General features: G+C 39.0%; 3 protein-coding genes across 3 annotated transcripts in view; 1 reads left to right on the plus strand and 2 right to left on the minus strand.

The window, feature by feature from the left end:
* Positions 1-4,258, plus strand: part of LOC134542140 (lysosomal alpha-glucosidase-like) — an 89,268-nt gene extending 85,010 nt beyond the window's left edge. Inside the window, exon 17 of the mRNA XM_063386133.1 lies at positions 3,293-4,258. Coding sequence (XP_063242203.1) covers positions 3,293-3,355 — 63 coding nt within the window. The 3' untranslated portion in view covers positions 3,356-4,258. The remainder of the gene's footprint in view (positions 1-3,292) is intronic.
* Positions 4,259-10,007: 5,749 nt separating this feature from the next.
* LOC134542138 (WD repeat and FYVE domain-containing protein 2) lies at positions 10,008-58,569 on the minus strand. The gene is made up of 7 exons (XM_063386117.1): positions 58,321-58,569; positions 46,953-47,094; positions 44,052-44,257; positions 38,095-38,334; positions 34,777-34,882; positions 28,054-28,286; positions 10,008-19,769 (listed from the first exon to the last, which is right to left on the minus strand). The coding sequence occupies exons 1-7, from the start codon at positions 58,479-58,481 to the stop codon at positions 19,631-19,633; spliced, it is 1,227 nt and encodes a 408-aa protein (XP_063242187.1). The 5' UTR covers positions 58,482-58,569; the 3' UTR covers positions 10,008-19,630.
* Positions 58,570-66,975: 8,406 nt separating this feature from the next.
* LOC134533960 (elastin-like) lies at positions 66,976-67,737 on the minus strand. The gene has a single exon (XM_063371845.1). It carries the CDS (start codon positions 67,735-67,737, stop codon positions 66,976-66,978), a length of 762 nt encoding a protein of 253 aa, XP_063227915.1.
* Between the last annotated feature and the right edge of the window lie 4,352 nt (positions 67,738-72,089).

A 72,089-nucleotide genomic window follows, 5' to 3' on the forward strand; every position in this document is an offset into this window, starting at 1 on the left:
CTCCCTGTTTGTTTCCGTGACCGTGTTATGCTATCGTTCGCAAACATTGTTTCCGCAACTTTCGCTTCACCTGTCCTTCAAAGTTTCCTGCTGTGTTTGTCATTTCACATCGTGTCCCGCTGGTCCTGATCGTCGGGCTAGTCATTCTTTATTATACCAAAAAACAAAAAAGCTTTCACTGGTATCCTACAGTATTTTAGGCCATTACAATACAGTACACTCCCTATTTAACGCGGTTGTCGGGGGACATAGCTTTTACCCGCGTTGTTGCATAACCGCGATGTTTCGATGTGACCAAGGTCAAAAGGCATAAAACACCGCCTGTGTTCTAATAGGTCGGCAAGCACGCACAGTATAGACGGCCCGCCTTTGTGCGGACTTTGCATCCGCAGTTTTCACTAAACGCGGGTGAAAAAATAAAAATAATAAATTTTAAAGATAAATATTAAATGTTGAATTTTATTTTTTATTTTTCCGCATGCCGCGCACAGTTTGTCGCACGGCCTACGAGCGCGCCACACGCCGCCATACACACGTGCGGCACACAAGCTGCTGCCAGTCTCGTGGTGTCAGCCACAGTATCTGCTTCGTCTAAGTGTCCGTAACAAAGTAAGTGCAGTGTGTGCGGTTACACACGATTCTGTGGTCAAAGTCTTCTAAATAGAAAGGCCATAGTAATACTTCAAACCGAATATGAATCGCAAAGTACCGAGTTTGATTGACAAAATAAAAATTCTAGATTTACGTACTTACAGATAGCGAGTCTTTTGCAGAAGTATGCAGCAGATACGTGAAAAACGATTCTAGCATTCGTACAATATAAAATAAAGAATCGTCTATCGTGTAAAGTGGTTAAACTTTGTTATCCATGCTTACAGTAAATTATAAATGGTCACATGTGGGATACAAAAATTGCGCCAAAATAATTTTAGCGCAATCAGTGGCGCCGTATTAAAAAGTCTGTTAAACGTTGTCTTTACTTATTCCATCAAACGCTGTGTCGAGTTGCTGAGTGTGTGTGGCTCGGATCGGCAAGTGTTATATTCCCCAGCCTCTGGTTAAAGGTCGGGAGGCCGCTACACATAAACATTTCCGGGGCTTGTTTACTACCTCACGGCAAAAGTGGTACAGTATGGTTCACGTAAGTATTGGACCACTGGGAATTCCTCGGCAAAGATTAAAAATACGCTAGCTGATTTACTTTACTATTTAATGTTAAAACATTATACCAAAGTAAAAAGATGAACGTGTATAATACAACGAATAATATTACGTCTGTAGGTTCAAGTTGTAACAAAACATTTATGTGTCTCCGCTTGTCAACACACGTGACCACGAGAAGTGTGCAGACGGAAATGAGTGAACTACTCAAGGTCACCATACTTCCCCCCTTTCGGCTTAATCGCCCCTCTCATCACTGGCGCTTATATTCCACTCCTTCCGTCTACCCGGGTGTCTTGGTCGCATATTCTCGGCTCGCCTCTCCCCTCCCAGCGCTGGCCGTCAACCAAACCTATCCAAAATCAATCCCCAGCCGAGTCACGCTGGATAATGTCGCTGGACGGTGGGCTTTATCGGGTCCCCTTTCCGATGCTTTATTTGTGGGTTAAAAAAAAATGTTATGAACTAGTGTTTCAGAAAATAACACTGGGCTGGATTTGACCATAATTTGAAAACACTACAAGATAGAGGAATAATGTACGGAGATATCTTGTTTAGAATTTCACTGCGGACATTTTCTACGCCTAGGATTTTTTCTTCCCGATGCTTAGTTTGTGAGTTACTAAGCAAAATTATCCTAATCGGCTGTCAACCATTTATTCCATTATTATTACAGTAGAAACTCGTTAATCAGTGACGATTTAAAAGTGCAGAAAAAAAAAGAGAAGTAAAAATTTGTCAGCGCTTAAAATTAACGTCACGCGGGCCGGCGGCCGGCAAACACTGCAAGCCTTCGCATGGGCCGCCAAACTCTGCAACGCTGTTTGTACCGACCCTTTGTGTCGTCCCCCTTTCAGCTGTCACATTTGTCACTCTTTTAACTTGAGGGGGATGTCCTGACTTCTGCTTCCCGTCTCCCTTTGTTTGTTTCCACCCGCCAACGCACGGCAGGCGCCTGGCGAGTGACGAGTGACGTGTCTGGCTGGCATTCGGCTGTACGAGGGGGAGGGGAGGAGGGTGCAAGGTCAGCACGATCTTTCTTTCTCTCTTCGGCTGTTGTAAATGACCGTGAACTAATGGCTAGGCAGTGCCGTATTTTTTTAAGCCGAGACTAATTCGAAGACGGTCCTTACCTTGAACGGATTAACCGGGGTTATTACTTTTTTTTACAGGATTTTAACTATCCGGGCATCGGCGGGTCCCAATTAACACGAATAATGGAGAGTTTACAATTTTTTATCCATCTGCTGCCAAGGCGCAGTAAGCCTCGGTAGACGTTACGTCACATGACCTTGGCCTTAACCCAGCTGCACGCCGGTGTCTGAGAAGCTTGACAAGACCTTCCGGGCTTTTAATCGCTAGCCCGTGAAATTCGGTAATCCGTGATTATCTCGGTCGCGACCATCACGAATTAACGAGGTTCTACTGTGTTATTAGTATTATTATTAATTTCTGATTGGGGGACATGGTTTGACCCGCGATATACCCGATTCCGCGATCTATCGGGGCGCGGTATACCGGGAGTTTACTGTATATAAAAATTGTTTTGAATTCATATTTTGTATCTCACCTTTAAACAAAAAAGGTGTGTTTTACTTTGTGATAATACAAATTGTTTTCTACCGCTTACAATTTACAGACTTTTTAACTCAAAACATTATTATTATTATTATTATTATTATTAGTATAGATTCAGTGATGTAATTTTGCTGGAATTTTGTCATAAGTTTTTATAAAACTAACCTGAGTATAATTTATAAAGAAAGGACATCAAAATTACTTAAGATAGAATTCCTGTGAGGTTGGTCAGGTTGGTTTAAAACTTTTTTTAAGTTTTTTTTTTAATTTACCCTCCCCCAGATCCCTCTTCTAAATATCAATTCCTTGTAAAGTCTAGGGCCGCCACTGGTGATCGGTGAGGTTTGAGCGAGAGTTGCGGGTATTAACTCAGTTTTATGAGCACCAAGGATTTACCTATGTATCCCAGTAGTAATTCAAAAAAGCAATTTGCCTCTACACATTTAGGATTCTAGTATTTGAATTTAAAACTGTTGTGTTATCATTATAAAATTTCTTAGTACCTATTGAGGAGCATTCTAAGCTAAGGTACTTTTGTATCTCTGTTTTGCAGTCTTTGTTCATTGGAAATTTGAGCCTTTCACTCAACCAACTTTTCACCATAGAATGGCAGTGAACATGTTCTGCACACCATTACCAAGTAGTGTTTTACTTTGTTGAAGATCAAGATGATGTGTGTGTGTGGTGAGATTATCTAATGTGTCACATATCAACATTAATTGCTCAATAGTAGTCTTGTACATGTGTAATTGTTTTGTATATTTGTGATAATTTTTTAAGTATGTTTATTATAAACTTTTTTTTGGCAGTTTAGAAAACATGCTATTTGGTGTTAATTTGTTTTATTTTCACTATTGGTTCTCTAAGTTAGTTTTGTGAATTATTACTGTAGTATGCAACATTGGTATGTTATTTACTTTGTTCATTGTGATTACACTTTTGTTGATAATTATTACTGTGTAAACATGTTACCATAAGGTCTTATTAAGTAATAGTGGTTTGGTACATTTAAGTCTGTGCATGACTGCTTTTTTTATAAAGTATTTTTAATTCAATTAATAATTTACCAGGTGAATATTTTTATTACCAGTCATTTAAAAACATGAATTTAATGTCTTGATAGCACAAGTATTGCAGAATTAAAAATGCTTTTATGTTTTCAGTATATTATAGCTGAAATGCTAGCTGCTTCAATAAACATAGCATTAAATTATCTAAATTTAATCCTTCAACATCACTAATGAGAAAAACACCACACAAATAAATAGGTGTATGTGTGAAAAACTTAAAGACTGTCTTATTTAGTTCCTTAATTGCATTTAAATGTGCCAAAATAATTTGTTTTTTCCAAATGTCATCAAATTATTTACATGATAATGGAACAACGGTAAAAATGCAGCATGTGTTATATTAAATATATTTTATGACAAAAATGTATGAAGACATACTGTTGTGTTTTACTTATGTGTATCAACATCTTGTGTTCATTAAATAAAAAAACATATAAATATGTAATAAAGATAAATATTTCATTTAGTAAATAACCTTTCACAAGTCCACTTCAGAATAGGCAAAAATATTAATAAAAAATAATAATATATTGAAACATCCATGTCACCAGTGATGCAGCTAGGTATGTAGTGATCAAGTCCAGTACAACTGTAAAGCATTAAAATGTGATATGTGTTTATGTGCACTTGAAAACTCAAACTATGACAGAAAAGAGAGAAATATGTGCTTTATACAGGCTTTGATGATACCGTGGTTTTATCAGTTATTAAAAGAAGTGTAACTTTTGGCTAGAGGTTTTACTGTGTGTAAATATTAAAGGTTAAGACTATATTTTTTACTCTATTATTTTTATGGCTGTCACATTAACCAATTTAATTATAACTTGAATGCTAAACAATTTTTGCATAAATGTAGTTAACTCATAACATACAAAAACATTTTCTTAAAAAAGTAGTTCTAAATGTTTTCCTGCAAGATACTTGTTTTTAAAATTGATTGCAGTATTTTCATTGCCAAAATTTTAAAACAATTTACTTAGTTATGAAACAAGTTCATTGCATGATGAACATGAAAAGTAAAGTAAAACCTAATTTTTACAACCACTCATGGTTCCCGGGAAGAGTAACATTTTTTTTATACCTACGAACCCCTTTATATCAAAATATCTTATTTTTCACAGTGATTTGATAAGAATAATAAAAGGATTTCTCATTAAAATGTTAATTTATTAGACATGGGCCATAACCATATTCACGCTAGAAAGTTCAAGACTTTGACAAGACAACACAAAACTTTGTTATCGCTCATGGTCATATTTGTTTGGCCTTCACTGTCAGCCACAAAAGAGAAAGGACTTAGCAACACCATAAGCATGCACTCTCTCCCCCTGCCCCTCTACTTTATTCACATTCCAAAGTGGCATAAGTAATGTAGTTTAGAGGCAGAGCAAGAAGTAGCTGGGGTGAAGTCGGAAGGGCTTGGAGTTATAGCAGAATAAGTAGAAAACAGCAGCACTGCAGGGCATTTGGAGATTTGCCAATAAAATCAGAATGGTTAGATTAATGAAACATTCAAAGAAACCATATTTGTTCATATTAATGTACAGTAAGTATGCATTTTCCAAGTGAAACTTCTTTGGGCATGATGGGAGTAAAATTTCAAGGCTGAATTTTAAATCAAAATTTTCATGAAACATTGTTCTGAAACAATATTGACTCTAAAAGGTTGCGGACGGTGCAGAGAACACAGGCCTCGCTCCCTTGAGCGGGCTCCACGTGGCGGCGTGCGGCTCATGTTGAACCCCGCCGTGCTGCAGGGATAGGCGGGTCGCGGCGGTAGGGACCCGCCTGCGCCTGACGCCACCCGACTTCAGGGAGTCTTTGGGCAGAGGGCAACACAATGGGGTGTGAGCTTATTGTTGTGCACCGCGCCACGGGCCATATTCGCAAGAAAGTGGTGTTCTTTCTAGTACTGTGTTTTATCGCATAATTGTCGCACCTTTTATACTAAAATCAAGTTTGAAAAGTAGGGGTGCGACGATTATGTGGAAAAAAAAGCATTTTATGTTAGGTAAAGTTATTCATAAAAACAAAATTTATTCTAGAAAAGTACGTTCATTTAAAAAGTAGAGTATACAAAAGCACGCCAAACAATTTGTAGCGTTGCAGAACCCTGCCCTCCAAGATAAATAATTTTCTTTTAAACTTCTTTTTGTGTAGGAAAATATAAATAAGTCAATGTTTTTAGAGTGGTGTGTATGTTATGAGACAGTATAATCAGACGTTATGGATACTAATATATGTTATTTTCACTTGCTATGTTTTTAAGAAGGTATTTATTATTTTATTAGACATTTTCAATCATTACTATTTTTTATGTAATTACATATTCACAAATGAGCCGCTGTACTAGATTTTTGCCTGTTTAGGCCTACTTTTTCAGGTTATTTCTAAATGATTTTAATTTTGTAAAGTAATTTGTATTATAATTGCTGTTTGTAACTTTGTAGTGTTCATTAACGTGTGGAATGATTCTAGAACACGGGACTGTGTCTGGTGTGATGGATAGAAAGAGAGGCATGAGAGACCTGTAAGTGTAAGTGAGAAAGAAACAGTGCTTCCCCGCCAACCGAGATAAAGACGGTAATTTCCCCACTGCGTGGGAACTGAGTGATAACTGCTGTCTCACGGTGTGGGAGAGAGAACGAGAATGGGAGTCCCCGATTTCGATGTGAAATTGAAGAGAGACAGATCAGGGGAAGCCCAGAGTTCTGTGTGTACAAGGTTTTTTCATGTATTGTAACTTGTTCTGTGATTGGCTTGTATCTGTAAGCGTGAATGAAGCGTGTGTGTGATTGGTCGGTGAGGTCATGTGACGTCTACTCCCTGCATGGAGGAGACAGTGGCAGGATTTCACCAGTCGTCTGCCGATCGCTGCACCAGTAGGTCGCGTTCGGTGGCTTCTCGCAGATGATGTAGAAGTATTTGAAGAGATAATTTCACGTTGGTGGTCGGAGCCAGGCCTATTCTTAAATTAACCTAATTATTTGTTATATTTTGTTCGGACATAATTGGAAATTACGGCCACCTTCGCAGGCGTTTTGGCTCGTGGCGAAATTCGTTTTCGCTGGGTGCGGTCATGTTTAAGGCCGCACTCATTTCGTGTACTTGCAGTAAAACATTACTGAAGGACTTAATCTACGCTATTATTTTTCGTTAATTTTCCTCGCACGAGCTACCAGCAGTTTTTCGACGGGCAGATGTACGTGTGAAACGAGTGAATGTAACATTGGGTTCAATTTGTCTATGCATTCTATTTAAAAAAAAAATAAAAACAACAAAATTACAATCGGCGATGAACATGTTTATTTTTTGTATATAATGAACCGTTATAAATTTAAATCAATAAGTCATGCAACAAAAACATTTTGTTCAACTTTAAATAGAAAAACCAAAACTGTGACGTGAACGTGAGGGCTATCAAATGTAGTTAACTTGACACCAGACAGAGTGCGCGCGTTGCATGCAATCGATGAGCTATCTGTATCATGTGCACGTGCTCCATACGGGAATCTACATAACTAAACTTGAATGATGCCAACTAGCACCGGCGACATTTTTATAAGCGGTACACAGCGGTGACGAAGACAAAAAGGATAAAGGTTATAACCTTTGAAAATGTTTTTAAAAGAAAACTTACTCATCAGATAACTTAGTATTTCTGTTAATTAAATAAGTAAGCGGTAACATCCGAATGAATATCAGATTTCAACTTTAAAATACATTGCTTTATACGGGAAAACAACTTTCAACAACTTTCACAAAGCGCTCGGAATCTAAAAACGTCATGCAATGTTTATGCGAGAATTTTTTTCCCTACAAATTTTGATGTCCTAAAATAATGGTGCGACGATTATGCGATAAAACATCATGGTATGTATTATTTTAATTACTTATGTAAATCAGTGTTGTTAAACAGTGTTACATGAGTATTGTTTTAGCTGTGCAACTAAATATTTTTTGCTTGTTTAATGCTTTTTATACTTAAGTTTGACAAGGTAATTATTCGTCCCAAATTATTATTTTACCAACAAAATTACACACTGTATTATAATTATGAGCCAACTAGTCTGTAAATATGTTAAGTCCAACTAAGAATATGTTAAGTCCAACTAAGAATATGTTAAGTCCAACTAAGAATATGGTAGTTAAAAAAAGTTTAAACAATTACTGTGTGAATAATATTAATTATAACTTTAAGCTTCATTTTGATTTGTTGTAAATAACCACGGGACATTAGCGGGAACTGTCTTTTAAAGTAATTATTTTTCGGTACCTGCGAAAAGTTGACGTAGGTGTTTCTTTTGTTGAAGACTGGGAAGAGGTTATGTGCTAAATGTACTGGCTTTCGTGATCACAAGATAGCTGTCACGTTGACTGTGAATCTTCAAGTTTTAATAAAACTACGTTAACATAAATTGTCTCTTGAGAAATTATTTCAGAATTTAATAGACGACAGTAACATGGTATTCTGGAACTTAATTAATTTTTAGCACCCAAATTATTTATAAAAGTTTTTATGAATGCCCAACTCCAGGCCGAATCCATTTGCTAGCCGGAAGGTCGTGGATTGTGACAAGCTGTTATTGTGGAATATTAATTTTGTTAATTCATGTTTATTAATTAATTTCCAGTTTAATCTAATTTCTAATAAATACAAAGAAGTTAGAATTTTTAAATACTTGAAAAAGAAATAAAAGCACGAAAACCTTGTGCTGTTTATCTTTTTATTAAAATGTATAAATGGTATTGCCAAGTAATACTAAGTAACATTGTAAATATGGTTGAGAATAAAATTGTAGTTAGATTTGTTTTCTTGCTATAGTTGGGGTCCTGAAAATCTTAATTAACATTTTATTTTAACAATGAGTAATTTTTTTAAATTAAAATCATAATTGATTGATCAATAATTATTGATATTCTGAGCTGTTATTTTGAAGTGAGTAATAATTTTGTTAATTCATGTTTATTTGGAAAGTTGTCTTTCTCTCTGCCGTTTTACCCCTTACGATGTACTTGTGACTCAAAGTTTGAATTGGCAAAGAAGTTTCACTTCTTTCACGTGTACTAGGTTACACACACACACACTTTTTTTTTATGATGCATCATTTGACCTTCTTTTAATGAGAAAGTTGTGAAAACTTGGACTACCCTGTACCAATTAATCAAATAGCGGCATAATGTTGTAAAAAAAACTTCATAAAGTCTGAATTTTCACATTTATAGTGAGTGATTTGCATTGAGTATGGATTTATCCATGCTTATAGAGAATGTTATTCCAAAATTTCTGGGCATAACTTTAATGGGTAGCAGTGGGAATGCCAAAATTAGCAATTTTTGTAAAGGATCAAAATATCTGGAAGTGCAACCCTGCAAAATTAAAGGTGCAAATTGTAGCATAAAAAATTGAATTTTACGTGCCATAAGGCACCACTTCACTGGCTGAGAGGTCACACGATTGCAGCACCGTTACGTTCAAATACTTCGTGGAACAAGTCAGGCACACACAGATGTTTACAGTTAGCCATAAGCAGTAGCAGCCCACAGTCTTGTGTGCAGCACAGATTGGTATGCTTAAATGTTTGGCTTTGTATAATCGCAGCACTGTACACACTTAACAATCACCAAATCGCTCAAACAGCAATAGTATGGCAGACTGTATGTTTGCAGTGTGCATTTACCGAAGACGCTCCCACGACAGGCGTGCACTGAATAATGAAATCGGGAGTTACATACCACGAAGGATGCAGCACATTAGACTGCTGGCTGCCAGTCTGTATGACTTAACTGTCAACGTCTGCGCCTGGCCCGTTACATGCTTCCCACAGACAGCAAGAATGTCGCTGCACATCGATCATACGTACCCTCAACCAATAAGTGTTGCCTAATGGGCATGAAATTAAATTTTGTGCATTGCTGTCCATGCCTGTAACTGCAGGTTGTTTTTCCAAACATCTGTTCTTTAACCAAAAATTGCTTGTTTTGGCATTCCCTGCCACCCATTACATTTATGCCCAGCAATTTCTGAACAACCTGTATAGCAATATGCACACTATATTTTGTCATCTTAAGTAAAGATAAATAACTGATTTCTTTTAAGTCATTATGGAAACAGGTATATTAAATGGTTCTTATATAGCTCTCCATTCAAGCTACACTTTAACACATGAACAGGCTTGGCAAAGAAGACAATACACATTCCTCTAAAAATATATAATATTTCTACAAGTCTTAGCAATGTTATTCAAGCTGGACACCACTTCATTCCAGATCCTGAGTACTTAGTAAGAAAAAAAATGTGTGTTACACAAGTCTAAAAATTCAGAAGAAAACATACATTATAAATATAAATAAATGGCCTCAAAATATATACAACATCTTAGTTGCTACTAATACACATTTAGATTTATACTCTATAAACTATGGTATTACATAATAAAATACAATTCTGTATCATTTGTTTTCATTGCAAACTTTACCTAGGTACATAGTGCAAATAATCTAGGTTTCACAATTTAACATGACCTACATGCATATTCAACACACATCCAATAATGATATGCTATAGAAAGTTTTGGTGGTGTTTCTACAGCTATAATTTACATACTTCAACAACACTTTTATAAATATATTTCTCAGATAATCTGGCAAACATAAAATGTATATACATATTTATAATAAGAACACACAGAATTAAATAGTTTTATATAAATGTAATCATCCCATAACAATAATTATTAATTTATTTTCTGACTAATAATTGAAGTTGATGTGAATAACTATAACATTTTAATTTTGGGAAAAGTTTTGGAGTAAGACTCATTCATTGCTGGAAATCTTAGAGGAACACAAAATCATAACACCAGAAATATGTAACTAATATTCTAATGCCAATTTTATGCATGTCTGCATGACTGAATGGAGAAACTGTTACCTGTGAGATGGCTCAAGAAACAGCAGTGCAAACCAACCTAACCATTTTCCCATGGCTCTCAAAAAAATGACTTCCTGCTGCTTGGGGATAGAAAGGAGAGAGAGAAGATGGGGGAGGTTGCAGTCAACACACTTGCTACAAGTATACAAGCATACAAGCATACAAGCATACAAGCATTTTGAAAACATTCTCTCACCCACTTGTTACTTCATGTATGCAACACAATATGATGTACTGTACTTGTACCCCTTCCCTGCCCAAACAACTTTTTTCTGCAACTTTGATAATATTCAGTCTAGAGCTGGGCCGATCACCTATTTTGCCGATCATGCCGATGCCGATCTTGCCAATCTTCTGAGCCGATTAGAGCCTTTCAAGTACCTCTGATCAGTGGCGGATCCAGGATTTTGGTTTGGGAGGGGCTTGACTCAGCTGAGGCTAGGCTTTATCAAGGCAAACACTAAAACAATAGTGGACCTAGATGCTTTTGGAGGGGGCTTGAGCCCCTTAGCCTCTGGATCCGCTACTGCCTCTGATTACACATTGCTTTTGATGGATCACTATAAACAGTGAAATATTCCCAGACAAAAATACTTTTCATTGACATGATTACTTATAAATCACCACACACACGCACACACAATTAACTGCGTTAAAATGTAATAAGGTCAAACCAAATCTTCACCTAATCACAACTCCGTCATTCTGTGATCTGTGTGTGCCGGTAGACGTCAGCGATGATAATTTTATTGCCCATCCTTCCCCCCAGTGCCGCTAACAAACTTTCAATAATGCCCGATTGTAAGTTAATTTGTGAATACTAAAACCACTAAATGGGGAACAAACCTCTTCATCAACCAGGTTTTTATACAAAAGAAAAATAAGCTCTATTTCCTGCTAAACAGGATAAGAATATTAATTTCGCTAAACAAAACTTTCAATAGGCCATATTTAGCGAGAAAAAACTAAATAGATGAATTCTGGAAGAGGTAGATGTTTACTAACCACGAGACTACTAGTGCCATTAATCCGTACGAATTTCGTCGCGCGACGCGCGTTACTCTATTCTCTGGCGTCACATAACCAACCTAAACAACAGTCGCCGTAAATGGTAAACAAATACATAGTTTTCGGTTCGTAAATGATAAATAACTTTGCAAATAGTATAATGGAAAATTATTTTACCAAAAGTATCGTAAATATACGTGGAAATTGATACTTAGGTATGTAACTGTTGAATGTTTATAAAACTCACGCTATTTGTTTACTTTATTGGTATATTTTTTTTTAGTGTGTGGTTAGTTTTAAATTATTAAATCCTATTATTTTTCAATGAATAATTGAATTTTCTTCCCGAAAAGTACCGTAAACAAACATGGAAAGTTGTTAGGTATAGGTACCTAATTATTCAATGTTATAAGTTTGCAGTAGGAGACCAATGATCAGCTCAAATAATCGGCTACATTTTGCTGATCATAATGATCGGCAAAATTAACAAAAGCTCTAATTCAGTCTATTAACCACAGAATGCTATGTCAGCTTATCATTACCTATTGTTTCCTGTCTGGCTAAATTTTTAAATTGTGCTGTACTTCAACATTAAGATGGTATGTTGAATAAATAATGCACACTTTATGCCATATTATAACAAATTAACAAACTCCCCATTACATGCACGGATGCAACATTAATTTAGTGTAAGAAACCTGGAATAATTTATAAAATATTGGATGTAATGTAGAGAACTGACAATTACGGTGTAAAAATGAATGATGGTAATACTGTTTATAAAGTCAATACATAATTACTGATAGGTCAGTTCCCAAATTTCTAGAAGACAAATCTCCAATTAGAATCACAAACAGGACCTCTAATTTATCCCTTGAATCCAAATCCAGATATCAAGGTTCAAAAATAAATGAGTAATTTTATTTAAATAGTTAAATATTACAAGCACAATTTGTGGGGCCTGTTTTTATTTACTATCCCATTGTTGTAACACTCAGTAGACCACCACTACCTAACCTGGCTTAGCCAAAAAGAAAACAAACTGAGAAAATATTAGGTAATCACTTGCTGATTCCGAATAGTAAAGACGTGCACTTTAGCAATTTAGCCTTAATCTAAGGATTATTTTATTTCACGGCTGCATTTAGAGAGACTAGCGTAAAAGGGTATTGTAAATCTTTTGAAGCCAACACAACTTGGTAACAAAGAAATGCTTTTTCAGCAGTCATTTAAATTTACAAATTTTAACACATTCATTTTAAGGTAAATTTTCAAATTTTACATGTACAAGTTAATTATTTGACAGTATTAAGAAACATCGAAGGGTTTAGACAGCAGTTCGCTGGCTAAACAAGAATTTTTTTACATTTCTACCAAATATAGTGTCACAAACACCTGCAAGGCCCCAGAGATGCACCAAAGTACACGGGTAATATGTCCCTAAACGAAATCGGTGATTCTGTAAGGTCCTTGCAACTATCGGATGACGAACAAATGGCTGACAATGACTGATATCCTTTTATATGCATTTCTCAAGGATCCTTCAGGCTGAGTTATTCGGAAACAGCACGTTCATTCCACTTGCACATCAAGAAACCAGTTTGTGCACATGAGACAGTAGGCCAAAAAAATATATAATAATACTCAAAACATTGAAGAATAAAAATAAAATTTTATGATATGCAAGAAACTGTCATAAACAATGTTGAAGATACTATTTTCCTCATGTGCAAACAGTGGTGGTCTTAACCAATTATACTATGTAATTTTTGAAAGAATAATCTAATATAGAAGATGTGGTTCTTCTATATTAAAAAACACCTTTTTTTTTTTTTTTTAACATTTTTAAATGTTTACTTACCAATAACATTGAGTGAAGTGGTATAATTCTGGACTTTCTTTCATGTCATGTTGCTTCAAAAAGCAAAAGATAAATCTTGAAGCAAGTGCCCATTATCTGTGCCACAAAAGAATTGTGCTATCCGTATTATATTTAATAAAAAAAATTATCCTTATTCCGAATACAAAATTAGTAGAATGAATAGATTTGATTTTTCGAATCCAAGTATTTGTGAAATATTTTAAATATATGTACTTTGTTGATTCTGTTGAAAAAAATATTTTGGTGTAAAAGTTAAGACTTATTATAAAACTGTTATAAGTATTAACAAAATAAAAATTTTAATGCAGTTAGACCTAGGCCTGTTTGATATCTCAAAAATTTGGTTCTAGTAATTTGTGGTAAATTATCAGCTGGAACAAATAAAAAAACCAGTTTGCACAGCTCCATCAATACAATGTACAGCACATCTTCACATGTTTATTTACAAATTAGGTAGGTAATTAACTAAATGCAGTAAAAATGGAGAGTAAGATTACTTACAGCAGTTGAGTTAGTTACCTGTAGAAATTTATATATATTATTTTGGAAAAAAAATTTTTTTATTCAATTACTTCACATTAAAATTATTTGACTTTATTTTAGTTTTTTTCATTATGTAAAATTTGTTCTACACTCTATGATCATCATTATTTGAAGTGTTATGGAGTATTAACTAGAATTGAGGCTAATTAATTTCACAATTGACAATCAGTATAGAGTGAAGTTAATTTCAAAACATCCCCAAGTTTAAATCGATACAAAACAGATATTAACCATTAAGCTTAATCATGCACATGTGGTGAGAATGATGTACAGTGAAATTCCATTACAACGTACTTCAGAATAATGTATCTTTCAGTTCAACGTATGTTTTAAATTCACGCTCAAAACACCAATGTAAACAATGTAAAAATATTTCACTTTAACATTAAAAACGTATCCTACCTTTCAATACAGCGACCATTCTTTTCCAGTTATCAGGAAAATTTTACATACATAATTGTTACTGTGTTTGTGCAGGGGTTCTTTAATATAAATGTACATTATTATTAATTTTTATCCCTTACAAGAATCGTTAAGAATTCTATCTCCATAAATGTATATATCTGCAAAATAGTTTAACCCATTTGTCATTTTGTGTTCGACAGATATAAATTTTGTACATGTAGGCCTAGAATTTAGGCTACTGAATTAAGTTCAGTAATTTTTTTTTTAATTCTTGTTGTTTTACAAATATTTGCTTCCAAGCTAATGTATCATTTGATCCCCTACTACTTTATTTTTAAAAATTTAAAAATACTACATTTTAAAGGTAAATATATAGACTTTCAGAATAAAGTACTTTCACTACTAAGTATGAAAGTTGAGGCTTTATTGATGTACTTTATAACGAGATTCTACCGTATAGCATTGATATGAGAATGAATTAAGCTAATATTAACCAAACATATAATTTTTTTCCTTGTATTTCAACTGCGAAAACACATTTTGCAGATACCATACATGTTACAAAAGTTCATGATTAGCAAAATCTAAATTCGTTGTAAACTGGAAAACAAGATTACATTATCCTAAACATGCTGGATGCCAACAACAAAAAAAAAACTATTGACATACACAGTCTACTAATGCACAGTAACAACACACATCCCCAAGTACATACAGAGAATTTACAGTACATTTGAGACAGGCATAGACCTACATGAAACTTCAGAACCTTACAGTTTTCTAACCTACACTCAGGGGTGTATGCAAGGGGAAGAAATAATGTATATATCCCTCCTGAAATCCTAAAAAATCTATAAAAATTTCACATTCACAACAACAAAAGGAAAGAATTTGAAAGAAAATAATAGGAAAGGTGGTTCTGTACCCAGTGTCCCCAAAATGAAAGTCCATGTTGTTTCTGAATAAAGTTTATAAATCAAACAAAACAAAAAAGTTCAAAAACTGTTTTACACCAAATTAGAATGTCAGCATATCAAGAACAGTAGTTCCACTATTTACATTACAATTAGATTCAGGGTGAAATAAACTTGTTTATGTTTACAAAAATGTAAACGTTTCACTTTGCTCAACGCATGCTAAACAGTTCACTAGGCTCGTGAGAATGCCTTTTGTATGTGGTCGTAAGATTATGAAATTAGATCCCAAAAATGTTCATTCAAAAGTAAATCAATTATTGTACTGAAGTGAATAGTGTCAACATGTGTTTGGTTCTGGAAACAATTACAGAATAAACAAATTTTGGAATGCATAGACATTAAACATTGAAGGAAAACGTATTTGAGTGGAATACCATTTTTTGGTAATATTTATACCATTGATAACAGACACAAATATCTAGTTGACAAGAAACTGAGAAGAAACAACTTTTATTTTTGTACTTTAAAATTGCTGCCCTCATTTTTTTTATTTAGCACACATGTTTGCACTATTAGGGAGAAAGTAATTTAGAGCTGAACTAGTTTATTTTAGCTTTAAAAATACTGTGCCTAGTCATGTTCGGGTATACAGTAGAGCATTGGATAACCGAAAGCATTCTAATCTGCAAATTCAAATTTGCGCACCATGTAATCCAATAATGGATGCTAGTGCTGAGATGCTGCAGTGATTCTTCCCTTCCAACTAACCAGCCGGCGTAAGCAACCTTCGCCTTACATCAGTGGCGTGTGAGCCTTCGTTAGTGACAGATTGTACTTTCTATGAGTAGAGATCTCATGTATCATCATCTCTTTGGTATTCGGCCAGTAAAGAAGGTGGTTGTAAATAGAAGCACCTGCCACACATTTTACCATAATGGTTTTGTTTTTCATTCTATTTAATGGTGCACAGCATGACTAAAAATTTTTTGTCAAGGTTCACTGTTGACAAGTTTCTTGTACCAGAATATGGTGGTAACCAACTATAACATTATCAAGTTAAATTCCTACTCAGTTTATTTTCTTTCATCCTTTGGTTCAGAGGAACAAAAAAATTTCAAATTTCATTGTTACTCATTTGTCATTTTTAATATGTATAGTTCAAACATATTTGACAATTTTATTAATCGCAAGAAAGTGTATTCCATTATATTTTAAATAAGTCATATATACAAAATTTCTCTTTTTTTTTGTGATCATTCAAGAATTCTTAATTTGCTCTAAGTGAGCAATCATTTAAATAATTATCTTCATATTACATGCAAACTGGAAACTTAAGACTCCACAGAGGCCTAGCCCACAACAAAATTCTCAGAAGCACCATTAATGGACGATCAGAGGTACCCACCCTCTGATGCACGGTGTCACGTGATAGACGTGAAAAGGGGAGGATCTGTGGGACACAACAGTCGCTGCCTAATGCTGCATGTGGCCACATGAAACCATTTAATACTCTCCCATTAGAGCACTTAAATCATAGTGCAAGATTTTTTCCAACCCTCTTTGTTAAAGAGTTTGTATTTTTATGCCTAAACTAGCGTTTCACACCTTTTCTTTATATAAAAAAAAAAATTAGCGCACGTGTGTGTATGCTCAAAACACTTTGTCACTGCAGATTCCAGAAAAATATTTTTAAAGACAGTTCCTTTTACTATCAGATCTTCAAGGAAACTGAACCACACCACCCCTTCCCACCAGAAAACTTGGCTACACATCAAATGTAAGTAGTCCTAGAATATTAAAAATAATTATGTCTGAGAACTATTTACTGAATAAAGATAGTTTCATGTTTCTATGAGCTACATATTTACATTTAAATTGAGAAATAAACACTAAAACTAAGATTAAAACCAAGCATTTGAACCGGCAGCTTAAACCTAACAGCCAGTACTACCTAATTATATAATTATAACACAACTTGGTAACAGACAAACCAAATGTATCAAGTAAGTCTGAAAAATTATACATTTTCATTTTTCTGTATCAAATTATGCAGCGCATGAACCACATAAAAACTCATAACTAAATCATGAAAATTGTACACGTCAACACCTGCAATATAGCCTAGAAGCTGTAATTTTGGAGTGAAGCTGCTTTTACGTAAAAATAGACACAAGTCTGAAAATGGTATTTCTGAGTTCAATGTTGAAGCAATTTGAATTATTACTACCATTTCAACATGTTCACAGTTTAAATACCATTTTTGAACAGATTGACTTTTGAATTACGTTATTATAAAATTGTATGTGTGCCTGCAAATGCACAATGAATGAAAAAAATAAATAAATAAATCTGGCATTTTAATATTTTACTTTGTTTTGCTAGCAATAGGCTTTCACAAAAATTTCCTTCCTGCATGTCGCTGTCAATTGACTGACAAAGCTTAAATGATATCTAACATTGAAAGAATTCAAATCAAATGACAATTTTGTCCATGACAACTCTTTAATACAAATTATTTCATTAACAACTGTTTATTTACATTCTGTGTTCCAAAGCCGACAGTGGCGCTTCCACCGGCCATTATTTGAACTACTAGGATCAACCCAATTTCAAGTTGTTCATTACAGCAGCAAGCAAACAACAAAAAAATTAGCAACATCTCACTCAATAACTTAGAGATTCCCACACGCAGGATGATATTAACAATCTGTCAAAAAGTCCATTTGAGTATTTCCAGAACAAAGCACTTTATAATGTACATTATTCATAAAAACTGTGGATGGAAATAATTTTTTATGAAGAAAATGTGTAGTGGAATCATTAATCTGAAGTGATGCACAACTTCAAACAAATGAAAACTTTGAACCTTGTTAAATTCCAGAAAGAAATTAATCTGGGGTAAACTACAGCAAGATTTACAAGCAGGAAAATGTAAACAAATGTTATAACATGGTCTCACCGTATTCATTTTTAAATTTTCTTTCTATTGAGCTGATCCTCTAATTAAATTAATTCAGAAATGATCAAGACTTAACTCATGAATTGTTTCTTGATATATAGAAAATAAAACCAAACATTAATACATAATTTTAGTAAAGAATATATTAGGAAGCGAAAATTACAATCATGACAAGCATTTTCAAACTATACTTTTTTTAAGACAAATATAAACCTGCACACTATATATTACAATTATTTATTCACATGCAACCAGTATAATGTATTTTCAGTCTTAAACATACAAACCAAGTGACAATGGAATAAAAATTAAATACTCTACAGTAAAGCTAACAAGTCACAATAGCCTAATGAATCAAAAATAATGTGATTTCTCTAGTGTAGAACATTATTACATGAAACGTTACCATAATTGCATTTATCACCTCATTGACAGTAAATATTTTACTGGAGCAGATACTTTACCCATTTTAAGGTAATCCATGGAAATATTAGATGCTTGTTGTCTGTACTAGTAATACAGAGGAATAAAAACTGCACCTAGGTACTCGAATTCAACATGATTCGAATGCCAGACAAGACATACATACATTCAAGCATTTAACTTTGATAAAGAAATTATTTAAAGCATTTAAATTCATTAAGATAGTGAAATATATTAAATATTTTATAAATACAATATCTAAAGTTACAGAACAAAAAAAAAGTATGTATTGCTTCAACATTTTTTCACTAACACAATAATAAGGTAGTTACAGTTTTAAACTGTATTTAAAGAACCTATTCAAGTGCACAGTGCACAGTGCAGTAAATAGGTACCATGAACTAAAGATGTGAGTTGGAAAACATCTAGTGTGATTCCAACAGCACCACAAGTGGAGAATTTTGAAACACCTTTGTTTAGTAAAATATAATTTTCTTACATTTGAGTACATACAGTACAGAAAAAAATACAAATTTTAATCCCCTATGCAACAGAACTTAAATTTTCTGTGGATGATGCATGCAACTATGGCAACACAAAACTTGCAAATATCCGAAATGACAGCACCACGGAACACACGAGGAAAACGTTACCATCATACTCACGCACACCCACGCACATTAACATACAGCCAGCATGTTACTTGTGTCTATCCTATCACAAGGGTGGAGAACTTCGATGATTCAGTCTTCACTGGAACAGGGCTGAGATGTCCCATATCTTGATCAGGCGGTCTTGGCCGACGGTAAGAAGCCGCTTCCGAGGTTCATCCAAATCCATGTACACAATGCTATGTTTGGCATCGTGGAATATCGCCATAGGTGTGTGGCTGTAACCATTTGCAATAACTACCTAGAGATACGTACATACATCATAACAAATACATGTAAGAATATTAAATTCACCTCAGTGCCTAATATTTCAATAAGAATATTATAACAAATATAATACCAAAATTATATTTAATTTAATGGAAATGAAAAGTGGGGCAGCGTCAAAGTTACACAAGTAAATGTTTTATGTATTCAAGTCACGTCATTGTCAGCATACTGTTTGCTGGTTGTGTTTTGAATTAAAAAAAAAAAAAAAACTGTTTCTGTAATGCAATGAGTTACCCTGTTTTAATGCATAATTGTCGCACCAATATTTGAGGGCGTCAAAATTTGGAAAAAAAAAAACCTCTCACGTAAACGTTGCATGATGTTTTTGGTCCCGCTATTAGATTCCGAGCATTTTGTGTAGATATTTTTTCTGTATAAAATGATGTATTTTAAAGTATAAATATAATATTTATTCTGGCATTACCACTTAAGTACTTATTTAATTAACGGAAATACAAAATTGTCTGATGTGTAAATTTTCTTTTAAAGACATTTTTAAACGTTACAATCTTTATCTGTTCTGCGACACTGTGGTGTACCGCTTATAAAAATGTAGCCAGCGCTAGTTGGCATCATTCATGTTTGGTTATGTTACTTCCCATATAGAGCGCGCACACATAGTCGAATATCAATATTGATAGCTCGCCGATTGCATGCAACACACGCTCTCTGTCGAGTGCTGAGTTAACTACATTTGAAGGCCCACACTCTATTGTGTAAGTGTGTACTACGACAATGGTTATGTGTTTGTTCAGGCTTGCATTAGGGTCACAGGTTTTGTTTTTCTATTTAAAGTTAAAGAAAGGTTTTTGTTGCATGACTTATTAATTTAAATTGTTTGGCGTGAACTTGTATACTCCACTTTTTAAATAAACAAACTTTCCATGAATGGATTTTGTTTTTAAGAATAACTTTACCTAACAAAATAAAAAAATTTTCCCATAAAAGTTGCACCCCTAATTTTCAAACTTGATTTTAGTATAAAATGTGCGATGATTATGCAATAAAACACGATACTTGTTTTAGGGCACAATGCTATTCAACGCGATTATGTAGCAAGAAAAAAGATATGTAGGGCAGAAAATTTCATTGATATTACTATAAATTCAAACTCAATAAAAAATAAAAGTACTGTGAAGGGTTGTTAAAATCATGGCTTCCAGTCTTATGTATTAGTTATATGTATTTGCATGAAAGTATTAGACCATGCGCCAGCTCACTAAAGCATCTTAGTTCTAAATGAGACACTGTTATCATGCTAAAAACTTTCAATAAATACACATGAATTTTCATGGAACCAATGAAAAATAAAGTATCCATAATGGTATCGAACCAGATTGCCAGCATTATAGTCAGACTCTCTAACCGATGGCTGACGCTGCCTTAGCGGTTCTGAGTATCTGTTGTGCCTCTTATTTGATGGGTTTTTTCTTTACAGGGTAGACTGCTAATGTAAAGTACTTTACTCTCACAAAGGAATATCACCCCCTCTCCTCATTAGTGAACAATTTGTGATTCTCCTCAAAATTCAATTCAAACTAAAAATTCTTGATTTGAAGATGCCTAGCTGCAACTAGCTGGTAGAACTGACAAATTCAGTACACAGAAAGCTATGTTTTAGTAATATTTTTATCTTTTAGGATTTGTAACGATCCAGACTACAGCCCTCCCCACTTGTTAAATACCGTATTGGTCCGAAAATAGGCCGACCTTTTTTGCCAGTTTTGTCAACCTTGAAATCTAGAGTCTGACTATAATGGGGCACTAGCCAAAATAGTATAATAAAACACATACATTTCAAGGAGAATCACTTATGGCATAAAAATGTTATCAGATATACAATTCATTGACCTAAAATTACGCCGTACTTACGTGGAATTAGTAATTTTTCCAACTTAAAAATTTAGTAAACACATTTAACCCCAATAACGTATCATATTTTAAGTTAAGTACACAGATGTGGTCACTTGTAGCACATAGCTTTTAAAAGCTCGGTCTGGTTATTTTTGAACTGTATTTAACAGGCTGCGGTAATTTTATTTGCTTGTAAAATGTGGTATTTACAGTAAACAATTAGTAAAAACAGCAATTTTGCCGTAAGGTTATTTACCGCAGTATGCTTTATTTACTCTTCTACCACAGGAAAATCAAAATAAATAAATGGCACCAGTGTTGGCAACTTGTAGTTGCGACACGAATAAACAAATACCGGTACATACCAACAGTAACAAGAACAATAAAACCTATTTGCAATATTGGCTGTTTTATGGTCGATTCATACACGTTTTACATGAAACCATTTTGGGTTTTTTACGTCAAAATAAATGTACCAGTAAATGTTTTTACGTCACAATTTCTATGAACTTAGAAAATGTAGCCATTGCCATATAAAATGTTGGCACCACTACAAAAGAATGTGAAGATAAACGGAAGAATAACACATTTTGTCCGTTCAATAAATACTTAGTTGAAGTGTTACTGTGGTAATATGCTGCTGATAATCATTTTAGTTAGTTAAAAATTATTTTTCCCTGATTTTGAGTGTGCTGTAGAAGGGGTCTGCCTATTTTCGGACCAATACGGTAGTTTGATTAAAGATTTAACATGTTTTCTGATCATATTTAGTACCTGGTGAGGTTTTTTATGACATGTAAATAACAGCTGTTTATTCTTTTAAAAGTTATTTGGGCATTTGCAACATGTTTAATGATCATAATTTACATGAGTTAATGTTGTAAAATATTTATAATTTGTTTACTTCCATTTAACTAAGTCATTTTAAAGTTGCTGATACCTATTTATTACTGGTTTTGTAAGTGTTCACATAATTTTCTTTTGTATTTTTTCTTGCCATGGTTCTTTGTTTGAAAGCTGGCTGATACAATAGTTTGCTAGTTACATAAACATTGGAGAGATACAGAGGTACTTGTGCATGGGAAAGACTTCTTATTTGGTTGAAATGCTGTTGATATGCACCAGTATTGGCTGATTGTTTATGTGCATTTTTGTGATTGGTTGTAAATTACGTCACATGAGCAACTTTTATCCTCTTGGAGGACAAAGGGTGGCCATGGAGTTAGCATCTGTAAGAGGTATCGAGAGGTCATGTGTCGGGCGGTGGCTCAGATTTAACAAAGAAATATAGTGGAAAGACAATTTCACGGCTGTGGATGAGGCTATTTAACCTCCTTTTGTGTTAACGAAAATTTAATTTTAAATTTTGGCCACAATGATGAAAGAGTAAAATTTTCTTTGTCCTTCGGCTTGTACTGTGATTTGCAAACAACCACTGGATTTGTTTTGCGATCAGTTTGTATGTATTTTTGTACTACCTGTTTTTCTGTGATCGGAATATAGTGACCACTATGACTTGTGAATTTTCTTAAAGGATTAATTAAAAACAGTTAAAATTTGTTTCTGTCCGAGAACATTTTAGTAATCAATCATTGACAGTATAATTTATTGAAGGACTTTAATTTTTTTTTTACAACTTGTGCACTTTAAACCAATTTTGAGCTAGCCAGAGGTCTGGCTGTTTTAATTACATTTTTAAAGACAATTCTTAAAAAAATTATTAACTCTTAACTACAAATGAACATAAATGAGGATGATTGCCTAGTAAATAAGCTTTGTTTAAATAAACTAGCCATGAATTTATATTTAGGAATAAAATAAGGTCATTCTCCAACATACCTATATATTTGGTTATATATACCTAATAAATAAGTGATTAAGTGATGATGAAAAATGTTTTAATTGTTTATTCATACAGTATAGCTAGTAATTATGAATGTTTACTGTAGTACTTAGTACCGGTGGTGGTATTGAGATATCTGGAATTGGTATCAGAAAAGGAGGTATCAGACATCCTTAGAAATAAGGCCTTTGAATAAAGGATGTATCACCCAAACACTAAACAGGAGAGGGCAAAGGCTCTCCCAATTGCTTTTTAAGTACAATAAAAAAATTTGCCTTGCCAACATGTCTTGAGCAGATCCGACAAACCCATACTGCTATCTAGAAGGGTGACCTGGTGTCCTCTAATGAGACTAACAAATCCTGTACTGACTAAACTTGATTCCTTGTTTATAAACCACCTATGTATGCACTTGGTTTGCTCAGTACACTCAAAAACATTGCAATGCGCCAGAAGGAGGAAAGAACTTTGATAACATATTAGCATATTACTAATACCTAGAGCCCATGAAAAATGGTAAATAAAACTGCCTGATTTCGGTAAATAAACTATAGGATTTCGGTGCTATATTTCAATAAAAAAAATTATTATTTTTTTGTTAAATGAGTGCATTTGTTCTACTAATTATTTAATTTCATGATACACACACAAAGCTGTACATGATACTTGATACAGCAATCACTAGATTCCTGCGTAAGCCTTACAGAAGTGGAAATGTTATCTAGTAGATTATATACACATTACTTAAATTTTACATCACAAATAGTGTCTAGAATTTTACAGTCTGTGTTTATGTATTTAAACATTTTGAGTATTAAATAGGTCTATGCTATGTTCCTGCACAAAACTTTATAGTAGGGATGGGCTGGTCGAATCCCTCGAATTCACGGGATTCAAGGGATTCGACGAATCTGCGAAGATTCGGCGAATCTGCGAGGATTCAAGTAACTAATTGGCGAAACCCACACACATTAGTAAACATTCAGCCAAGAACAAGAGAAATATGTCCGTAGATATAACCGTATTTACCCGAATATAATGCGATGATTTTTATCAAAATATCCAAAACTGAAAGTGGGGATTGCAGTATAACCGCAAACCTACATCTTTGCCGCTCGAAGAATGTTTTGAAATGACGCGGCGCAGCGAGACAACTGTGTCAAGGTCAGGGCCGGCGCCAGCAATGCGGGGAAAACATGAAGTATGTGTTTTAAGGGATAATAGTCTCACATTTTATAATCAAACCGTGCATCAAAAACACATTTCGTTCAAATTAAAACAGAAAAACGAAACTCGGACGAAAGACGGAATTAACGCATAATTATCTTCGTAGTACATACTAACGAAAAAATAGGCAGTTTACTCAGTACTTGATAGAGCGCGCGCGGGGCATTCAATCATCGGCGATTTATCGATAGCCCACTACGTGCGCGCACTCTATACGGGAATCAACGTAACCAAACGTGAATGATGCTAAGATGCAACGACATAATTCAACACGTTTGAAAATATCTTAAAAAATATTTCCACATTAAATCAAGTATTCAAACTAATAATAAATTTAAACTTGTAAAATACATAAAACGTTTGATATGGGAAAATAACTTTATTGACATCCCGGAGAAAAATAGTGTATATCTTAATGAGAAAAATGGCAGGACCAAAACTTTTTCCCATGTTTGCGATATGATCTGTGGTGACTTAATTGTCGCGATTTGGGGTTATGTTACGAGGGGGAAAAATTTTAAATAGCGGAATTGATATTTAAATATTTTACCTGACGTTCATATTACTTAAATTAACTCATGAGTAGAGTTAAAGTAGGTTTTTTTTTTTAAAATTTTTTAGGTCATATTAACTAGCATCGCATGTCCATATTTCATCAAGTAAGTTCTTTGTATTTGTTTTATGCCTTTTTTAATGGACTAATCTCAGTGTTTTAGGTTCATTTGTACTAGAAAACAACAATTTAAATGAAAAAAAAAAATTTTAAATAATTTTTTAATATTTTTTCTTCTTCATGGATTCGGATTCGATATTCGACAAATCCTTAAAGGATTTGACTAAGTATTCGGATTCGGCCAAAAATAGGATTTGACCCATCCCTACTTTATAGAATTAATTTTTTCCTGTCAGGAACCGTTAGAACCGTAACACATTTTGTTGACTTACCTTTCATGTATTCATTTAACCATTCCCTCATAGCTGGGTGATCTAGCTTCTCTAGAGGAATATTTGCAGAAACAAATGCACACACTGTATCGCTTGCAAATTTGACTTTAATTTCCTTTGCTCGTTTATGGAGAACAATATTAACCTCGAGTGTCACTTGCCTTTGACTCCCTAACCAGATAGTAATGTTTGACTTTTTTCTTCTCTAAATGAGATGCTCGCTGTTTGCAGTGTTTTTCACATGTATCTGTCCTTTTACAATCTACTACCGTATTGCAAAATTTACACATCATTATCCGCTTTTCTTTATTAAAAACAATGAATCCTCATGCTCGTATTCTTTAGCTCGTTCAAACACTGATACGAAGTATCAAGTAAACCAAGTAAACTTCAAACAAAACAAACTGCAACTACCTATTTTCGTTCACATTTAACTATTTACATGGAACGTAGGATCTTTTCAAACCTCATTTGGTCATTTCACATGACCGGCGTATTGCGACGTTAAAATCCCATAACCTCTGTTATTATGTAAAAGCAATACAACGGAACAGAGATGAGTATCTCTGCAACGGAAACGAATATGGCCAAATGGCTAACTTCATCCACATCCGGCTAGGAACGCTGATAAATGGTTGCCGCTTTCAGGCCGAGTGTTTGGTATTTATTTTGCTTCAACTTATCTATGGCGCATCTCCTAATAAAGATGGCTTACGATGTTTTTGTTTACTAATCGAATATGTTTTGCAGCAAAAGTATTATTGTGAAACTTAATATTCATATCGCGTTAAAATTCTGACATTACGCGGATATTTTGTGAAACAACAAGAATATCGCGAATAGTAATGAATTTCGCGGCATCGCCAGTTATTTTGTGAAAACTAAATGCTGCAAAAACCAAAATACGTGTTTGGAAACACATTTGTAAGTGCTTAGAATGTAGTTCCAAAATCATTAGTAAAATTTCGCGAATTCGTCATTAACGAAATTCGAGTACCTCTACTAATACTAGGGATGGTCGGGTACCCGAAAATTCGGGCAGTGTTTCGGGTATCAAGTATACCCGAAATTCCGGGCGGGTATTTCAGTGCCCGAAAATATCGGGCACCTTGGAAAACGGCAATACCGCACGGCGCAAGTAAACAAAGCTTCTTTTTTTGGAACGCGCGGCAGCTGCAGGAACATGCCACGCCGCCGCCGTCCCGGCACCAGCCGGTGAAGTGAGTGTGTGTGAGAGATAAGATAAAGAAGGTGCCCGGTCAGCAAGTGTGTTTGTGGGAGGGGGAGATAGATATAAGAGAGCGAGCCCTGCAGCAAGCGGAAGTGGTCAAGGTCAACATTTACCGTTACTCTCGCTGGCTGACTAACGATGCAGCTGGTCGCCCGCCTCTCTCTCTCTCTCTCACACACACACATACACACACACACGCGCGCACGCACGGCGGATGCTCACTGCTCAATAGTCACAAAGTAGTGTTCAAGGCCGGTGGAGCTGCTTGCTGTGCGCGAGAAGGATTATAAGCTGACTTTAATTACACACATTGTAGTTGCGTGGCATTTGCAGAAAGTGGTTGTGAATTGTTTCTATTTAATTCATGTCATTATTTTACCAAAATGGATACCAGTGGAAGTGTAGGTCAATCAGCAGTGACAATGAACCTTCAAGCAGCTACCCAAACACAATTTAGTTAATAAGCACTTTATTTCCAAGATTAATATGCACTCTATTTTTTAGTTTAATGTTTAACTTTCATATCAGTGCGGTATAGTAAATAAATAAAAACAGTTCAGGTTTGTCAATGCAAACTTAAGTACGACTATTTTATGTTCAAAATTTATTTCATTAACTGATTTTGATGCCCGACCGAGATTGCCCGAGCCCGAAAATTTTGGACAATTACCCGCCCGAGCCCGCCCGAAGTCAAATTTCTCTGCCCGACCATGCCTAACTAATACCTTGTTAAGCCAATAATTTGTATGACTAACTCAAAAGAAATTAAAACTATCAAACAATACTTACAATAAAAAGGTGAATTAAATTTTTATGCTCTGTTCACATCATTAATAACACCCCCCCCCCCCCCCCCTTTCCAACAAATAATAATTTATAAGTTTGTTAATCAACTGAACTCTGTTCAGGAATTAGTTAACTTACTTAAAAACACTTAAAAACATGCACTATAAATTCAACAATGAAGAATACAGTAACTCCTTGTAAAGAAGTCTAAATTTCTAAGTAAGAATTTAGACTTATTAATGGGGAAATTTTATTAAAGGGTATAATTGTTTGTATTTCTAGGTCCAGTGGTAAATTTTTAACTTACTATGCAGGAAAGCAATAAAGATACAGCGACGACACTCACTCCATGTCCTTGAGCTCGGCGAGGCAGGGCTCACACACCCGCACCTCGAACTCGAAGCCCATGACGGGGATGGTGGCGCGGCCGGCGCTGCACTTGTCACACACGGCCCGGCCGCAGAAGCGGCAGTGGTGCTGCCTGAGGCCCAGCTGCCTCTGGTCCATCATCGCCCGCAGGTTCCAGAAGAAGGGTCGCCCACAGCGCTGGCAGCTGTCCGACTCGTGCCACTCCGGGGTCTACCACACACAACTGTCGTTGTGAGCAAGTACCCTCATCACTGAGTAAAATTACAACAATATATGTAACATGTCAATACTAGTGATGGGTTAAATTACAATTTTCTCAAATACAAATCTTTAAATATATTCACAAAAAGGACCTCGATTATAATCCTCATACCAAATATAGGTCTCAAGGGTAAAAAATAAAACAATGTAGAACATATAAAGTAGATACTAACTAAGGTGTTTAAACATTCAACCCTCTAAATGATCATTTCATTAACAAAGTTTCCAGAATCAATAAATATCATAGAAGTTTTTTTACATGATTACATACTAAAAACAATACACAAAAAATGTTGTGGAATGGTAATATTACTTCATATTTATCAGTATTGAATTTTTAAATTTACTATTAACTATTTTTAAGTTTAAAATATTATTTCCAAATCCTTTGAATACTAAAAAAATTGGTTGTCTGTAAAGTCGGTTTACGGACGATAGTTTAACGTGACGTCATAACAAAACATTGATGAAATGATTGCATACTTTTATGAATAAAATTTAATCATTTTTATTGAATTATCACTATTTTGTATGGTACAAAGGAGTGAAATGAAATCTACAATTTAATTGATAAATTTACTTTTATTTGCACTCATTAATTCAAATATGTTTATTACTTTAACGAAGAAATTATTTTAACTATAACTTTTATACATGTTTACTATTTATCGTCGAGAATGTTTTACCCTTTTTTTTTGCAATTACACATTAAACGACAAAGTTTGTTTGTCGTGAAATTAAACGTAGAATTTAATAAAAATGCCCTTGCAGTTAATAAAATAAGTATTAGTAAGTTTATGAAAGAATTTCGGCTTTACTCTCCAACCCAGACGCTCGTGGTGCGCTGGGGCCGAGATTAAAATTAGTCGAGAATAATTTACGTTTTTATGTCTTCCAGTGCTCAAAATGAAATGCAATTGTAGCCCCCGGGCACGAAATTTTATTTATAATTCTATAATAATAACGCCCCTCGCGATAAACAAAAGAAAATATGTATTAACAAGTGCCTGGTTGCCGTGGAAGCAGATAGATAGCGCGATTCGTTCGGTTCGCGTCCGTCACCGTAGATGACAGCACCGTAGGGGAATAATATTATTTCGTTTTTATAATACGATTTTATAACAAATACGCATCCCAAATACACCAAACTTATTTATAATGTGTTACAATATTTTTTAAAACATTGTGCAAAAGATTCCGGGTGTAATTTAAATTATTATGTGTAACTGTAAAACACCATTGTTCGTACAAAAACGTATTTGAAAATTCAACATTACTTTTAAATAACCGTACCGATTGTGCTGAAAATCGGTGGACTATCATTAAATTACATAATATTAATGATTCAAACGACGAAAACATGATTGAAAAGTCAAATTGATGGTTGTTCCAATTGAGTGGAAGAGAGATAGATGCGGCGCAAGCGTACAATGAGCATAACGGGACACATCGTAGTGGGACAATGTGCGTTATGGGACACTTTTTCGTGTGTGCAGCCGGCGTTCATCAATTTATTAGACGTCACGTCAAAAACTGATTATATTTGAGGATTTGATGGATCCATCCCTAGCTCTGCCAGTCTACACCCATATTTTGTTAAAACTGTAGTTATATTATTTAATATCTCAACTTAGTGTCACAGAAAATAATATAATTCAATGGTACCATGTATTTCATCAAAGTCTGTAATTTTCAAATGTGTGAATATATAATGAACATAAATAAGAATACTTATAGTTCCCTCAACTATGTAAATTACTCAACTCTCAGCTTTACTATTAATAATATTTAACCAACCACATTAAATTGACTCTCGTACGGCAAGATATTCTGTATTATATACTTTTTCGTATGATTATTACTTTATCGATATTTATAAACTTAAATTTTTTTTGCAGTACACCTATCCCTCACTTAGCACGACTAATTTGTTCCAAAAAATGCTTGTGTTATTCGAAATCGTGTATTCTCAAGCATTAGTTTCCATAAATAGCAAGGCTAATTTATTTAATGTGTTCCAAAATTGTGTATGAAAATATACTTTACGTAATATAAACGCATTGAATAACACTCAACTATAAATCTATCACACCATCTATTTTTACATGCCTCCCATCGCACTTTGTATGACACATACGACACAGTGTAACGGAAGATAGTTATCGTCAGTCGGCTGGTTGACTTGCCCGCCCGGGCGTGACCTTTAACTCACGTCGCGTACCTTTCCAAACCATCCTTTACTGACAGTGAAACCGATATTACTGTCTGGATCATTAAATTTTAATTTTTCAAAAATTAAAGTGCTTATTCACGTATCACCATCTGGTTCATACCAATCCTGTCAGGCAAATGATTCTTTTTTTCATTGCAACATTCAGTTAACAACCTTTTCCATGTGAATCATCTGTTCATTTCTGTTCCGGTATCTAATGTCAAATATATTCCCACTAGTACAACCAACAGCATCAGACTTATATAAACTTTTGGTAAGAGTCTTTATTTTGTATGATTGTGCGCACAGTTGACTGTCTTAAAAATAAAGTGCGACCACATAAGCGTGGCCTTCATGACAATCTGCGCGCCGTAATACTTCTAGTTTTGTCTCAAATACTTGAACACGATGCATTATGACATGAGTGATCAAGCACGTACAGTTACCGGCAGCTGAATGGGCAGATGTTGCTTTTGTCTGAGTGAATTCCCTGCCACTGGCTAGACTGAGTTCACGGCCCGGTTTGTGGCCAGGCGACAATGGTACGGCACGGCGGCATACGCGCTTACGTAAAAACATTTGGTCCTTTACACTTCATAGCCGCAATTTAACTTACCATAGCTGATGTTTGTACAACAGCCGATAGCGTAGTCAGACCTGCGCGCGCATCTCTTCCCCCCTTGTTTGGCTGACTGTATCCCACGCGGCACATTTGTTGTTTACAGAAGTTGAAACAGACTTCGTGACGCCGTGCTCGACTTTTTTTTTTGCCTGCCGAGATTTCGTGCTAACATTAAAATTTACAGACATGCTATTCAAGACCGGGACAGTAAAATTCACATCGCGCTAAATGAATCCGCGCAATCTGAAGACGTGCTAAGTGAGGGATAAGTGTAAATATGAAATATATTCAATTGGTTGAAGTTCATGATCCAGCTCTTTCACTGTTGATGACTTACATAGGGAAACAATTTAAATAAAAAAATAAATACATTTTATTTTCACATAAAATCAATAAGTTACAGTAAATAACTGTGGTTTTATCATATTTTACCGGTCCTAACTCAGTATCAATAAAATGTGACCACTGGGATTTAACCACTGAATTAAATAGAAACAAGTTAAATGAAAATTTTATCACAGACTAGAATATCAGTGAAAGTCAGTTATTTAATCAAGATCTCAACCGATTGATTCAAATGTAGTAATATAATTGAACAGAATATTATCAGTTCAAAATTTCAGTTCACAATGATAACACACTTCATTATTGACTGATCAAAATAATTTAATAACAAAGGTGATTAATAAGTTTTGGTATTAACCTCCGATATCTACTTCATAATATACAGCTTACTTGACAGATACGTATAAGTTTCAAGTTGATAGGACCTCTCAAACTGCAGGACAGCCAACTAGGCACAGAGTAGTAGTTCCTTCATACACTGCTGAACTGGGACCTCTCGCGAATCAGTGTCGTTCCTTAGGAAGCTGCTGAACTGGAACATCTCGTATCAACCGTACTGTGGATTTGGGTAGGACTTATGCTTGATCCGCTCTTCGCATTGGACCAGTCAATGAAAAAGAGTTCCTTTCTTCTTCAAAGACAACCTTGTTCTCATTGGTTAAATCTCCTTTTATCTAAATAACCACATTTTTGCATTGGTTCAAAACAATTTTTTCTTCAGCTTGTCAAATTATGCATAACACATAGTTATAGACTCAGTTTGTCATCTTCTCTGATGTACAATGCTTGTAGTTAACTTGATTATTTTCTTTTTCTCAATCTTCTATACTAAATTATAATGTAGAATGTAATAAATACGTCACTACTTATATAAATATTTTAATATTTTATATTAGTCACCAGTTTTATGTGGAGGTTCATAACACGCTTATATCTGTTCGAGTTCTAAACCAGACGAATGTTCCAGTCGAACATTTCAGCTGTTGATGGTCCTTCACTACGTTTCTCAAAACAAAACTTGATTGTCGCTGCCTTGAACTAACTATCTCAATGACCAATCACAACCCTAGTTACAGTATTGCATCAGTTTACATATTTTAAGTAGTACTCTTAAAAACCATGGTTTTATTTACACTGCATTAATAAATATTTCCCTGAAAACCACATATGACCATTGGGTTTATTCACTGTTACAAATAACAATTACAGTACTTATCTTACATCATTTTACAAACGTTAATAAACGTCTCTTCTGAAACAATAACTTTCATTGGTTGCTATTTTAAATACAAAACTTCACTATTCAAAGACAAAATAACAAAAAATTATAATCACAATAAAGTATTTTCATGAACAGTAACCATTTAAAGACAAATAATACAGAATTTAAATACTAAGAAGTAAGAGTAACATTTCTGTGAAGCACTGTTTTTCACCTTCACAAAACTCTTTTCAATTATATGATTTAAGTTATAAAAAATTGGTTTGCTGAAATAGGATCTGAATTAAATGCCTGGCAACAGAGCTCACGTTTCTCAAAGAGTAGCACTTTTAATAATTTAAAAACATAAGATATTTACCATAAACTGATGTAACTAAAATTAACCTCAAACCAGCAAAAGTGCATGATAATTATAGCTTTATAGGGCATAAATTATTCACTCTCTCTCTCCCTCTCCATATATGTAGTGAAATTTTGTATTTAAAACAGCAACAAATGAAAGTTATTATCTTTGAAACATTTGTGCAATGGGAGTGCATGACTAGATGTAGTCCATTCTCTGATAAATACCCTCATTTTTCCAGCCCCTACACAGTCGCACCTGTGTTTTCGTACCATGTGAGTCTCTGCTAGAGGACGGGAGCAGATAGCAGTTCCTGAAACGTCGCTTGTTTCTTTAGAAAACTATTGTGTTTGTTTTGTCTTTTCGTTTTGTCGTGTTTTTGTCTTGTTTCAACTGTTGTACTGATTTATTTTGGGTTCAATATTTTTGTGCTGTCATCATTTGTGGGGGGTTTTTCGTTCCCTTATGTTTTTTGGAAAACTATTTTGTTTGTTTCGTCTTTTCGTTTTGCTGTGTTTTTGTCTTGTTTCAACTGTTGTGCTGAATTTTTTGGGTTCAATATTTTTGTGCTGTCATCATTTGTGGTTTCTTTTTTCCGTTCTGTTAGTACATTTTTCTTTGTTTTTCTTTGTTTGTTGACCATATTCCTGTTACGGAATATTATGTGGTGTTTATATCCTAACAGCAGCAATTTTTTTGCTTAATTTGTGTTTTTGTCATTTGTGTTTTTTGTAGTTTTCTTCTACAGACATACATGTGCTTAGCAATGACGTACGTCCAAAAAGTTTACATCAAGTCATGAAAGTTATCATTTCAGAAAAAAAAGAGAGACATGCACACACGCAAACACACACACAGACACACACATACACACACACGTGAGATAGCTCCCAAATCCGGTTGACAGTTATTCATTTTTACAAAAACCCCACATTTAACTTTGTATATCCAAATGTACTTGCATCAGAAGAATACCAAGGCAGAACCGACACACATGAGGTAGAGCTAACGCCCTCCACCAAATGCCCTACCTCAGGCGAAATAAAGATTATCCTGAGTATCCTGAGGAAACCCTCTAGCAGTGCTACTTTAACCCCTTTCCCCACTTGCACGATATCTACGCTTGAGCCTGCCAGGATTACATGAAAATTTCTATGCTCTAATAATGCATGTTTCCAAAGCATTCTTATCAGCATCTGCAGTCACATTGTCATTGCAGTACTAAGTAGTTTTATAATGCCCTAGGATTTTTTTTATTTGTGTGTACTCTCCCATCATTTTATGCATGTACTTAGCACTCAAAATGCTCCTTGTGCCAAACTCTCCTAAAGAAAATTGATTTTCTGTTTACCCATAGCGATCGTTTGAACAGTTTAGAAGTTTATACGCTGCAGCACCATCTAATAGCGAGTTACAAAAAAAATTGATAGCATAAAAACCTTCTCTATGAAAAAACACTTTGATGTGCCAACTTTCATGGCAATCTGTAAACAGTGTTGGAGTTTATCAATTTCATACACATACATACCAACATACTATATTATATATCTAGGCTAATACATACCACTTTTGGGTTTTGAATTCACCTCTTTTTAAAGAAACCTCACTATAACACAAGACCCAAAATCAGCCCCAAGTTTGTTATACTGAGGTTTTACTGTGTATTTGTGTTAATCTCATAACAAAAATACATACCTCTTTCCTTGGCTGGGACATATCCCAGAATATAATACATGAGTCTTCTCCTCCTGAGATCAGAAGCTGATGCAAGCCTGCACTGCAGAGTGCCGATACTTTGTTACTGCAACAAAAATTAAGAGTTGCAAGCAATTTTCTTTCACCAAGTAACAAACATAAAAGCAGTTGATGATAACGACACAGTTACATCAAAATAAATGTTATAACACCTAATTGTCAATAAAATTGTGGATCAATACATGTATTGTTGAAAACTCAAAGGTTGACAATAAATATTATTTTAAAGTAATATTTGTGGGTACAATAACAATAATTTCACTTTCAACCAAATACACATAAGTTTTCAGCACAAGGACTGGCTGAGAATTTCATTTTTGTCACTGGATCAAAAACGCTCCAGGAATACAGACCAAACCCCTTGCCTGGGACCCCTCAATAACCCATTGTCTTCCAAGGACCCCAAATCTTGTCTCTGAGGGAAACACTGGAGCTATGTCGCCATGTTCACTCTAGCACACCCATCTGACCACATGAAATGAAAACTTACAAGGGGACTTATTGAACTGACCTGTGATACTCTAAAACTTTTCATAGAACTATCTGGTTATCCAGTACAATCTTTACCACCACTTAAAAAGAAGACCTAATAGGGGTTTACATTACTTCTATAGTATCAGAACATCTGTACCACATGTTTCCACTATGGGAACAATGAGAAAACTTCCATTCTCTAGCAGTAATCTGCCATTAATGTGCCTCTCTTACTCCTCAATGCAGATTTTATTGGCTTGGCCCCATAACCCGCTTTAAAATGTAGTTAATAGTTACCTCCTTAGCCACATAGTCATACATTAGCATTTTCATGCCATTCACTTGAATAACCGTCTCTATGGGAACTCGATGCACAAAAAATATGACTGTACCACCTGGATTTGCTTATAGTGTTCTATTTTATTTTGCAGTGTCAAATTTTAATCCATTTTATATTCAGCCTAATTTACTGTTTTGTTTGTAAGCTGTCTTACAGAGATACTTCTCTAGTTACTGTAGTACTCACCAGACTATAGGGTAACATTTTTATTTCCATAAATATCTCTCACTAAACTGAAAATATTTATTATAGATGTCTGTGCTTTTAATGAGTTAAGAAATCATTTTTCTAAATTATATCTATTCTTGATTTGGATTAAATTTTAATTCTCAGATATTTCAAGACCATTAAAATAAAATAAAACTTGGTGTTTCATATTGAGCATACAAAGTTATTTTTGATGCTAGCAGAAAATACAAAGTACTGACATTAAGACACACGGTGGCGAAAGTAGGAAAGCAGCCAGAGTTTAATGTAACATCAGTGTGATGTTATAGTATATGTAACACAAGTTTTATGTTCCCCGATCCTCGGGTGTGTATCGGACTGCTAGCTCACAGCACATGGTAACTCTTCCTGGCTGGATCAAAGGAATGATCCCGGAATTAAAGGTATTCATCAGTGCATGTATCCAATTTCAAGGTGACAATACCTTATCCAGAATTTTCTCTTACTCTCTTCCCACCAAAGAGAACGGATTTTATTTTAAAACAAGGCATACTTTGATACTTATACACCCATCTTATATGACATACTTAAGTTGCTGTTACATGGAGTCAGAACACCCGGCAGTATTTACGTCCCTGTTACAGTGTCTGAAAACAGTGTGTTACATTCCAGGTTGGCCTAGCAAAACCACCCAGAAAAAAAACAAGACACATTAAAACTTACTGTTGTATGTAGTGACTTGAAGAGTGTTTTTAAGTTACATATTTTAACCAAAGTGAGTTATTTGATAAAGTTTTTATTTTGAAAAAATAAAAGAGTTTTTAAACTTAAGTTAACAATCACAGTTCCGTTCTCTGATCAAAAGTTAGTTAATTGGTTTCTAAAAAAGCTTTTATACTTATCTGATTACTTTCTGATAAAACAATTTTACAATACATACCAACACAGCTTCATTTAGCTCGAAATAAAAATATTAAGTCCCTTGGTTAATTTTACTTAACCAGGTATGTCATCCGGAGGAATTTATCCCGTATGGGCGACAACGAACATCCTAGGCTGATGCTGACACCTGGGGTCAGATTTCTAATTAAGATTGTCCAAAAAATACACAAAAAAAAGTTGCAACTCAGCCTGACCCTGACCAGAAGGAATAACATTGTCATTTTAAAATTTATTGTCATAACTTCACGAGTTGCCGACGACGCAACCGCACGCAGCGACAACTGAGCGACAACTGGCTTGCACCACACAGTTACCTTCCTTTACAAAGTTAGAAACTAAGGGAGGCAACCCCGTGGGAAACTGACCAATCACAGGACAGTATTCAGTACCTGACCATACAGGGAAATTGTGTAACTGAAAATTATTCTCTGAAATTCTCGAAATTCATGTCACCCCACATTATGGTTGCTCCTGATTGGCTGGCTGAAACAGCACCCAGCGAACCTTCTGGGCTATTGCTGTGCAGTCATGCACCTATGTGATGTTTTCCAGCGACGCATTGATTAGATACAAAAAAAAAAAAATTACTTTAGGGTGCTAGTGTGTCCCATATTTGTCTTCCTTTCTTTCAATGTTCTAGAATGTTACCGTCTTACTGCCCTGAGCGTGCTTTATAATTGTAAAAACCTAAATTAATAGACATATTAATTTTAACTGACTAAACAAATTAAAGTGAAAGAATAATAATAAAAACTATTACATTCAGCTTTATGTAAAATCTAACCCAAATAATATTATTAAAGCACAAACAAAATACTTTAAATGCCCATCTACAATAACAGAATCATGAGTATTAATTATGAATAAAAAATATTATGCAAATTAGTTAAAATATTAATATCACAGGGCAGGAGTTATGCTATCTCACAAGTGAAGAAGGAAATGAACAGGAGTCGTGGGAAAGCACTATTTTTAGAATGACTTGGAATGACATATACATAGCCTATTTACAGTTGCCCAAATCTATTCTTACATCTGGCAGTATATTTATGGGGCAATACCACCAGATGCACTCTAATACACACACAGTGGCAATCTCTATTTATTTTAAAATTGTGTGTGCATAATCATGGTTATGCTACCTACTTCCATGTATAAGAACATGTGGTCATCTTAAACAAATGAAGGTGCAAATTAAATCTCCAATTTTCATTACTGAAAGGCTGACAGCTTATATGTCAAAAACTACAGAAAATCTTAATATCCAAAGATACTTCAGTATGAAAACTGACAAATACACACACCCAAAGAATGATGGTTTCAAGGTCACTTACTGATGGCCCTGTAGCTCGTAAGCCGTCCCTTGCTGTCCCCCGATGTCCCACACTATGACGCTCTGGTCGAAACTGCCGGAAAACAACAGCTGCCTGTCAGAGTCCCAGGACAGAGATCTCACACTGCCACTGTGTCCCTTCAAGGTCGTTATGAGCTGCACTCCGCCGTTCTCCAGTTTCAGCATTGCAATCTGGCCAGAGTAGTCCCCCACAAACGCATGCTTCGACTGTGAATCAAATCTGCATTCTGACTTAAGGAAAAAACTAACACTCACCTTACAGTTTAGTTTAGAGTTTAAGGAAAAAGAGTAACAATGTACAATTTAATTAAGTAGTTTCATTTTAATTAGAAACATTATAAATTATTCTATGGAACTGAATAGTTACAATTCAAAAACTTCAGAAATTACAGCTTTCAAATTTCTGCTTTTAAGCAAGGTAAAGAATATCTTTTTGGAAAACAAATACTATTTTATCACACAAGCAAATTTGTTCTTTAGAACTTTTGGTTCAGAATGTTTTAGACTTTGGATCTAACTGGATGTGGTATCAGCAGTTGTATTAATGCTGAAAATTTTAAGGATTATTAATTTATATAAAGTTTTGATTGATATTTACTACAAGATTTGGTATTCCTAAAACATTTTCCACGAAGAATAGTTAATAATTTATTAACTAGATCGAGAATAAGTGGAATTGCAGCTAGTTCTATATGCTGAAATTAAAAATTTTCAGCTTCATTGATATGAATTTACACCAAGAGAATCAAGTGTGATAATTTAACTATTGATGGTAGAGTACTATTTCACTAATTTAGTGAAAAGGACAGTTTGTTTTAAGAATAGCCTATTTTATACTTACTTCAAATAGAGACTTCTTGTCAGTGACCATAAGTTTGTGTCAACATTTTGAACCAGAGACTTTTCGTAAAGGCACATAGTCATTTAAGAGGTGTCAGTGTCGGTGACCTCAAATTTAACAGTTACAAGATTGTGTGTATATCTATATGTCAATCAAGGCTGTATCCACAGGAGACTAAGTGTATGACATCATGATGACCAATGTCAGTTCCAGACTATAATATTCTCCAATATAGTAAAAAACTTTGGTTCCCATGACAAAAGTTAACTATGGACAAAAGATTGTACAGGTATTTATATTAGTGGTGCACCGATGCGGATACAGATGAATCGTAATCGGCGATTATCTTAACGATTACTTTGCCGATTATCTACGTCCCGGCGTAATTAGTACGTTTTTACCGTGTAATATTTTGTTACACATTTTAGGACGAAATACGGTAATATTTGTATATATTACAAAATTCAACTAACTCCATCATATCAAGATTACAGATATTTCGTTAAGTTTAATAAAACTCATTGCCTCGAACAATAAAAAATTCATTTTTCCTACACGTCTATTTACGTTTCGTCTTTTGTTCTGTCTTTTGTTTAGTGGCCTTGTACATTACCTATAGCCAGAGACGTAAAATAGATGGCACGCAATCAAAATACCACAAGCAGTTGCAATGGATTCTATGACAATCTATCTTTTCGAGTCGTAGTAGCGGTTCAAAATCGTGGTCCCGATACCTTTCAGAGTTTATCACTGCGTTTTACAAACTCGTTATGGGCGTCTTTGGTAACATTATCCGTTGTGGTGTTATTTGTATGCGACGTGAAAAGTGAAAAAGTATTTATAATTTTATACATTCAGTCAACATTAATAAAATCACATGTGCTAGAATTGGTTTTGAGTCATTTTTATATAATTATAGTGAGATGGCGACTAGGGAGAAAAAAAGTGAAGTGTGGAAACATTTTTCTATAAACTCAAGTGAACAAAATATAGCAACATGTTTACATTGTTAAACGGTAATTTCTCGATGCAACCTTTATGTGATAGTCGATAATAATGCTAGTTTTCCGCAACAAAAACTTACTCACTGTAAATTACAATTATTAGACTGTAGTTCAAGTTGTTTACAATAACAAATTTAATAGAAGTTAATTTAATTTACACTTTGCAATGACTTAATAGTGTATTTTATATATTTTTATACTGTTGTTATAACTGTATTCTCAATTTTACCTAATCTTGTTATTAAATTCACACGGGAATAAAAATTTTTGTGTGCATTATTACACTTAAAAAAATTTGTTCATTATAATCGGTAACTGAATCGGTATCCGCCGATTATTGCTCTCATAATCGGAAATCGAATCGGTAAAGTCATATTGGTGCACCACTAATTTATATTGCAAAATCCTGGTATGTACCATATTTTAGTTTTAGAGATAAAGATTGTTATTTGTATTTTTATTTGTAGTAACCAAACTATCCATTTGCTTAACACCTTCAGTTTCATGATAATGAATACTTAATTTTACTTTTAGCTTACATTTTTGATTCAATAGTTTTCTTGCACTAACTTGCTAATAATTCATAAAGGTTCCTGAAGGAAGAGAGACTCATTCATTTCTACTCTCTGATTTTTGACTAGTCTGGTATAATTGTTATACAGTAGAACCTCTGTAAGTTGAACTTGAAGAGAGATGCCAAAAAATTTGAGTTATAGAGTTTTTGACTTATGGAGGATTTCGACTTAAGCGGATTTTGATTCGACATAAAGAGGTTGAGATTCATTCTTATACATTTTGAGTTAGAGAGGTAAAATAAATAAAAATTCAAGTTGCAGAGGTGACAAACATATTTTTATTTATTATAAATCAACATTATTTCAAAACATCCTTAAAATAAAAATATATGGCATTAAAAAAGTCAGTAATTTTTTTTTGCTTTAGATAGTTTTGTTGTTCTCTATCTATAGCATTGTCTAAAGTATAAAGAGCAGAAAATTCTCGTTCTTCAGAGTTGCTAGTTTGCTCTATAAAATTCCGTAAAGTATTCAATGCGGTTCTTGTCTCTTTGATGGAAACCCATGAAGCGCATGTAGTTATGTTCGAGTCTTCTATGTCATCTAAATCATTAGTATCAGTTTTCTGAGCTACTGAATCAATAATTTCGTCATCAGATAATGTCCCAGCAGTCAATACTCCATCATAGCACTTAACAAGTCCTCAAAGGATATTCCTGATTCAGACACCACTATATTCCATTCTGCAGGAGGTGAAATAGAAAAATCTTCAGTTTCAGCTTCTGTTGAAGACGATGAAAAACCACAGTGTACATAACAGTTTTTTTTATAGTAGTCGCAGTTACATTTCACCAAGCTTTATCAACCATTCTCATGGCTTGCTTTACAACTATAGTAGAATTCTTTTTTTCTTCCATATTATCCAACATGTTCCTGACAATTTCTTTCCGATATAATGACTTGATGTGGTATTGGCGGGCAGATATTAGATTTTAACAGCTTTTATTTGTGGAATATCATTATGTGCTGTACAATTATCAAGAAATAACAGGATTTTTCTTTTTTATTTAGCCATTTTCTTATCAATATTTATGAGCCAGTTTTTGAAAATTGCAGAAGTCATCCATGCTTTTGTATTTGCTTCATATTGCAAAGGTAGTGATTTACATCTTAAAAAACCAGGTTTTTTTAGATTTGCTGATGACCAATGGTGAGAGTTTTTCTGTGCCCAACATGTTTGCTGCTAGCAGAATAGTCAAACGTTCCTTGCTATGCTTCCCACCATGGCATTTATCATTTTTAAAAGTTAGAGTCTTATCAGGAAGACATTTAAAAAACAGCCCCGTTTCGTCAGCATTAAAGATATTGTCAGGTTTGTAACCATGTAACAAATCTTGCAATTCACTTTTCCATTTGTTACAGGTTTCAATGTTGACACTTGCACTTTCCCCACAAACTTTTTTAAAAAAAAGTTCATGTCTTCTTTTGAACTTTTCTAGCCATCCATTACTGGCACTGAAATTAGCGAGTCCCAATGATTTAGAGTATGTTTCCACTTTTTCTTGTAACAGTGGTCCACTAACACTGATATTTTGGCTCCGACACTGCTCAAACCATTTAAGTATGCACTCCTCCAAGCCTGGAAATTTTGCGATTCGTTGTCTTTTGCAGGACAAACTTTGACCGTTTTGTATTTTTCTCATGATGTCTGATTCATTTTTTATTATTGTTGACAGAGTACTCATTGGCAGGCCAAATTGTTCAGCAACATCTTTCTTCTTTTGACAGCTCTTCACAGCTTCGAGCACTTTCAATTTTTCAGCGAGACTCAAAGTTTTCAGTTTATGTTTCACAGCACTCATGTTTTAACAATTTTATTTGTAAACTGTTGTACAAATTGATGTGTAGCAGTCGTAACAGTCGACAAAAAATTACTTGCTTCGTTAAAGTTCAAATGAAATCAAAAATAATAAAATTAAACACCTGACACCAAGCAAGCAAACACGTAAGTCATAAATTCGTGGTAATCCTATTTATTGTATACTCCTAAATTGATTTCTAAAAAACAATGGTGTTCTTACATGGTCGACAAATTCTTAAAGTAGGTAACTTATTTTTCTTCGAACTATAGAGGTAATAAATTTCAAATAATCAAGTTGTAAAGATTGTAAAATATAACAATGCTATGTTCGAGATACAGAGGTTCAATTTAATTTTTCGAGTTATGGAGGGAAAATCTTTACCAATATGGCTTGGAGGGGCTCACTGATTATTTCGACTAATAGAGGGTTGAGATTTCGAGCAACGAAGGTTTTGGGGCTTGAATGGAAGGGAACACAACATTTTTTTGAGTTAGGGAGGTTTTCGATTTATCGAGGTTCAACTTAAAAAGGTTCTACTGTAATTTGTAATATTGACTTAATTTGTCACTTATATGCTTAAAGGTTTAGTTTACTTGATTGAACAAATATCATAATATATATGATGGTTGTCTAACTTTGGTAGATTATAAAGATACACAAGGCAATTTTGGATACTATAGCCCAATGCAACTATGTGTCACCCATACTAGTGCCATGTGTGTTGAGGAATAGTTGAATCTTGTAAAACTTTTTGTGTATCGTGTCACATAGCATTGCATACTTGAAACTATATCTATTAAACTAGATTAAATGTTCAATTTTTCAAGTTTTATTTCATTTCAATGCTAGTTATATTTCAAAAATTCTAGATGGTTCATGTACCATTATTAGAGTGAAAGACTGGCACACAGGAAAATAAACTCATTGTATAAGTTTGTTTGAGCCAGTAACTATTAATATAAATTTGAAAACCTAATTTGTACATAAAGCAAAGATAGGTAAAATAGATACGACAGTAGTTATAAAAGGATACACCACTCATCAGATTTTATGAAAAATATTTTTTTTAGAGACCAGTGGTAGCCTATTCATAATTAAGTCAAATCAGTGACAGTATGAGTATGATATATTGGCCTAGCAAAAAACTGTCTGAATATATTATACATAGCTATTTTTTCCACATGTTACAAGATTTAACCATCATAAATGTAACTAAAATTGAAAATTTATAATGTTCCATAAGAGATTACATATTTTTTTTTTTAACATATTCATATTGTATAAGAACCGCTGTAAAACATATCTTTTATAAAACAAATAGCATTTTTTGATTAAGAATTCAAGTTTCCATTTCAAGACTAACCAAATTTTAAAAAAAAAATACTAACATCTTTTTCAATTAAATTTAATATTATTTTCCCCCTCATATAAGCCTTTTTAACTAAATTATTTTCTCTTTACAGGCCATATTTCTTAGCATAAAAAGTAGAAACCATGAAGTTATTACAAATTATATTTTTATGAATTACCTCATAAGAGAATTTCAGATAATTTTAATTCTTCAGATAAAACCAGTCCCTATGATCCCCGAACCCACACGGACACTAGTGTAATTTTTTCAATTAATGGCCCAGCATCCTTAAGCGACAAGTCAGTATCACAGTAAAGAAACAGTGGTAAACGGAACACGGCAACAGTCGCTCGTGCAAGGATACTGAACAGCTGTGCACCAGCCCTCGCTGGTGTAGTCCCCGAGGCGGCGCCCGCTCTCCGAGCAGTGGTACTGGAACTGCTTGTCCCGCCCCACACTCAGCACCCACTCGCAGTTCAGGGCAAAGTGTATGCCGGTGACACGGGCCTGGTGCGCCGGGTAGTTGCACACATGGGCCATGCGGTTCAGGTCTGCGGCCAGCGTGAACTCCTGCAACGGGCAGTGCGCATCACGCTTGGTGTGGCGTTCAAACACTCCCACAGTCTGTCCCATGCGGCCCACTGTTGCCACAATCATGCTACGAGGTTTCTTAACACTATAAAATCTTATTTTGTATACCATTGTTAATTTAATAAGTTTTAATATATTTATTCATTTTACTATTCGTTAATTTTTTTTAAGATCATATATTAGTATGTGCTGATAGCATTATTACAGTTGTCATGCTGAAAAAAAAAATCAATGCTAAACTACCAATATTATTATTTCACAGGAGAAACTACCTATTTGTTGCAGTCAATTGGTATTAACAACAACACATTCCATTACACTGTGTGCTATAAAAGTTCTTTAAATGCTTTAAATGATTCATGCAATGTGGATTTTTAATTTAATGCAGTTTTTGGACATACGCCATTGCTGTTTTGCACTGTTTATAATAAAAAAAAAACAGAAAAAAATTTAATTTATATGTATATATGTATGTGTGTATGTATATATATATATATAATTAACAGAAACAAGACAATCAGCTGATATCAGAATAAACAAGTACCATGAACAACACAACGACGATAGCACTGACGAACATTGCTGATTTTATATGTTTGCTGCGTTGTAAAGGTTTGTTATATTATTTTTCAAGACTAAGTTCCATCAATGGAATTCTTATGTTGTCTGATATTTAGAGGTTGAACATTTTTTGTCAGTCGTGTTGCCAATAATACTTATTTAGTTTCATTGTTGGTACCATTTGTCTGAATTCTGCTGATTCAGTCTTGTTTTCTTTTTTTATTTTCAGAATTTTTCCATGACAAACAGTACAAAACTGCATGGCATATATCCAGAAAAAAAAAAAAAAAAAAAAATGCATTAAACTTTGTGCTATGTTCAAACACAGACAAAAGTTTTAGTATTTAATTATATAATAAATTGTCTCTAAATAAGTTGTCTCTAAACTCATTGTGCTCTATATGTATCTGGAAAGAGAGCACACCCAAACCAAATCAGAGCTAATTGTGCATTAGAAACAGTGCTAATTGTGCATTAGTAACAGTGCTAATTGTGCGTTATAAACTAAGGATGAGACATGCCAAAGCTACGGTACACACTGTTGAAGAAGAAGCTTTTTCTGGCTGGACCATTCAAAAGACAGGAAAGGAACTAGATTAAAGTTTCATCCCATGCACATTTATTAAAAAAATTTTCATTTAATAAAGGTGCAAGCTATTATCAGAGGAACATAAATGATTTTAAGTTGATAGGAGTTTTTGAAGTAAAAATAGGAAAAGTATTTATTTCAGCTTGACTTGTTGACAGCAAGGTCACAAGAAACTGTAACACACATACCAAGAATATTAGGGAAGAAATTGCCCACAGCCCATGGTAAGGAACCAGCCAAGCATTTACCAGGTAACCATGGGAAACCAAAATCAGAATGGCCAGGTTGGAAAACCAACTCGGGTCCTCTGGAATGGGAGTCCAGAGTCTTGCAACCGCACCACCTCGCTCCATGAGATTTAAAAAGAATCATCGTCATTCAAGCCGTGAGAGATTGATGAGAGGAGTAACTATGAGATGGACCATTGACGGAATGAATAAGTGGAAGAAACTGTTGTAACCCTGAGAAAACCCACTTGCTCAATGCAACATCCGCCACATTCTATGAACGGTACCTGCATTGGGGAAGATTGATTCAAGATGTAGTTTTGGACATACACCATTGCTGATTACACTGTATGTCATAAGAAACCTCAATGACCAATGAGAAAATATATCTGTTTTGTTTTTGTCTTTATTTACTGTTCTTGTAGCTACTGTCTTATCATTGTTAGCCCACTGTGTCTGTCTATGCCATAATATTTTTTTAACTAATTCATTCCACTGAATTTTCTGTACAATGTTTTAAATTTTTTTGTAATTGCCTGATTTTGGCTTGTTTTAAATGTTTTTAAATATTTATCTTTCTAGACTGTTAGTGAGGTTTCTTATGACATACAATGTAATTCAGCAATGGCGAATGTCCAAAATTACAGCTTGAACCTGCACCACATTTCCCACTTGCAAAAAATTCCAGGTTTGGCAAAAAAAAAAAAAAAATTGCTTTGGTGAAAGGGGATTCAACTAATCACTCAACCACAGCGCTGTAACTGACTAAAAATTTACACTACAGAATCATGTTTCAATGCTTTAATTTTTATATAAAATTCAACCAAACTTATAAAACAAATTAATATTAAAACACAATAGTATTTCATACTGGGTATTGCAGCATAAAAGGTAACATTAAATAAAATCTTGATTAATGGAAGCAAAGAGAACTGAATTATTTATGAAAACTAATGTTTCCAATAACTAACTAATCATTTGAAATGCATAAGGAATTTAAAATTAATTAGGTTTAGTTATATACAGGGCACATTGCTTCAAATGCCACAGGACATTTTTTTTTTGCGAAAATTCAGTACATATTTTTATTTAATCACAAAAAATACATGAATTATAAATAGCCATGCATGCCAATGACTTAAAATTTTTTTACAAAAAGATACCTAAATCAAAACTATAGGTTAGCTACATGCAAACTTACATTTTTAACTTCAATGTTTATTCACTGATAATTCAGTATTTTTTTTATCAAAAGAACAATTATAACATGATGTACATTAACCAATGGCAAACTTACAGATATGCCGCCAATTTCCATTCCCACAAACAAGTGCCTGGTCTCTGCACAGTAGCACAGGGCAGTCGCGGCAACCGGCATGTAGTGGCATATGCTGGGCCAGTACTGGCCAGAGTCTCGCTTCAACCACACTCGAACAGTCCTGGGGGAAAATTGAACTGATGTGACAACTGTTAACTGGCTGATTAAAGCAAGCAGAATAATTTATTGTAAAGACATGAAGTAACACAATACCCTTCAATAACCTTGTGTGAAAAAATGGTTCTGAAAATTCTTGCTAGGCCATCTGCTGATAAACTTATTAACTGGGTACACAGTAATTACATATAACATGAAAATTTATATTTCATATTAAAACATACACTCATACTAACCTTCACCTATACAAGCATTTTCTGTTTATCTAAAGAATCCTCGGAAGCCAGTGGTGGCTAGTGAGTAAATGTGAAGTGTGCTGGTACTCACGGATACATTTACATAAACAAGACTACAAGCTAATGACAGCTTCTGACAGTCCAGCATCCTATGGTCTGGCACCCCGAGATAAATGTAAGGACTTGAGCCAACTAAGTAAACTTAAGCTAAGGTTTGAAAATGATTTTACAGAACACACATAACAGGTAGTTAGAAGTGCTCTGCGCAGCCTGGTATTTGTTGTGGATTCACTTGGATGAAAGTATAATGACCAAAAGTAACAACCAAATACCAAAAACCTAAACAAATTAATGAAGAACACACTAATGCTTGACACAGATTTAAAAAAAAAAATTGACAAGCAGCAAAACTTATACCATATATCAAGGTTATTTTTCACCAGTGGGTATTTATTGTTTCATTAACTAGATTTTATCATTGGCCTTGCATAGCAAGAGTTTTGAACTACACATACATTGCTGTTAACATGAATGTTACCTGGTTATTACACACAATATATCTTAATCCTATCACTTAAATAAACAGACCTGATTTTACGTTGTGACTGAAAATCAAAAAATTCTTGCTATGTCAGGGAGAGGAATGTCATGTTGGATGATTTATATTGTGGAAGTAAGTTTGTATACATGCTCATTAATGGAAGTTAATTTTAAAGTAACAGTGAAAGTAAGTTTTTACCTGATATTTTTTGCAAATATATTTTTTTTTCAAAGACTTTATTAATGGTATGCAGTAGTGAACTAGATTTGTACATAGTTGGCAGCATTGCCCCTCTGCCCTGTCTTTAAAAATAAAATGACTGCTGTCCATTGGAGCTGATCAGTACAGCCCTGTGAAGATGCATGTATAAACAGCATTGCAGCAAGAATAGCTGAAAATATACAGATAGCCTACCTCATTCTCAAACTTAATTGAGTTCACATTTTTCCTTTGCATAATTTAGCTTACTTATGGAGTAATTACAGAAAAAAATACTAAACACAAAATCTTTGCAAACTAAACCACGAAAAGCCTAAAGAATGTAACCCTTATCTCCACAGTATGCACAGCAGCTTAAAGCAACGAGATCTTCAAGATTACAGCGTGCTCTGAACTACTCCTTAAAGCAACGAGATCTTCAAGATTACAGCATGCTCTGAACTACTCGGGTAATATCTTGGTGCTCACAAATTTCAGTCACGCAAAGAGACCAGAGCCAGAGCCGTCGCCATGCCAGCTCGATACATTAGCAATCATGGCCAACAAGGACGTAACTGTATATTAATAACTAGAAGGCAATGATTAGTTAGGGTGTCTATGAAACCTGGTAACCTGGTGAATAAATTTTCCACAACTTTTAAATAAAATTTTCCGACATTGTTACATCACATGTATGTATTTATATTATTACATGCAAAATTAAACATTATACAAAATAAATCTACTATTTGTAGGAACTTGCTGATTTTTGTGTTAGGAAGCTTAAACCATTTTAAAGATAATTTTCACATGATTTAAGTGTACAGCCTTCAAATATAACCTAAAGTAAGGTATCACAAAAACTAAATGCAAGTTAGCAAAAAGCTGCTATGAATTGAAGTTTTATGGCTTCCAGCATCGTTACTGTTTTTTTCCAGGACTTTCATGACTTTTGTGACCTGCAGATACCTTGTTAAGTCAATGTCAGGAGAGAAAAGATTTTGGGCAGGAGTAAAACAAAGTAGGTGTAAAGAAATTGTGCAGATAGCTCATTCCTGATTCGGGACAGACCCAGCTTCAAATTTTGGGAAGGGCAATTATTTGGATTTTCCAAAGTTTTGGGTGGTAAGTAGGGAATAATACCTGCCGGTTAAATGGGGGTCGGATATTTTAAAATGTAATAGCCCCATAAGCTATTTTAATGCATTTATGATGTCCTGAAAAGTAATTTTTTTAAATATCCCATTTTTAGTAAAAAGGGGAAGGGGGAGGAAAAACACCCTCATCACCCCTTCCACGATTCCTAATAGGTGGACATGAAAAGAACACCCAACTTATTCAGTCGCATTCCCAGGTGGAGGATAGCACATTTCTGGACAGATGCTTTTGAAAATGTTATCCATGATTGGTCCAATTGTTCATGTAGTAGCTGCTGGACAACAGTTAAGAACCCAAAGCATGATTCGCCAGGATGTCCACACAAATCTGTAATAAAGTTTCCCTGTTTTGCTATTACCAAAATTTTATATTTTCCTGACTAATGTTTTCAATTATTTAGCAATCTTCCAAAAGAAATAAAGAAAATCTAACCTTCACCAAATCCCCGGCTGACCTAGATCTATCTCCATTTTCTTTATTTCAAACATAACCTTGCATAACCATTTTATAAAATTGATAACTATGCACTAAGCCACCATCTTAAAAAAAAAGTTCATAATCTGGGTGATAGCAGACTGGAGCATGACATTTTCACCTCAAATTACTAACATTGGGGAATTTCGATGCATTTACCAGTGTTTGAGCAAATTCCCTGACAAATTCTAACTTCCCTGACTTTTTAGAAAGTGAATACCCTGTTAGATGATGATTGTATTATCGACACAGAGGATAGTTTGACCGCCCCTCTCCCCCATTGCCATCGCCATGGTGTGACTGGTGCATACATCCAGGTGAGATGAGTCTGCAGTGGCTCACCACTGCCTTTCTGCAGTACGGAAGTGAAGGGGCAACTCAACACCCAATTCTGAACTCAGGAAGGAAATTTTTAACAAGTGAAAAATTCTTGCCCTGACCAGGAATTGAACCTAGGACCCTCAACTTACTAGTCAAAAGCTCTAACACTGAACAGGTGTTTTTAATTTGGCCTGGGTACACACAGAATTAGACAAAACATGGCACGACACCACACGATGCTGCGCAACAGGTTAACACAGTCTTTTCGCGATAGCCTAATACCGTATTTACGTTACGTTATAACTTGACATATTCTTGAAAACAATTTGCTGTGATACTCCTTCAAAGAGAGATTAAATGAAATATGTATTTTCTTTACTTAACATACTAATCAATCTGCACCCAACTCACACATGAAAAAAAAAATCAATTAAAATACTGTTACAAACGCAAGAGACCAGACCGCGATGCCATGTTCAGAGCTGGCTGGCGGCTCTGCACGGCCACTGGAGTCACGTGCCATGTCACATGCCGTTCACTGACGTAAGGCATGCCACGTGCGCCTGGCCGGATTACAAGGGTCATCGCTAAACACTCTCCCCTCCGCTCCCCGCCCATCGTCCTGCCTTGGCGTTGTCATCTATCGTTGAACAGCCTTGGGAATTCCGTGCGCCTCCGCGCAGAGTAGCGAGAATAAACATCGCCTTTCTCCATGTTTCGGGCATCGGGTCGGCCCGGGATGACACGACTCATCACAGCCGCTCTCGTCGGTTCGAGAAGGGCGCCCCTGAGGTACTTAAGCAGCGACGCCGGCCTCCGCAAGAGTGCCACGACAGTTCCGAGCGGATTCCGAACAAAGGGAAGTGCTACATCGGTGAAGAGGGATAGAGACTCTCCCTGAGAGTGGCACGACGTGGAGTTCGACTGAATCGTGAGAATGTGGGAGACTGAGTGGCGCGAGACTGTGTGTGGACAGGCACGAGGTAAGTGGCAAACCACTGTTGAGCCTAGCTCCAATGAGGAGTGCGAACTATGAACTTGACGGACATTGAGTGACATGAGAATAAACATTTTTAAGTGCCAGTGATTTGTGAACGAACATTTTTAAGTGCCAGTGATTTGTAAACGAACATTTTTAAGCAGAATTTTTTATTATTAATGTAAATATTAATAATTAATAAAACTGTAATAAAACTTAATTGGGCTATCCCTTACGAACCCAGTTCTCCCCACAACACCGGTATAACAATACTTTACAAGTGAATATTTACTCAAATTAAAGTAAAGATGAAAAACAGTATTTAACTAGTCAGCTATAAACACACTAAGTATATAAGGGTGTGCGCATACTTATTTTAAATACTTTTTTCACCAATGCAGATTTATCTTGAGTTTTCTTACACAAACTTACTGGCAATAATTCCGTTAAGAACCTTGCCAATGTGAAGGACAAAGCAAATTGTACTATAAGTAAACATTGTTATGTTCTACCCATGACTCTATGCATTAGTGATTAAGGCATCCAATGTCATAAGGAAAGAGTTTTGAACACCATTCCAGATTTAATTGCATGTAGGTATATATGATAAAATTAAATTCAAGAATAACATATTGGTTTGACACATCAACAGTGGTGTTATTTCAAGGTGCTTATATTCTATTCGAAAAATTTGGTACACATACACAATATAGACCATTCTACCTGTAGTAATAATAAACCAGGGTTGGAAAAAAACCAGGTTTATTTTTAAAAAAACCTAACAACCAGGTTTTTTTTTGGTTTAAACCAGTTTTTTTTACTGTGTTAATTATTTTGGCTCTCACCACACTAAACTATGCATATGTGTGTGCAAGTGTGTTTTATTAAATTAATTTATCCACTGATGATTCTAATACCTACCAAAGAGTTTGCAAAAATACTTGTTAAAATACTAAAAGAAAAGAAAAACTGTGACAGTACTACCTAGTGTGTATAACAGAATAAACTCACCAAACCTAAATGTCATTAATAAATGCTTAAAGAAAACACACACACTCTTTTCCCTTTGGTCTTGTGGTTTAACAGTTAAAAAAAATTAAGCTTGTTCTTTCCTGTTTGTATTGCAGGTCATATCACATTACTGTAGATTGTTTTTGTTAAATGCTTTAAACAGAAATACAACTTTTGGATGCTTTCTCTAGAGGTGATTTTTCATTCTGATAACTTGACCAGTGGCGAGGCGTGAGGTTTACATGAGGGAAAGCAACAACTCCGTTCACACCAAAAACACGGTGGAGAGGAGGGGGGGGGGGGGGGGTCGGGGGGCCCTCCCCCGGGAAAATATGGATTTAAAGGTACAAAAGTGTGCTATTTAAGTAGTTTTCTTAACTGAACATTGACTATTCCACAGGTAGAAAAATTGACATTTTTTTTTAAAATTATAAACTGTTTTTGAAAAATAATAATGTTTGGCATACATTATTCTGATAATAAAATACCTACTCTACATTATTTATATACTAAGTGGGAGTGTAGTATCATCTATATCTGGTACAAAATATATAAACAGACAACACATGGCAAACTAAGTACTTAAAATAAAGAGAAGAAGCTCATAAAAATTTACTATAATAGTAAAAATTAAATGTTGGTATTTTTTGTACCAACACAAAATAAACTATCTTCATACGTGATCATAAACTCTGTTAACTGGTACGTGGTTATTCACAGTCACTCCAGCGAGATTGCAACTCTCGAGCTAGGATCCCGTATCCGCCACCCGCGGGACGCGGTCGGTAGCAGTTGGCACTGCTAGGCCGCCTCCCGTACGCCCACAAATCCCCCACGCACTGCCAGCCTTTGGTTACCCAATAGGGCGCAAGGAACTCCCAGCCAAAAGCCCGCGAGAGAGATGCGCGCGCCCCGAGAGACGACCGCCGACTGAAACGCCACCTCGCCACCTGCCCTGCCGAACTTTAGCGGACATAGCCGAAGCAGTCGGCGGGTGAATTCCACCGTCTGCTTCGGCCACGTTCGCTTGAGTTCGGCAAGAAAGCGCTACCTTCGTAGCTTCTACCACGTGTTTTTACAGCCAATCCCCTCCTCGAACCTTTGTACCATGCCACCCCCCTTTCGAAAGGAAACTACTGCGGCAGCCTTCCTGCTGAAAGCGGTCCTACCAGCGCTTCTAAACCTAGCAACGCTTCTAAAACAGCATGTTTTGTGTGTCGACGAGTTATTTTCTTATAGCGCACAGCGCACAGTATTGGGTCCCAAGAAGATAATGTAAAAAATACATACACCTAACTGCACGAGCCAAAGTAAAATACTATTCTGAATAAAATATTTATTTAAAAAATACATTGTCTGCAAACTGCCTGGGCAAGCACTGCTTGCCTTGCTTGCCCTGATGAGACGCCACTGAACTTGACCCTCAAGTTCGTTGCCATGTTTTTTACATTTGGCCCTCACACCCTTTCTTGACTCCTTAACTTCTTCAAATAAAAGCCATACTATATCCTGCTTTCTGCCACTCATGTTGAACCAGTGAAGTTATATCATCAAAGAATTGAAGTCCAGCAACACTGCACATTTGAATGGCTGATTTAAACTACAATGGTTTAAACGAAGTGGTTTATGTAAAAAAAAAAAAAAACTTTTTGAATAATTTTTTTAAAGAATGTCTTACCTTTTTTTAATGAAAGGTCTAATTTCTCTTTAACAACAACAAATTTTTGGTCAATAATGTTTTTTGTGATTTACAGGGGAAAAATTATATAATAATCAAGAACTCTTTAATTAAAATTATATTTATTAATTTTTTATACCTAAATCATACTCTACTAAATACTCCTAAAAATTAAAAACATTAAATAGTTAATTTCTATTCTGTGGGAAATCTCTTACTGTACTTTATAGCATTATAATACACTTATTATGTGGGGAAGACCCTTTCTATGTAGAATCCTACTCCTGTGGGGAAATACCCTTTCTGTAGGAAACACCCACTCTATGTAGAATCCTCCTACTGTAGGGAAATACCCTTTCTGTGGTTAAAGCACATTCAGATGTGCAGAGTTGCTGGACTTCAATTCTTTGATGCTATAACTTCAATGGTTCAACATGAGTGGCAGAAAGCGGGATATGGTATGGCTTTCATTTGAAGAAGTTAAGAAGGAATCAAATCAAGAAAAGGTGTGAGGGCCAAATGTAAAAAATGTGGCACTGAACTTGAGGGTCAAGTTGTAAGAATGAAAAATCACCTATCTAAATGTGAAAGTTCAGTTATGCAAGTTGAAGATGATGGTGCAGGTAAGATCCATCAGGTGTAATATTGTCTCTGTCTCATGATTTAAACAGAAACATGGCTATGTTAAATTTGCTACATTTCTTAATTAATATTTAATAAGAAACCAAGTCATTTAGGATATACTTTGAAGTTTTAATTCTTAAATTAAAAGAAGTCACATTTCACATACCAATAGTATCATCAGTAAGCTTGTTCATATTTTATTTTGCTTTTGACTGTGTTTAAATTGCATTCATAGTTTTGAAGTTTGACTTTTATGATATAATATAATATAATATTATGGTGTCTCTGTTCTTTAAAATATTTAATATTGTTCTTTAATTATTTCTAAAGATATTGTCATAGTGTATCAAAAACAGTGCAGTATCGGCACTTGCTGTATATTTCTAAATTCTTAAAGTTTTCTCAATTTTATGCAGTTAGCTTTCAAAAACTGGCAGTAGGAAAGCATGCAACCATGTTGTTCATAATAGGTTCAGAGTTATTATGAGAGCTAAAAGTCTTCATTTCAAATACTTTTCCCCATTTGTAATTTGGAAAGAAATTAATAAGAAAGAAATTTCTTTTTCAGATTGCATTACACCTTCCACAAGCCAAACTCATACATTCACTCATCTTACATTATCTGCGACTTCATCAAACGAAGGTAATGAGTCAAGATGTACTTTTGTTGAAAGAAAAAAAGTTAAAAGTAGCATATAAATGGATTCCTACATTGTTCAATCAACATCAGTGCAGAAAAAGTCTTTGGACCAGCAAGTAGCTCGCTTTATATTTGCAACAAATACACCCTTTCGTAGTGTCGAACATCCACAGTTTGTGGAACTTGTGAAACAGCTTCGCCCAGGCTATACCCCTCCAAACAGAAAATAAATTAGTGGTCCATTACTAGATGCTATTTATGAAGAAAAAAAGAAAAATTGTTCCCTTACTCTGGAAAATGAAAGTGTGTGTCTTGGGTTTGACAGCTGGTCAAATGTCCATAATGAACCAATAATATGTGCTACAGTAACGACCAAATCGGGTAATGTTTATTTAGTGAACACAGTTGACAAATCTGGTCATGCTCATACTGCAAATTATCTGGCAGAAGTAGCTGTTGACAGTATAAAAATGTGTGAGAAGGACTTTAGGTGCAAGGTTCTCTCTGTTGTTACTGACAATGTTGCCAATGTGTCGAAAATGCGCCAACTTTTGGAAAATAACAAAGATTTGAATATCATCACTTATGGATGTTCAGCTCACATATTAAACTTGTTAGCAAATGACTTGAATATTTCAAATGTGACAGAACATGTGTTACAAATAATAAAATATTTCAGAAACAACCACTTTGCTAATGCATGTTACAGACGATATGATGTTCCAAAATTAATCCTACCAAGTGAAGTGCGTTGGAATACAATGGTAGACTGCCTTGAGACATATGTTAAAGGTTGGGGAACTCTGTTACAAATTTGTGAGAAACATCGTGACACTATTGATAAAGTAGTACATAACTAAATTTCTAACATGACATTGAAATGGAATGTAGAGGACTTACTTAATATTTTGAAGCCTTAGCTCTTAATGAAGTTCAAAAAAATAAATGCACTATTTCTGACTCAGTGATCGTGTGGAAGAATCTTCAAATAAAAATGGAAGCCACAAAAGACAAAAATGTAATACAAAAATTCCAAAAAAGATATAATATGGCATTGACACCTGCTCATTTTTTTAGCTTTTACGCTGGATCCAAAAGAAAAAAAATCATCACTTGATGTTGAAATTGATTTGACCGAAGAAGAAAAACACATGCATAGGAGTTTGCAAAATCAAGGTATTCTAAGAGTTCACTGCTTCCATTAATTGTTAAATTTCAATCAAAAAGCTTACCTTTTCAAGAGTTGCTGTTTGAGTATGAAGTAACATCACAAGTTACAACATATGAGTGGTGGAGAAGTCAGAGGAATGACATTGAGAAATTTAATGATGTAGTTTTTCTTTCTGTTGAACAGTTACTTACAGCACAAGCTTCTTCAGCGAGTGTAGAGAGAGTATTCTCATCATTTGGATTTGTGCATTCTAAAGTACGTAATAAGTTAGGCATAGAAAAAGCATCCAAACTTGTATTTCTGTTTAAAGCATTTAACAAATACAACCAACAGTGATGTGCAATACAAAAAGGAAAGAACTGATAATCCACAAGACTGAAGAGTAAAGAGAGAGAGAGTGTGTGTGTTTTTTTAAGCATTTATGACATTTAGGTTAGGTGAGTTTATTATGTTGTACACACTGTAGTACTGTCACAACGTTAGTTATCTTTTGGTAGGCCTACTTTAGTAACATATTTGTGCAAACTCTTTGGTATTAGAATCAGTGGACAAAAAACTTAATAATGGGGCAGTTGTTAAATGTTCTTAAAAATAAATTTAAATATACATACCGTATTGTATCTTATATTAGGAATTGTGTCAAAAATTATTAATTGATCTGAATTCATATATACACACATAGTTGGAACGTGGTGAGAACAAAATAAAAAATAACCTAGTTTAAACCTAAAAAACTTGGTTTTTTAGCAAAAAAAAAACTGCATTTTTTTTCCAACCCTGTCTGAATATGACTTAACCACAGAAAGGGGTATTTCCTCAAAGAAGTAAGATTTTACATACGTAGAACAAGTGTTCCCCATTGAATAAGGGATATTAAGTACAGTCAGGGATTTCCTACGGAATAAGAATGAACTATTAAAGTTTTTAATTTTTTTAAAAGTAGGTACATATTTAAAGCCTGCAGTGGTCTCAACTACTTGAAGCAAATATATTAGGGACTTAGGGACTACTACTGTTGAAAAAAGGTACCAAATTAGGGACCAAAGTCGAAAATAGGGACTATTATAGGGACTATTATAGGGTCCAAAAAAAAAAAAAGCAAAAAATCCCCAACCAACAGGCCGGATAAGCAGAATTCGAAATTTTGTGAAAAACACTGCACAGGTACGTATTGTAATGTAAGCTATAAACTGTGATTTCTCTAAAACCAGTAGGATTTATCATTGCTGTTTAGAGGGCAAATACAGGAACATGTTCAAAAAAAGTATTATCAGAATTTTATTATTAATTTACAGAAATCTGCGGCGTAAGAATTTTAGCCAAATTATTTGTAGTAGCTAATAGACTGCACAGCTCTGAGCTGTAGTGGACAGCATGCCAACCGAATTAAAATCAACGATATTCTTCAACACGGTATTGCTCCGCCAATCCTACTGCCTATCTGAAGTCACGTGACCAGGCCACTCGGACAATCGGAAGCCAAATAACCATCTGCAGACCCTCAGCTAATTGGCTACTGCATTTAGCGGAAATAATTGCAGCTGCATATTCGAGCATTGGCCTCATCAACATTGAATACATATTCTACTTTACTATCCGTCCTGTCCCCTTCCGTGTCCTAGCAATCAGTCCCAGCCCTCTCCTCCATTCTTTACCACCCACTGCACCTGCTTTCCCCAACCTAAGTCACTCTGTAGATTTACGTCCAGGTTACTTCCCTATTTCAAAATAATTAACTGTACCATTAGTGGGCAGAAAGGTGTTTACTTTGTTTGCACACTTCGAGAAGCAAAGTGGTGCAGAAGTATAAATAAAAACCAGGGAGGGGGGAGGGGGATTAAATCGCAATATTAGAAACATAACAATGCAGTTAAGATCACTATTAGAACACAAAAAAAAAAATTAACTGATTTTTTTCCATTTTTTTTAATAAAATTCCTTCACGCTCTACTAATAACTCCAATTCGAACACAATCCAAATAATTCTGGGTAATTCTGTGACGTAATGCAAAATGACTGTTTTCTATCTTGCTTTGTAAACAAAGATAGTAAACGCTACAATTTTTTTTAAGTAACAAATACGTTAATTACAGTTGTTAGTTAGTGTATGCAAACACGCAAAACAAATCAAACTGTAACACATAAAATAAATTTAAATTTTTAAGTTTCGCCACATACTAAGGTATTACTTCCACTTACCGATCATCACTGATACTAACAACACCATCTTCGCCTGGAATTATAATTGCAGCATTAATATCATCACTGCATCCTTCTAATTTTGACAGGAGAACAGGCTTTTTATTACTGTTAAATTTATCGCTAGAACTAACTGTAGCAGGCTTTATTTCAGCCGCCATGTTCAACAATGTCTCGATCTGTTTTGAAAGATTAACCAGTGTAAATTATAAACAAATAGCAGTGGCACCAGAGAGTAGAGGCACGAATCACATGACTCAGTAACCCCATAAAAACCATTGATAAAACCATTTTAAACGCTTTACCTAGTTGCAAAATATTTTGCCTACAACCTTCTTGGAACACATCTCTACCTTACCACTTCTAGGTATTGTTATATAAAAGAAATACACTTGGTGTGCTCACAGAGTTATATTAAATGATTAAATGATTATTTTCTGACCGTATCTAAATAGACAGCATTTTTTGTTGTGTTTCGATAATTTAAATGAACCTAAATGTTTAGTAACTAAACTAAACTGTTTTAGTTTTCCATATGTGACTGCATGTGTGATTATTTACATTTCCGTACGCGCTGCATAAGTTTGCTGCTCTGCATGACCGGCCGCTAGTTTGAATTAAAAATAAAAACCAATTTTCCGAACATAACGGATGAAGACATTGTAGCAGCAAAATGTCTCTTTGGTATGATTTCCAGACTTTCCAATAATCGGGTGCATAATAGTGTCTAGAGAATCATCGGCATTTACTTACTATTGCAAACAAATTATATATGTTATTTAAAAGTAATTACTGCGAATACTAAAAATTAATTGCTTATTTGGGACATAGCAAGAAGGGAGGTCCGTGGAGTACAGAGATCTCCCTCCCATTATTTAAAAATATTAAGCGAAGACAGTAAGTAAATTGTAGCGAACTTAGCTCAATGTGAATGCAAAATTATTATATTTAAAGAATTATTATCATCCTAGTGGGCTAAAATAACGTATTGCCTCTTTATTATAGCTCCGCATGCCTCGTACACAAGCGGTATGAATTATGTTTTCAAGTACATAATCTCTATTTAATGCCAGTTTCCACACTTGTTACTATAAGCATGTCTTTCATACCAACTGGATACAGTACTGTACCTACATGCTTCTTTATTTACATAATTTGATGCTGTCCCCGCTGCCTGTCTTAAAATTATTATATTTAAATTACGTGAATGGGAATTTTGACTCGAGGGCGGGGTTCATTGCCTCGTAGCTGCACGCAGGGACGCGTCTACAAAGGGCCCCCCGGGCTGTTTTGCCCACCCAGGTCAACGTAACTATTGGAAAACACACGTAAACATAACTGGTGTTATTGCTGCGTCACACGATACAGTACTTCACCTTGTAAAGTATATCTTCACGTGACTGGCCATATCATCGTCTACCTTCTCATCTCCGCTAACACGGCCCTCGATTGGCGGTACTGATTTGCGTCTGGCGGAATTCCGGAAGACTACCACACCGAAGGACGCAGGCTATCCTGAGAGTGACGGTGACAACGATTAAGGCACGTGGCTAATTTAGTTGTTAGGAAGTGGTAGCCCAGACTGTGAGATACAAAGAAAGTTCACTAGTCATTGATTAAGGAATTAGACAAAACACTGAAATTAACGCTTTCACATGGCTGATGGCGAAAACTAACACTAACAATTAATCCCGGTAATAAAGTTCACCATAGGAATGTCCCGGAGCTCGGGATGATACTGGCCTCTCCCGTTCAGGAAAATTACGTGGTAAACGAGGGCTCGTCCTCGTGGTGGCGTGGGCCACGTTAAGCTGGGTACAGGCACGGTGGTACCTGACGTGGTAACTCACCCGCGACCGCGGCACGTCCCAGGAGCTGATGCGTTATAAAGTCAATGTTCGCTTTAGGCGCAATGCCGCCCCACGTGGGCGAAGTTAAACTTCTCCGGTCGGAGCGATTAAGGCTTGAAGCGTGGGCACCTCGGCGGGCTGCCCCAAAAACACTTAAAATTACGTAGAACACTAAAACGCCTCGTAGTCGAGTCACACATATTGACGTCGTACCGACCATGGCCGTTAAGCCCGTGCTCCGCACCGCCAGTACCGTATCCCGTTTTCGGAGCACGCCCCTCGCCCAGCCGGATTGAGTCAAGCGAGCGCCCCAGGCGTGATCTCAATTAACTGAATTAAAACAACAGGACACAAAATCCCGGGGGCTCGACTACGGAAAACAATGCCCAAACGAGCCATTAGGACGAAATTAAGTAATCACATGCAGTGAGCAAGTGCATCGTAGAGACTCCTTGCGTGCGCGGCTCGCACGGAACAGAAAACAACCCTCGTTACTAGCCACAGCGGCTACGGGCCTTGATTAGTTGGCCTATGATAGTGGTCTAGCCAAACTAAGGGAATTCAAACCTAAACAGTGCACATTGAGACAATTTGTAGTAAATTTACAGTCGCCAACTTGGTGCCGCTTTTTAAATTAATTATTCAAGTAAAACAATTGTTAAGCCTTAGGCAAATATTTACCAGGTGCAAAGTTTTAATCAAGCACCTGGAGCATGTTTTTTCCTCATCATGTAACCAATTAAATTATTATAAGTTTTTGGTGCCGACTCACAAAGAACAGAAAGTTTCTCTTCCTTGCGAGGCAGCCATGTTCGGCAGTCTCCAACTACTCCGCGCCGGGAACAGACGTGTGTCTGTGGACAGCATTCAAGTTTGTTTCATTGATTAATTTTATTCTGTACTACATCTTAAAATTTAAATCTTTTTATTAATTCACCGCTGCCCATGTCGACTCAGTGCGTATTTTGCGGAACCGGGCCTATCCCGACCGTCTTCAGTGTGATACCGCGCTACGTATCGTATCACGGAACGTACGGTACTGGCCGACTCCAGCGAAAGTATTTTTTAATTAAGGATGCTGTGCATATGCTTAGGAGCTCGCTCATAGAGCCCCCCCTGCACCCGATAACTTATGCGCTGGCCGTCTCCAGCGAGCATCGACCCACGTCCCGTGAGACTGCCGCGGTAACCATTAGTGTCGCGTAGTGTTGTGTTTTTTTTGGTGTTAATTTTGTAACCGCTAGACATCGCCAAGTGTTGGTCGGAGTTTTTGTAGCGGGACTAAATTAAAGGTAATTCTCACCAACTCGTGTACAATAATTTTCCGTAACCTCCCATCCTCCACACGGCCTTCACAGTCAAGGGAGAACCATTCAGGTTAGATTCAAGCCGTGTACCTAGCGGGGCACGCGGGGGCAGAGTACCTATGACCCAACATCAACGGCCTAGCAGTTTGCTAGCCTGGGGCCCCTCCGGACAACAGCAGCATCGCGATGCCCGTAGCGCCCGTCAGGTACCCCCCGGACCTTTCACAGAGGTCGGGTGACGGCAAATAGCGCCCAACTTGGGGCTCGAACCCACGACCCTGAGATTTAGATTCTCATGCTCTACCGACTGAGCTAGCCGGGTGCTTCTCGGCCAGCGGCCCAAATCAGCGCGCGCGCCAACCCCCCTCAACCCTCGTCATACGCCGAGAGTCTGTTTGTAAACAGAGCCACGTGCGCGCACGAAGCGGCTGTAAACGCCGATGCGCCGCGCGACGCAATGGCAGACAGACTCAAGATGAACACCTATCGAGTCTGCTACTGACCACAAGGCAGGGACCTGGTGACGGAGAAAGCGAACCCTCTACAGACCTGTAAATGCGCACCGGATAACAACTTGCGGCAATCAAGGTCTAAGCGCTCATAGAACCGTGGCACGACAGCACGGAGACGGAATTACAGGCGCGAACACCACTGGTGGACGACACACCCCTACTGGGCCGTACTTCCCCGGCCATCACCGCCCCTCCAACCACCCACGCCAGCGACTGGAGCTCGCACACATGCCGTGCGACGCATGCGCTGGACATCACCGAGGCCAAGTGCGTGTGGCCCGGCCTGGAAGACCTGGCACGAGCCCTGCCGCTCCGCAGAGCGACTCTGCCAGAGTTCGCCGGAGCCCCGCACGAGGACCCAGGTTAATTGCTGACACAGTGCGAGGCGCGCCTAACCGGGTGCCGGACGCACCAATCAGAGTGGACAGAGTGGGTCAGCGAGCAGCTGCGAGGGACCGCCCAGAGCTGGTGGAGCATGTGGAGCCGGTTTGCCATGCCATGGGGCGAGTTCACGGACACTTTCCAACACCGGTTCGACACAGGATCGCCCCTCGTCGAGTGTTCCGCCAATTTCTATTGGGCGAGGCAGAAGGACAGCGAGGCAGTGGAGGCGTTCATCGCCACTAAACTCCAATTGTTTCGCCGCATCTCGCCCGGCACCCCTCTGTCCGGGGCACTGCCCATCATCATAGGCTTAGTGAGGGACGAGCTGCAGCCCTTTCTGTGTCACTGACACACCGGCGGTGTAGCGGAATACGTGCAGGAAGCACGCGAAACAGAACGCAACTTCCAGAGAGCCTGCAAGCGTGGCCCAAGCACGAGCACCCGAGGGGGTGACAGCCCACCAGACGCCCGGCGGAACACCGCACTACGGGATTCACCCTCACAACAACACCGAGGACTACGAGCCATCGAGGCGTCGCCGGCTTGGCGTGCGGAGCGACCGCGGGACGCCAGAGCATGGGAGCAAGTCCTCCAGTGTCACTTGGGATGCACGCGTGGTGAACGCCACTGGAAAAACGAGTGCCCTCCGGGCGGCGCGACCCGCCAAGCCGCTGCGCTACAAGGCGCACGCGATACCACCTCCACCACAGCGCACCAGCCCGGCCCAGTCGGGAAACAGCCCCCGGAGGGACTGGGATTAAGGCTCCCTCCCATCGCACAGACCATCAACCCCGCACCTGGGGGGGTGCGCGCCCTCCCGACATTGGGACAGCTGGGCCGCCCGCAGGGACAACCTGTTTCGCATCCCCGTGGAGGTCAACGGCCGGCCAGCTGCCGCGCTCGTCAACATGGGAGCAAGCGACGTGTTCGTACGCCCCGCCTTCGTGCCCGCAGCCCGTCACGTCCGGGCAGCGACGAGCTGCGCCTGGCTACCAACACACACACCGGGCGGATGCTGGGGCATGCTGATATCATGGTGAGTAAGCAGGAATTAAATAGTAGTGTGTCCGCAGTAGTCGTGCAAGACTTGTGTGAGGAGGTGGTGCTAGGACTCCCCTGGTTGGTCCAGCAAGATGCGGTCTTGGAGCTAGGACCCCCCCTCCTCAACCTGGGAAGAGCCGAGAGGTACGTGATGTACGCCCTAGGACAGACGTTCCCCCGGACAGGACGCGGTGCTGACCCTGGAAGACGTGCGCCACGACGTCCCCCCCTCCTATCAGGCTGAGGTAACCAAGGTCCTCGCCGCCCGACCCGAAGTGTTTGCCGTGGACGGAACCTTGAGGCGAACCACCGTCACCGAACATTGCATCCCCACCCTGACTGATGACCCAGTGTTCGACCCGCCTCGCGGCTACGGGCATCGCGAGTAGCGAACCATCCGGGAGCAGGTGGACGACATGCTGCACGACGGAGTCATCGAGCCGTCCCACAGGCGGTACAATGCGTGCATTGTACTGGCCACTAAGAAAGACGGGACAAGCCGATTCTGTGTTGACTTCCGGCTGTTAAATGCCGTGACCGTTAAGGCCCCGCCTCTCCAGATTAGCGTCGAGGCCGCCGTAGCCGGCTTGGGAAGGGGCCCAGGTCTTCAGCACCTTGGACCTGAAGTCCGGTTACTGGCAAGTGCCCATACGACACGGGGACCGGGAGAAGACGGCGTTCACGGTGCCAGACGGACGGAGGTTCCAGTTCAGAGCCATTCCGTTCGGCCTAAAGTGCGCCCCGTCCACCTTCCAGTGCATGATGACCCGTGTGCTGGAGGGCTACATCGGACAGTTCGCACTAGCATACCTGGATGACGTCATAGTGTATTCAGACACCTGGGAGGACCACTGCCACCATCTGGCCTTGGTGATGGAGCGGTTGGCCACAAACCACCTGACGGCCAACCCAGCCAAATGCCATCTCGGAGCCGCCGCGGTCGACTTCCTGGGCCACGTGGTCAACGCGGAGGGGAACCGCCCCCAACTAGGTCACCTCTAGCAGATCGCGATGGCAGAAGTCCCACGCACACGGAAGCAACTGCAGCGCTTCATCGGGCTACTGAACTGGCTTCAGAACTATATTCCGAATTTTTCACAAGTCATCGCGCCTCTTACGGACCTGTTGTCACGTCAAGTCCGCTACCACTGGGGCTCACCTGCCCAGACGGCGTTCGAGGCCATCAAGAGCGCGTTCACTCGGTGCCACACACTGGCCCGCATCGACCCCGAGCGCCCACTTGTCCTCCAGATGGACGCAAGCGCCCTGGGAACCGGAGCCGTGCTGTACCAGGTGAATGACCACGGAAAACGGCAGGTGGTGGACTACGCAAGCGCGAAGTTCGGCGTGGTGGAGAGGCGGTACCACAGCAACGAACAGGAGTGCTTGGCGGTGGTGTGGGCAGTGAAGAAATACCGTCCACACGTGGAGGGCAGGCATTTCACCCTCCGCACCGACAACCGCTTCCTCACCTGGCTCCACACCATGCAGGGGAGGAAGGGGAAGCTGATCCGCTGGGCGCTGCTCCTACAGTCGTTCGACATTATGGTCGAGCACGTGCCAGGCGCGGAAAATCAGCTCCCCGACCTGCTCTCGCGTGAGCCAGACGGCAGACGGGAGGTGCTGGACGAGGAGGAGTGGGACGAAATCCTGCCTCCTCCCACACCAGCATGACTGCCGACGGGCTCCCTACCTGCACCTGCCTAATGCTTGGCGTAGAAGGGACCGAAGACCCTACCAGTACCGAAGCCGACCTGGAGCGGCGCGTCCTCACAGCCCAGCGCCGCTCGCCGGACGCCGACCGGCGCCGCGAGACAGCGCGCGGAGACCACCCCGCCTGGCAGCTCCGGGACGACCGGGTCATTAACAGACTGCCGGGGGAAGAGGACGAGTGGAAGACCTATGCCCCGCCCGAAGCACGCGAGGCAACACTGCGGTTCTACCATGATCATGACCTCGCCGGACACCCAGGCTCGGACCAGACCCGGAGAGCCGTCTGCCGGTACTACCACTGGCCGGGGGTGAACCGGGATGTCCGGGTCTACGTCCGGGAGTGCGAGATCTGCCAGCGCCGCAAAGCCCGCCAGGGCGACGGCACGCAGCAACAGCAGCCTCGCCAGCCGTCAACACCATTCCAGACGCTCGCGCTGGACGTGATGGGGCCGTACCCCCGCTCGCCGCGGGGTAAGCGCTTCCTAGTGGTCGTGACCGACATGTTCACCCGCTGGACAGAAGCCTACCCCTGCGGCAACGCACAGGCGGCCACCATCATCGAGGTCCTGACGCGCGAGTTCCTCACTCGGTTCGGCTACCCGGAGTCCATCTTGACGGACAACGGCAGCCAGTTCCTGGGGGCCCGGTGGAGAGGGTGGTGTCAAGAGGCACACATCATCCACCACATCACACCCTCCTACCACCCCAGGGCCAATCCGACCGAGCCCAGGAATCAGGATCTGAAAGTTCAACTGCGGCTGCGCCTAGGGGAGGATCACACCCAGTGGGACCACCATGTCGCCGATGCACTGTTCTGCGTCCGGCAACGCGTGAACGCGGCCACTGGGATGACCCCCGCCGAGATGATCCAGGGGCGTAACCTGCCTCTGCCCGGCGAGCTGGCAACACACGGCATACCGCACCCAGGAGAACAACTGGAGGAGCGCGACGAGCGATGAACCCAGGAGCACGACGCGGCACGTGCAAGACAAGCCCGCTACATTCAGGGAATCATGCCGCAGACAGCGCGACCCTCGGCACAACTGCGGGCCGGCGATCGGGTGTACGCCCGAGTGTACCCCCTGTCGGCGGCGCCGCGCAATTACTACAGCAGACTCGCTCCCCGCTGGGAGGGGCCGAACACCGTGACGCGGCGCCTGGGGGCGACGTCCTACATGGTGGACATGGGCGGCCGCCACGTGCAGAAGATCCACCGGGACCACCTGCGAGTGGCGGCGACCCCCGGGGAACCACTCCCGACCGAACCCGAACATGGGGACACGGCAGACTGAACAAACATCCCCCTTGATTAACTCCCTACTGGAGGACTCGAACAACAGCGAAAGGAAGCCGAGGACACCGCTCCAGATGAGCCCGAGCACCTCACCGACGGGAAACTGGATGCGGACGCACCCCACGACCCCAGCGAGGCACCCCGTCCTGCCGAAACCGCGCCACGAGGAGAGGCCCCTGAGAGCGAGCCCTTCCCGAGGCATGAGGAACATACAGAGACTCACACCACGCCGCGCCGGCGGCGGAGGGGTCGACCCTGCCACGCCCGGTGCCGAGTGACGGAAATTGCGGGGGACGACTCCAAAGACCCCGCCAGAACGACCCCTGTCCCGGAACCCATCATAACCGACCCAGACGAGGCCGAAGAGGATTCGCCCCCGAGCCCGACCAGAGGCGTTTGGAGACAAGCGGCCTCCCTTGCCGACGCAACTTTCTACGTCACCGTCACACAACTGCGCGAGGAGGGGGCTGGACGTCCCCGTCGGACAAAACGCAGACCAGTGAGGCTGCAAGAGTTCGTCCTGGACTCCACCCCGGGGTGGAGCTCACCCAGCCCTACGAACAGCAAGGCCCGACGAGCCCGGAGGAAGGTAGCCCACGAGAGCGGCCCCGACGGGAGCGTCGGCCTCCGGTCCACCTGGCTGAGTACGTCTTGGGCAGGCTCGTGGCACCGCCTCCTATGCCAAGTGCCGCGGCGCCGCCGCCCGGCCCAGCTACCCACGCATCGACCGAGGCGGCGTCCGCCTGCGCCGACACTCCAAGCGCCGCGGCGCCGTCTAACAGCCCAGCTGCCCAAGCAGCGACCGAAGCGACGTCCACCTGCGCCGACACTCCACGCACCACGGCACCGCCTCCCGGCCTAGCTGCCCACGCAGCGACCGAGGCGGCGTCCACCTCCGCCCACACCTTACGTGCCGCGGGGCCGCCTCCCAGCCCAGCTGCCCACGCAGCGACCGAGGCGGCGTCCACCTGCGCCGACACCCCACGTGCCGCGGGGCCGCCTCCCAGCCCAGCTGCCCACGCAGCAACAGAGGCGGCGTCCGCTTGCGCTAACACCCCATTTGCCGCAGCGCCGCCTCCCGGCCCAGCTGCCCACGCAGCGACCGAGGCAGCGTCTGCCTGTGCCAGCACCCCACGTGCCGCGGCGCAGCCTCCCGGCCTAGCTGCCCACGCAGCGACAGAGGCGGCGTCTGCTTGCGCTAACACTCCACGTGCCGTGGCGCTGCCTCCTGGCCCAGCTGCCCATGTAGCGACCGGGGCGGTGTCCGCCTGCGCCAGCACCTCAGACGCCGCCGGCGCTAAGGCGCCACGCGCCATGGGATCTCGTGTCGATGGGTGCCGGCTGTGCTAGGGGGTCGTCGTACCGCAGGAGCGGGAACACGGGGCGGAGACAGGCTTCCGCTGGGGGGGGGGGGTTTGACGTCGTATCGACCATGGATGTTAAGCCCGTGCTCCGCACCGCCAGTACCGTATCCCGTTTTCGGAGCGCGTCCCTCGCCCAGCCGGATTGAGTCAAGCGAGCGCCCCGGGCGTGATCATAATTAACTGAATTAAAACAACAGGACACGAAACCCCGGGGGCTCGACTACGGAAAATAATGCCCAAACAGGGCATTAGGACGATATTAAGTTTTCACATGCAGTGTGCAAGTGCGTCGTAGAGACTCCGTGCGTGCGCGGCTCGCACGGAACAGAAAACTACCCTCGTTACTAGCCACAGCGGCTACGGGCCTTGATTAATTGGCCTATGATAGTGGTCTAGCCAAACTAAGGGAATTCAAACTCAAACAGTGCACATCGAGACAATTTGTATTAAATTTACAGTCGCCAACTTGGTGCCGCTTTTTAAATTAATTATTCAAGTAAAACAATTGTTAAGCCTTTGGCAAATATTTACCAGGTGCAAAGTTTTAATCAAGCACCTGGAGCATGTTTTTTCCTCATCATGTAACCAATTAAATTATTATAAGTTTTTGGTGCCGACTCACAAAGAACAGAAAGTTTCTCTTCCTTGCGAGGCAGCCATGTTCGGCAGTCTCCAACCACTCCGCGCCGGGAACAGACGTGTGTCCGTGGGCAGCATTCAAGTTTGTTGCATTGATTAATTTTATTCTGTACTACATCTTCAAATTTAAATCCTTTTATTAATTCACCGCTGCCCATGTCGATTCGGTGCGTATTTTGCGGAACCAGGCCTATCCCGACCGTCTTCAGTGTGATACCGCGCTACGTATCGTATCACGGAACGTACGGTACTGGCCGACTTCAGCGAAAGTATTTTTTAATTTAGGACGCCTTGGATATGCCTGCCGGTTGCACTCACGTAACTGTTTCCCCGAACTTAGGAGCCTGCTCATAGAGCCCCTCCTGCACCCGTTAACTTTCGGCGCTGGCCGTCTCCAGCGAGCATCGACCCACGTCCTGCGAGACTGCCGCGGTAACCATTAATGTCGTGTAGTGTTGTGTTTTTTTTTGTTAATTGTGTAACCGCTAGACATCGCCAAGTGTTGGTGAGAGTTTTTGTAGTGGGACTAAATTAAAGGTAATTCTCACCAACTCGTGTACAATAATTTTCCGTAGTCTCCCGTCCTCCACACGGCCTTCACAGTCAAGGGAGAACCATTCAGGTTAGATTCAAGCCGTGTACCTGGCGGGGCACGCGGGGGCAGAGTACCCAGGACCCAACATCAACGGCTTAGCAGTCCGCTAGCCTGGCGCCCCTCCGGACAACAGCAGCATCGCGACGCCCGTAGCGCCCGTCAGGTACTCCCCGGACCTTTCACAGAGGTCGGGTGACGGCAATATATACTGACGAATCGTACGACACTTCATACGGTCGATTTAGGGCGGGCCATGGAGAAGATGAAAAAGGATTTGGAAATATTACCTATTGAAGCTACATGCTGTTTCTGGCGCGAGAAGTGAAGGCTCCATGTGCGCGGAGCTGCCGGCCCTGGTGAGTGCTGGAAGGTTACTGACTACTCTCCCTGGCATCCCGGCCAGGGAGGGGAAGAAAATCCACGGGAAGCTACGGAGCACGGAAAGATGATGCCGGCCAGTTTTGTGAACCAAAAGTGTTTACAATTACATTAATAATTAAGGAATATTTGATATATCAAAAGTTTAAGTTAATGTTTGTAATTTAAATTGCATATGCACTGTGTCCCCTTTTGCGCATTGCCACACCAAGCCGGGCGCTTCGTACACACAGCCGGCTGTGACTTACGTCACGCCATTCGAGGCACTGCTCCCCCCTACTCTATTTTGCACGCGTGGGCGTGTTCGTAGCACTGGCCCTAATTCAGGTGTTGAGGACACATAACGGACTGTGCTCTCAGAGGGAGCACCGATGGCGGCATCAAATGCCCCCCCCCCCCCCTCGACGTGGCTGCTCTGTGCCTCAACACCTTTACACACACTGTATCGCCGCTCTCGGTCGTCGCACCGGTTCACCTGCAGGCAGGATTAAGCTGTGGGTTGTGTACTGGGGCTCGGTGTGGTTCGCCCACAAGGACAGGGGTACCCCAAGTGACGTCCTATACAGTGTTTTGGGTGGTGTTGGTTGCCCTGGTTGGTCCCCTCCCATGCGTACGGTGGATGCTCCAGGCCATATGTCATTGGTGGGTGATGTGATTGCCCCCAGGAAGTAGTCCCTGAGGTGGGGTGGGGTCTGACGTGCACAACCGGGTCGGACTCGGGGGTTTTGGGGTTCCGCTTCGAGCGGGCGGCTACTATCGGGGGCCCTGGCTTCCCTGTCACCGCTCGTCCCCCTGGTGGCCTGGTTGATTGTGGTGACGTAGTCATTCAGGTGAGCGGGGGTTCGATGGTGCCTACGCGGTTGGGTCATCCCTGCGTCGGCATGTCTGTCTAGGTCCCTGGCATCCCTGCTGTCCCCGTGTGGCATGGCCTGAGGGCCGACTGTCCCGTCACCTCTTTCCGCTGCTGACGGTTCTCCTGTGCAGCACGTACGTTGTAACAGCCGCTGCTTCCGGCGTGGGTACCTCCTAGCGACTTCCTCCCCCTTCCCCGTTTCTGTCTCTGGCTCCTCTATGACTACCCGGAATGTAGATGTACTCATGTTCAGGTCCAGTGGCCACCAGGGCTCGTCATGCCCATCAGACTCCGGTACGGGCGCCTTGTCGTCCGAGTGACAGATGATGGGTTGAGTCTCGCCTGCGTCGGGAGGGGTGGTAGCGGATTCGTGGTGGGAAAGTGTCGCTTCTCCTGCCTCATCTGGTTGACTGTCAGTTGGGGCGACGTCCGGACTAGCCGAGCGGACGACGTTGCTCGTGGGGCTAGGAGGGGTGGTGTCGCTCGGGAGCCCTTCTCCTGTTTCGCTGGCCTGTGTGTCGGGGGGCGGCCCCGACCCCGGGTGTTATGCTGCTGCCTTGCATCGGGGGCCCCGCATCCCTGATCGTGTCCCCGCTGAGCCTGTGGTCGTGGGCAGGTGGTGGATTCGGGGTAGTAATGACTAGCCGTAGGTCGTCCCGGTGCACTTTGGCGGGACGCCCACTCGGGGTGCATACGGCATAGGTGGATGGCCCTGTTTTCCAGAGGATCTGCCGCGGCGGTGACCACTTGGGGGCCAGCCCGGCGCAGAAATTTTTTGCCCCTGCCGAGAGGTGGTGCTGACGCACGTAGACCCACTGTCCGGGTGTGAGGGGAACTGGTGCGTGCGTGGTGGGTGTTTTGTGCATGAGGAAATGAGCTTGCTTCTCCCTCCCCTGCTCCCGCATGGCCTCGATCTGGGGCAGCAGCTCAACCCCCCACAAGTCTTCCGTGACTGTGTTTGCTACGCTGCATTCCCCCGGGAGTGCCAGGTTTTTCCCCTGTACGAGCTCCGCGGGGGAGTGACCGGTGACGGCGTTTATGCTCCGCCTCAGGCAGTACAAGATTTTAGGCAGGTGGACGTTCCATTTTGTGTGATCGTCCCCCAGACACAGCCGAAGTTGGGCCTTTATATCTTGATTTCTCCTCTCCGTGGGGTTTGTGCCGGGTTGGTACGTAGGTGTGGTGTGGTGGGTGATGCCCCAGCAACGGCAGTCCGCTCGCCATTGCCTCCCCATGAATTGACTCCTGTTGTCCGTCAGGAGGACTTTTGGGAAGCCATAGCGCGAGTAGACCTCCCCTTCGAGCAAGTTGGTGATCGTCTTGGCCCAGACATTGGACACCGGGAACGCCTCCACCCAGCACGTAAAGAGGTCGGTGACGACCACGAGGAAGCGCTTTCCCCTGGGTGTCCGCGGGTACGGCCCCATGACGTCCAAGGCCAGAGTGTGGAAGGGCTCGTGTGGTCTGCGGGGCTGTTGCTGTTCGACCCTGTCGGCCCTCCGGGCCTTGCGCTGTTGGCACAACTGGCATCCCCTTACATACTCCTGTACGTCACGAGCTACCCCGGGCCAGTGGAAAGTGTGATGTAGTGCCTCTTGCGTCTGCTCTGCCCCCGGGTGCCCGGCCAAGTCATGGTCATGGAAGAAATGCAGTATGGCCGGACGGGCGGCGGCGGGTACGTGCGTTTGCCGGGGGTGCGGCGTTTATCCTAAAATCGTTTGTCCTAAAGCGTTTATCCTAATTTCGTTTGTCCTAAAAATTAGGACAAACGACTTTAAGACAAACGACGTTAGGACAAACGACTTTAGGACAAACGACTTTAGGACAAACAACTTTTAG

Source organism: Bacillus rossius, chromosome 1, assembly GCF_032445375.1.
Source record: "Bacillus rossius redtenbacheri isolate Brsri chromosome 1, Brsri_v3, whole genome shotgun sequence".
Lineage (NCBI taxonomy): Eukaryota > Metazoa > Arthropoda > Insecta > Phasmatodea > Bacillidae > Bacillus > Bacillus rossius.

Bases quoted from the DNA above. Each gene is read 5' to 3' on its own strand.
- LOC134542138 (XM_063386117.1), bottom strand. From the start codon at position 58,481: ATGGCGGCTGAAATAAAGCCTGCTACAGTTAGTTCTAGCGATAAATTT. The intron at 47,095-58,320 runs GTAAGTGGAAGT...ATTTTCCCCCAG, and splicing joins GTTAGTATCAGTGATGATCG to GACTGTTCGAGTGTGGTTGA. The intron at 44,258-46,952 runs GTAAGTTTGCCA...TGCCCGTTGCAG, and splicing joins TGGAAATTGGCGGCATATCT to GAGTTCACGCTGGCCGCAGA.
- LOC134533960 (XM_063371845.1), bottom strand. From the start codon at position 67,737: ATGGCGCGTGGCGCCTTAGCGCCGGCGGCGTCTGAGGTGCTGGCGCAG.